This window comes from Onychomys torridus, chromosome 12 (genome assembly GCF_903995425.1).
Source record: "Onychomys torridus chromosome 12, mOncTor1.1, whole genome shotgun sequence".
In the NCBI taxonomy this organism is placed as follows: domain Eukaryota; kingdom Metazoa; phylum Chordata; class Mammalia; order Rodentia; family Cricetidae; genus Onychomys; species Onychomys torridus.
The window spans coordinates 36,358,027-36,430,115 of NC_050454.1; the positions used below are offsets into that span (position 1 = coordinate 36,358,027).

At 41.1% G+C, this 72,089-nt stretch overlaps 1 protein-coding gene across 2 annotated transcripts; it reads left to right on the top strand.

Annotated features, from left to right (window-relative positions):
* Positions 1-15,334: 15,334 nt before the first annotated feature.
* On the top strand, positions 15,335-41,618 carry Filip1l (filamin A interacting protein 1 like). 2 transcript variants are annotated; one of them, XM_036204040.1, is made up of 2 exons: positions 15,335-15,433; positions 38,478-41,618. In XM_036204040.1, exon 2 carries the CDS (start codon positions 38,593-38,595, stop codon positions 41,269-41,271), a length of 2,679 nt encoding a protein of 892 aa, XP_036059933.1. In that variant the 5' UTR covers positions 15,335-15,433; positions 38,478-38,592; the 3' UTR covers positions 41,272-41,618. The 2 variants fall into 2 exon arrangements, with proteins under 2 accessions (XP_036059933.1, XP_036059934.1); XM_036204041.1 differs by lacking the exon at positions 15,335-15,433 and adding an exon at positions 29,090-29,122.
* The last annotated feature ends 30,471 nt before the right edge of the window (positions 41,619-72,089 follow it).

Below are 72,089 nucleotides of genomic sequence, written 5' to 3' on the forward strand. Positions count from 1 at the left end.
TCCTCATACTTTGTCTTAGAAAGAATCTGTTGAAGAATACAATAGGAGTGAGGAAAATTCTAGAGAAAAAATGACAATAATCACAGCTATCAGATGTCACAAACACAAAATCTGTACATGTAATAGCTTTTGATCATTTTAACTGTGTAATCAATTTAATGAATGGAAAACTTTGTAAGTTTTAGGAGAACTATTTTCAATGATTTTAAAAGGCATAATTTTTACTTTTAAGTCTAGTGCATTAATAATGCTTATTAAGATTAAAAGTATGTGCTACAAAATGACCAAAACACCCTTACAGTATAATCATGTGATACAAGAAATCAAACATGAACTTTTAAAACTATAACCAAATGTTCTGTTTAAAATAAAATTGATGTAAATAAATATTAACAAACATCAGACATTACTTTCTCTTAAAAGATATTTTTAGATGAAAAGAAAAGAATTCTCAGTTTTGGCCTCTAAAGAAATGAACATATAAAAATCCCCATCAAATATAATCAAAAGCATATTCACTATAGCTGTCGTGAAAAAAGGAGTGTGCACCTTTTTTTTAGTGTGTATGCTCAGGGCTTCTAAGCTGGCATGAAATTGCAATAGAAATCTGATTTGCATTAGTATTAATAATTATTAAGTTTCTATGCAATCTTTAGACTCTGTTCACGGAACAGTGTCTTTTAACTTCATTTTCTGTGGATATTCCTCTTGGTGTGTGCTTGCATGTAGAGGCCAGAAGTTGTGTCTTCTTCAATTGCTGTCTATCTTCTTCTGTGAGACAGGGTCCCTCATTGAACCCAAAGCTCACTGAGCTCCAGGGATCTGCCTGTCTCCCTCCCCACCAGTGCTGGGTTTGACACATACCACCTTGCTCAGTCTTTACATGGTGCTAGACATTCCCACTTCAGTCCTCATGCTTGTGTTTAGAAAGCACTGTACTTACTGAGCCATCTCCCCAGCTCCTTCCGGACAGTCTTCTATGACCATCCAAGTCACTTTAAAACCAACCAGGATGGTACGATTCTAATTAGTCATGCTGATTAGAAGCAAAAACAACTGTATTCAATTAAGCATGAGTACTAGACATTCGTGAGTATTTGCTCAACTTTTACACACGATAGAGGGTCCTCTGTAGTGAGGTCACTCAACAGAGATCTTTAAAATCCTAATAACCCATTTTGGGGAGTGGGGAAAGTGGTATGACAAAGAAATTAGAAACTAAAGAACCCAGTTCAGAATCTGATTTGCTTCCTGGAAGTTTTAAACAGCTAGTTGATTTTCTCTTTCTACTAGGCAAAAATTTCCCTAAACTACACTAAGTTACTTCAGTATGCCACAAGAAATTTTTCCATTTTTCGGACAACAGTATCAACCTTCAGAAAATACAGGCTACTCAAATTCTAAAAAAAGAAACAGAACAGAAAATTCAAATTTTGATGTCAGGTAAATGAACATAAATTTAAACTTTAAGTTGTTTTGTTTTGAGTTATATTTATTTATGGCCATGCACTGTGGGTATTGTCATGAGTGAATGCGTTCATTATCCAAACCACAGAGAACAGTCCAGCAGACTTCGGTCCAGCAGACTTCGGTGAAGAGCCAGGTAGGGGACAGTCTAGGCGTTGTGAGCCAGATGGTTTCCAGTGCTGCTGTCAACTCTGCCAGGTGACACAGAGACAGAGGGTGTGCCTCCGCTCTTCATTCTTGGACCTTGAAACTGTATTAATATAACGGTCACAGATAACGAAAAAACATTTTTTCTAGCTATCTGCAGATTTTAAAGCTAGTCTTAGTATGTGGGCCCTCAGAATTTGGCAGTGGGCTGCTACAGAAATTAGTGAGGCCTTTGTAAACTTGTGACTACAAATATTTATTTTTAAGGCATATTGAAACCTTAAAAGCCACCATTGACACTGATAATCATAACAGGCAGGGAAGGGAAAGCAGAAGGCACCATCTGGGGTTCTACAGCACCAACACATATTAGACCATATTTTAGGTGTATCCATATTAAACACACACAGTATTAGTACGAGCAAGTCCTCCAATCATGACACTATTATCTCTGATAAGACACACACAGTATTAGTACGAGCAAGCCCTCCAATCATGACACTATTATCTCTGATAAGACACTATTATCAACAATAATACCTAGTGAACTTTTTCCTACAACTGGCAAGTTTTTAAATAAGCAGTTAAGTTTTACTAAAACTAAAGTTAATTAAATCTTAGAAACAGGACGTTCATTAATGTTCTTTACTAGTCACTCAAAAAAAAAAAAAAAAGCAAAAACTAACCTTATCTTCAGAAGCAAATCCTACTTCTCTCAAGCTCTTTTCTCTAACGTTAACAATAGACTACAAACAAATTTAGAAACATTTTCCCATTGTCATGTCTGGCAGATGGTTGGAAATGGGCCTCTGCCTCCTTTTGTATATGCTGGTGTGTGTGTGTGTGTGTGTGTGTGTGTGTGTGTGTGTGTGTGTGTGGAGAGAGATGTCAATGTGGAACTTCTGTTCTTAGGTACTCTATAGAATCAGCAAAGATTCAGCTGCTACAACAGTCGTAAAACAAAACCATACTATTGTCTTTTTAGAAATACCATTCAAATGGAGCCTTCCTGAACATAGCAATCTGTGGACCAGTTCTCTCTTGTACACTCATCAAAATGACTGTTTTTCAATGTTTTCACTACTTTAATAAAGTACTGTTATCAGGATCTTGATCTGCTTTCCCAGTCCCCTGCTCTTGTGGTACCCACAGGAAGAATTCAAATGCAACATAGAGAATGTAGTTAAGAAGACAGATGGAGTTAACAGAGAAGAACATGGAACACTCACAGGGTGAGAGTGGCCAATGACCCAAGGGAGGGATCACTGTGCTGATTAACATCTCTAAGTAGGGACAGCACAGTTTTTCTAAAGTCTCTAGAAGACAGCTTTCCTGAGAGATGTTGTCTGGTCATGCGATTAAAGGCCCATTTGGATTAACACATAAAACAGTGAACAACGGTATCGCCTTGTTCTTTACTGAAAGCCTCAAGCTAGCCAGTATAGTGTGTCCTTTTAGATAATTTAGAAATGTCCTGTCTCCTCCCAGGGCCAGGACCTAGATCCCATTTTTCTGACCTGTAACCAAATTTTTCAGTTTCAGTTCCTGGTTTACAGGCTGCTAATTAGGAGGGCAAAGGGTCCATCAGCAATGAACTTCAAATCCACTAATATTGGAAGGACTAGTTACCCACCAGTATCATGGATCATTACATAATCTTTCCACTTTTCTTCTATCTCAGTCTGTGAGTGAGTGAGTGAGTGAGCGTGTGTGTGTGTGTGTGTGTGTGTGTGTGCGTGTGTGTGTGCGCGCGCGCGCTTAGTTTGTGGGCCACACAAAGAAGCTGTCAGCAGGCTGGCTACAGAACTCATTCCTGATTTCTGGAATCTGTGGCTACAAATAATGCAACCCTGACTGGGTTCTATCTTTTAGGAACCTTTTTATCAAGACTCTGTATGATGCCTAAGGTTGAAGGTGACCGCCATTCATGGAGACACAAGCGAGCAATCTCCACCCCAACTAGAAAATGCACATTTCATACACAGACACACTATACTAATGGGGCACGCAGTCTTTTCAAAGTCAAACAACCTCTGCGAAAAGCATAGCAATTAGGTGGCTAACAACGGGGCAGCAAATTTCCCCTGGCCTTCCTGTTGCCATATGCCTGCCATCTTTCCTCTCTAGTTTCCATTTGCTGTTTCAAACACATGTTGCCACTTACTTGCCAGAAGAGGCCTCTCTGGCCTCCCCCTTATGTGTGAGGGAATGGCAGACGCCGGAGCCAGGGGCAGCACCATTAACAGCTATTCACCCTCTGTTTTCTCTTAACTTCCTTTGCTCTGAAGGTTATTCCTCGTATGCTGGGAGGGATGTGTAATCATAAAAACATCCGTGACCATGCTTTACAATATGGAGCCCCAGGAATTCCATGAAAAGGCCAATGGCCCCTCCTGCCAGGAGGCAGCAAGCCTCTTCTACAAAAGGTCCGTATCTACCACTCAGAGCTTGACTGAACGTAGGTGAAGGGACTCCTTGGTCCTTCATCAGCCTCAACCCATTTTTCTTTTCTAGTGATCGCTGCTAGAGTCTACCTAACATTAAGTCATAGTCACCTGCAAAAGTCATACCTGTTCCATGGGCTCAGGCCGCAGGGAGAGAAAATAGGACAGAGGTTAAGTAAGAGCAAGGGATTTAAAGAAATAAAATATGCAAGTCTAGTATCGTATCTACAGTAGTAAGAAATAAATGTTGATTTCAGCCTGCATTAATTGTCCTATTTTGACTTACTAAAAGCAGTATGTGACAAGAAACACTGGCATTGCTATGTTGTTATAACAACGACAAACCTTAAAAGATAAGCTGCAGAAACTACCAGGAATTTGCCCAGATAGGAAATACTGTCAGGCAAAGCATTAGGCCTTGTTCATGAGCAAAAATCAAACACAGTGCTCTTAACAATCCATAGATACTACCACTTAAGTCATATAAGAGGATATCATACCAAACAAACCAACAAAATAGTCCTGCTGAGTGATAACCCACGAAGCCTGTATTAAATCCCTTCCCGGAGGGTGACTGCAGCCTACTCAGTATGAGCCCCAGAGACTGCTAGTTGTTGAAAAGAATATGATTTGATTTGATGCTTTTGCCTGGGATAGCAAATATGAAGACACAGTTAAGTTTCATCATGCTGGCCATGTAAAATATTTACACACACATTCTCTGGGTTATGAACACCTGACTTGTGAATGTTCCTTCTAAATAAAAAGCCCACTCAAACTCCACTCAAAGGGATGACACCTGGAGAGCAAGATTATTTCCAGAGCTACTTAATTTTCTGCAGGCCTAGCTGGCCTGAGGCTGCCATGGAAATGACGGAGGTATTCACCTGGAATCGAAGTGGGGCCGTGGAACACATTTGCTAATAAATATCATATTTTATGTAGCATGTGGGCTCTCAGCTGGTCCACAAAAAGTTACCTGACCCAACATATAGCTGAAAACCTACACATTTTTAAGCATATTGTCCTCGAGCACACATTGCAAGAGTCACAGTATGTATACATCTCTTGAATTATGCTATTACTATGCTGCAAACCCACCATCCTATCAGTTACCTAAATATAAGCTCGCAGTTTCAGTGTGGGATTAGTATTTGTCCTTCTGCTAGAGTGAGGACCAACTCGATTCTTTTAAGAAAGAATTACCCTTCCTTCATGGAGGTAATATCTTTAAGGTGAATCTTTCAAATTGTCCTTTCCCAAAACAGGGAACTTGCTAAGTTTGGAAGATTATTTACTTCCCTGCTTGTTATGAAACAGCAAACTGCCCTAAAATCTAAAGTGAGACTAAGTTCAGTATTACTGTATGTTTCTTCCATGAGCAAGAGAGGGGAAACCCCTGACCTTTAAGAACATTAAATAATAAGAAGAAAAGGAATAAAAGGGAGTAGCAATCATAACTGGAAAGGGAACCGCACACCAGGTCACACAACTCATGGGTCAGTAACTTTCCTGTGGAGAGCGTGGAGGGCCTCGTGATGCTGACACACAGAGAGCCACAGAGAGCCACGTTAGAGCCATGAGACATAGGACTGATAGTGACAGGTGGCAGTGCCATCCTGGGGAGCCCAGGATGCTGCTCTCTGTCAGTTCCCTTGAGGTGTCCTGGACAGGGAGACTGTTTGGACACTCCCCTTGTAGTAGGCACATGTGCACAGCATCTCCACAGGAAAGTGGCAGAGCAACAGAACACCAACAACTCATGCAAGAGAGAATTTAGAATGGCTCCAGGCCTACAGAACTCACACAAACATGGCCACACTTGCAGTCAGGTTGAGGACAAAGTGTGACTGACCTTTATAGGCCAGTCATGTTCCTCTCCTATCTTCTGGCAGTTCTAGGTAATATGAGATGAAGGTAGCTTCCCGACACCTAGGGAGATAACACGAAATGGATACTTTTTTTTTTTAAATCAGATGAGATGCTTGGAATTGCAGAGGAAATTTTACCACTAGTGAGACAATAAGACCATCAAGTGGGCAGGACAGAGTCATAAGAAGAAGGAAACCAGAGGCTTGGAGTCTGGGCTCATTTCCTTACTCCTAGATTTCTTTTCTTTTCTTTTCTTTTCTTTTCTCTTCTTTTCTTTTCTTTTTTTAGTGTATGTGTGTGTATGTGTGGGTGGGTTGGTGGGGGGTGATAGACTGTGATACATTTCACCATTGTTTGAGTTACTAGGAGTCCATTTAATCTGTTAATTGTGACGAGGCATACCTGCCTCTGTCTTTTGTTAGGAAACTTACCTTCTGGACCACTTAAGGATTTGGTAAACTTTTTAGGATAGCATGCAGTAGAGGGAAATAGTTTCAAGCTGTCAAAACCTAGAACTTGACAAAGAGAGGAAGCCATCTTGAATTAGATGATACTTTACACAAAATCAGACCCTTGTCTAGTAATCTAGGGCTCTGTGAAAAACTGCCCAATTCAAATTGGCTTCCTCCAGGAAGCATCTATCCCATGAGAAGTTTCCCCTGGAGTGCACAGAATGAGACGTCTATCACCCACTACTCATGAAGGCTCACTACAAAGCCCGGGAGAAGTTTTCCAGCCTCTCATAATTCATCTATCTTTGTTAAAGACCAAAACACGGACGTTATTCTAGTCAATGGGCATATATCTGAGACAAAGCTATGTGGTTTGGCAACCGGGTGGTGAAATGCTGAGATGCAAACTCTTGAGAAGTTAACCCAAAGTCCACTTCATTACTGGCATAGAAAAGGTCTTAGCATACTAATCTTGTGACTGTTTCTTATACAGTCTTCTGACTGATTTTTCAATATTAGATTATGTGAATCCAATACTCATTGCTGACAGTGAAATAGACTGGGTATCCTCAGGCACACACACATACCTTAAAATGCAAAACAAGCATTTACAATATATCAACGTGATGGAAAATTACTAAGGGTGGCCGAAGAGTGACATGACAACCTGGCAAGGCAAACCAAACACCAAATGGGGCTTTTTCTTTGACAGCAGTTTTTAAACTGAATGAACGTAAATTTTGACTTGATGGTGTCACAGGTAACAAGGGCAAAGTTTGATAAATCCCACAAGAGGCTGGGATTGCAAAGAGCTCAACTGTCCAAGTCAGGCTAACTTAGAAGGGGCCAACTGCAGGGGGTTGAAACTGCTTTCCTTACAACCTGACCCTGGGAGCAGGAAAGTACTAACCCAGTGAGGTAGATGTGAACAGTGTAGCCCACATGAGAGTCTGCAGCCAGATTCATACTTATCTGGGTGGTCTGAAACTAAAGCCAGAAAGTAGACAAAACAAAACAACAATAGCATGTGCTGAAGTTTTTACAGAGCTTTGGGGCTGAAAATATCCCCTGGAACAAATAAGTAGAAACCCTCTCTGCTAGAAACTACTTTCAACATAAGTTTCAAAGAATCCCTAAATATAAAGTTCTCAATATATGAAGCTCATATAAAAATCAGAAACACACAAGAAAATAATACACAGTGACTGAAACCCAAAGAAATAGAATTAGATCTGCAAAGTCCTCAGACACAAACTACCAGGCAGCACATGACCCTTGTTCCATCTGTTTAAAGAAAAGCAAGGGGGTTGACAGCATCTGCCTAGACAAGAGACCTCTAAAAGTAGTCACACTAGGGGTGAGAGAGAGAAAGCTTCGGAAACATATATAATCACTGTCAGTCAAGCAGTGGTGCTAGTGAGTAGGACTAATCCAAGGATTTGCCGTCTACAGTCAGCCTATCATACTCCCAGGCTCCTCCGCAGGAGCTACACAGAGTACAACCTGAAAAGCCAAACAGCCAGGACAGCTGGAAGAGGGGTAAAGGCATGTGAAGACAGAAAAAGAAAGCTTAACGTTAAGGGTGTCTAATCCAAGTATGTTTCCAAACAGAAATGAGTAAGCATTGCTCAGAAGCCATGTTTGAAAAGTTAATATTGGCTGAGAATTGTCTAGAACTGAAGACAGCATCTACAGAATCAGTGAAATCTCAATGGAAACCAGGAAGGACAAGATACATCTGTGCTTACGCACACTACACTAAAACTATATTACCACAGATAAAAATTAAATCATAAAGGCAACCAACGAAAGGAATGGCAATTAGAGCGATGGTCGACTATTCAGTAGACAATACCTTAAGGCAGAGTAGAATAATATTGTCTATGAGGTAACAGAAAACCAGGGTCAGCCAAGAAGCCTATACACAGAAAAATCTTAAGAGCAGAGGTGAAAGAAGTTCAAATAAATAAAAAGGGACTGTACAAAGAACAGACTTGAACTTTAAAAGCTTCAAAAAAATGATGGAAATTGATCCCAGATGAAAAACTGAAATATAAGGATGATATAAGCAAGCAATTATAAATATACTGGAGCATCTAAGCCACCATCTACTAAAACTGTAACAGACAATGGTTCCCTGTGGAGCTAAGAACAACTAGAATATATGACAACAAATTTGGAGTGTGTCATCAAAGCTTAAAAACAAAAACAAAACTTTGGAGGAGGATTAAAACACTGGGGATCCTGAGATGTTAGGATTTAAGATGAGAAGAAGTATTTACAGAGTAAATAATCCTGGGTTCAATTCCCAGCACCCCTGTGGTTATTTCATAATCATTTGTAACTCCAACTCCAAGGGGATGATACCCTCTTCTGACCTTCATGGGCACCAAGCAGGGTAGGGACAGGCTTGATTGTCTCTGAGAGGCAAAGCTCTGCAGCCCTCTGTAGTGGTTTGAAAATGGCCCCCAAAGGTGGCATAATTAGGAGTTGTGGCCTTGTTGGAGTAGGTGTGGTCTTGTTAGAAGCAAACTCTTAACACATGAAATAAAATGAGTAAATAAGTAAATATGTTGACTTGCCAAACTTCTGCTCAGGAGAAAATAGCTGTGATGCTATTCCTTAGATTGTGATGCTATTACTTATATGACTATATATGCAATCATGCATTCTACTTTCAAATATTTAGAATGAAATTAAAATGCATCCTTTAGAGCCAGAGATCTCCCTGCCTCTGCCTCTTGAGTGCTGGGATTAAAGGTGTGTGCCACCATTGACCAGCAACGTAATATATTTTTAAATACATCCTTCATTAGAGAGAGTAGGTCCAGCAGACAGCAGAAAAACTAATAAGGTCAAAGTGATACTGGTATTTTCTGACTCTTACATAGTTACCTATTTTAGAAGCTTATTATTAAATACAAATTGAGTACCAGAAAAGAGCTGTTCTTTTTCCACAAATATTTTTCCTTGATAACAAGTTCTACATCTACATGGAAAGTTCTGTCAAATTAGTTTCTTTAAAAACATATTCCTTAATTCATCGGATATAATCTATCTGACAAGGTCCCTTTAAAAAACAGACTAGATAAAACACGGAGGACAGTCTGTACTGGCAAGAGACAAGAAGACTAATAGGGCTTTTCCATCTATAATTTCTGTGATTCGAGGGTTTTTTACTCCTACAGTAATACTTGTGAGTCCAACAATTTCTCAAAACTATTATTAGTTGCCAAGGAAACACAAAATGTTTGTCAGAATAAATAAGCAAACGGATTGGACCTAAATAGCAGGCTTTTCCTGCTTCCCATGCAATGGTGACATTGTGTTTATACATCTTCATTTTCTCCAAGCCACTCTGCTCACCTGCTTGGCATGCTTGCTCCCGAGAATACCACATCTATCTCACCGAGTTACATGGGGAAAAAGAACAAGAGATCTCTGTTCTGGACAAGGTCCTTCCTTCATTCGGCGGTGCGAAGAACGAAGCCGCGCAATGATGGGGAGCAGGAAGCAGGTGGTTTTGTGACCATTCTATTAAGAATATGTAAATATATGCTTTAAAATGACCCACGGTCTACAGAAAAGCAACCAGCACAGTTAACATGTATAAACTTAGAAAAACATGTAACACACACGCACGCACGCACGGCAGTATGAAAAGATTTTATTATTAAACAATTGGCAATATTCACTGGTAGAATTATGTGTAAAATTTCCTCACTTTTTTATCTTTTCAAATTATGAGGAGACCATTAACTTAAATAAAAGCAAAAACGAACTACTTAAAATTAGTTTTACCTCTCCACCCCTCACTAATAAGGCACTTCTCATCTCACACTCAGCCTCATCAGCTCTCAAGAGTAGAGGCTGCTGTTCCAGACAATCAAAGTCAGCTGAAGTATGAGTAGAAATAATCAAAGGGCTTCCAGAAAATTCAAAGACTATGGATGCCCCCCAAATACAGGCTATACACAAGAGAGGGAGGGCCTAGATGTTTACCGAGGGTCACTAGTCTATATGTATATCCAGGTTCATTCTGCTGACTTCTGCCATTAGGCTCTTTGAGCACAGTAACAGCTGCCCAGAACAAGAAATTGTTTGTGGGGTACCAGGCAGATGTCACCCAGAGAACAGGAAGCAGAATGAAAGGAAGTCTACATTGCCTGTATAGAGCTCAATTCCTCAGCTTCTTGTGGAAGAGCAAGAAGGGAGACCAGCACTATTAATGGCAGTTTCTTGGTGCTCAGGGGCAAAGCTGCTTTGCACACAAGCTTCATCTTAACACCAATCTAGCACACTGGTACTGCTGCCAAATCCAACTCCAACCAAAAACAACGGAGGATGTCTTAGGGTTTCTACTGCTGTGAAGAAACAATATGACCAGGGCAACTCTTAAAAAGGGAAACATTTAACTGTGGTGGCTCGCTCACGGTTCAAAGGTTTGTCTATTCTCATGGCGGGAAGCAAGGCAGCATGCAAACAGACATGGGTAAAGTAGACGCTGAGAGTTCTTACATGTTGACTCACAGGCAACAGGAAGTGGTCTGTCTCCCTGGGTGGTATCTTGAGCATATATGAGATCTCAAAGCCCACTCACAGTTCCTCTAACAAGACCATACCTAGTCTAACAAGGCCACACCTCCTAATAGTGCCACTCCCTTTGGGGACCATTTTCTTTCAAAGCACCACAGAGGGCTGCAGAGCTTTGCCTCCCAAAGCTCTCCCTCACAAAGCTGAGCCACCCAAGTCTGTCCCTACTCTGTTCAGGTTACTAATCTGGACCAAATACTTCATGAAATTTACTGCTTTCCTTTGTTCCTAACAACCATCCTTCCTGATCTTTGGAAATTAAGTTCCAAGATGTTCTGCATATGCCTGAAGCTAAGAATAGTGGGGTAATACTGAACTTTGCAAAAGTGTTTTTCTTAGGCACATACATCTCTGATAAATTTTAATATAAGTTAGGTATAACGAGATTAACAACAATAAATAATGATAAAAATAGCAGAAGTACACCAATATACTATAGTAAGACCTTTTAATGCTTCAGTGTTGTTTTCACTTAATGTTACCAAAATCATAGTTAAGAGAGCGTAGTGTTTCCTATGTATTATGTCAGGGGCCAAAAAGGAAACACATCATATCCAGAGATATGACTACTATCTAATAGGTTGAGACAGAACCCATGGGTAGCAAGGTATACTAACACACTTAGGATAAAGAATCACCACTGAAAGCTGTGGGCTATTGGTGAAATTATTAAGGCCACTCCACGTAGTTAAAAGGGAGGTTTATTTTGTGAGGTAACTTACAAATGAAGGGATAGGTTGTAGGGTCTAGCAAAGGTATGGCGCAGTCTGGCGGTGTTCTCTGGAGAACTCTGCTCAGTCTACCTCCTGCTTCTAGCGTCCCTGAACCAAGAGAGCCCTCCTCTCTATCTTGGGTCTTCTGCTTCCTCCTCTGGCCCGCCTTGTGGGCGTGACCATTACCAAAGCCTCAATGGGAGTTGGAACTTCCAGGCCAATGCTGGGATGGCTATCCACTACAGTGGGCATCTGAAAAAAAGTTCAGTTTATCACTGTTTCTCTAGCATATATTCTCTAGCACTTGACAACAAAGAAGAAAGAGAGGGCAGGAGAAATATTATCTAAGAAATAAGTCCCGTCACCTCACCAAGAGAAATTGACTTGACATGCTTAACAGCACAATAATTGTGTTAAACAGAATGAGATTGTGCTTATGGCTAGTTATGACTGACTTTATTAATGACATGGGTTGTTTTAATCCTTGCAATATAACCTTCATTAGCTTGCACCACATGAATTTAAGCCGTGGACAACTACTGTTGGCTATATAAGAAGTACTTTTTGGACTGGTAATGCAGCTCAGGTGGGTAAGTGCTTACCTCGCATGCAGGAGGCATGAGCCCGGCAGCAGTTCATGTGTGTAATTCTAGGCAGGGAGTGGCACCAGATCAGCCAGTCCAATCATTCTCAGTTACAGAGCAACTTTGAGACATGGCTACATAAGACTGTCCTGGAAAAAAAGGTAATCTTCTATGATTAAATTTAGTTAATCCTTTCTGGTCTTCAGCCTTTTTATCTAGAAACCTCTTTTCCCACATTAGAAAGTAATTAACTTTGCAGGAAAGCTCTTCATTCCTTTGCTAAATAACACCTTAAACCAACTGCTTATTTAGATCACAAATGCAGATTACTAATTGTAGAAAGGGGACTTACCTTAATTTGTAGTTTTGCTTATTTATAGAAAACTCATAATGGTAGAATGAAGAGAAGCATCTGATAACTAACCTGAACTAGACCAGAAAATTTTAAAGTGCAGTAGTCCTATCTCAATTATTTATATAATATATGTAAGGAGGGAACAAAAAGAACAGTTCAAGATGAAGTCTCGTAGGAAGAGGGAAAGAAATGAATGTCTACTCATCAGCTCTTGAGAGCCAATGAGGCACCACAAATGCCTGGCTGGAGTTTGCAGATACAACTCAGTTGGCTGCTGTGTCTGAGCAAGACTATTTCTCACAATGTTGGGACTTAGACCTGTAAGATTATCACTCTGGTGCTCTAATTTATTGGAGTGTGTCATGTTGCCGCCACCTCCTATAAAACTGTCCTGGCACATATACAAACCCATGATGTCTCCAAAGTGAACACGACCATAGGATTATTTAATGCACAGTTAGGGTAGCACTGGTACAAAATGTGCAGACTGTGAGTCTTTGCTTCCCTACCTAGTTCATCACTGTGTCTGTAAAAAGCAGTTGTAAATATCTCAAGGAAATCACAGTAGTCCCTTGTCAATGACAGACACCACTGAGCAAACCTCTAAAAAAGGAAGTCCAAGATTATGTAAAAAATTGCTTAAGTCCTTGTATCATAACTTTCATTACTATGCAGCCTTGGTCAAGAGACTCCAGTCTGAATGTGTTTCTTCATCTGAAAAGTATGGATAATTCTATCTCAAAGTGTGCTGTAAAATGATGTTATGCATGGAAAACTCAAAGGATGGCCTCTGGCATGATGTAAAAGCTCAACAAACAAGGGTTATTACTGGTTACTGAAGAAAGTGCTTACATACCATGACCTTAGTTGGAAATTAGCTGAATCGCAGTGGCCAGAGAAAAGAGCAATAGGGCACCAAGTAAGGCATAAAGCCTCACTTCTCTTTTGTCTTGCTTCAGGAACTGTAGACCAGCCTGGTATCTGTTCAGTTCCTCCATGTTCAGAATAGAGCTATAGAGAAAGAGGAACAATTTCACAGCGGACACAGGAAGTCGACAGAATGAAAATAAGTGGGAAGCATGAGCGCAAAGCTGTGAGGAGGAGACAGGTGGCAGCGGCAAACCTTAGGGAATTTTTCATTCCAAGGAAGAAAGCCCAGCAAGCTATGAACTGCTCACTTCTGGATAAGTGTTTTATGCTGTGAGCTCACGTGCCATGCAGCTCTCACCTGTCACTTTATCTCATTTAAAATAGAAAAAGCATAACTGTCTCAACGGGTATATTTGGTAAGTAGAGGCACATACAGAAACTAAAAAGATCATAATGTGCTTCTCAAATCCAGAAGAGTAGCAAAACTAACAAACCAAAGACTAATGTATCAAGACAACCCTCCCAAGCAGGTATTAAATTCAAATATGAATTTTAAATTCAGATGAAGGGTGTGTTCATTCACTTGTCTTTAAGTCGCTGTGTGAAAGGCAGCTTGGCTGTCTCAGTAGGAGACTCAGCTTTCCAGGGAGACCCATGCTTACTTGGGGGCCACGCCCCCAACATCACTAACTGGATACTGGGCAATGAAGCACTCTCACCCGCCCCCCCCAAAGAAACAAGCAAGCAACCCATATTCATTATTCCTGTTTGACAAACATATGGGAACAATAAGTCTCCAGACATGTACATCATAATGGGAAGCAACTCTATTTTAGTGTAATTTAAGAAGGAGTTTTAAATAGACTCAAGCTACTAAAACTACTCATCTGAAGCCTGCAAATAAGGCTGCCACCTCTCTAATTTATTTTGCAGATTCATAGATTTGGGACAGGACTTCTCTTACTGATGTTCAAGGTACTTAGGAGGTCAGCACTCACAAGGAGGAAGATTTCTATACAAGGAAATCTGTCCCGCATTACAGGGTAACAGATTTAATCCAGTCAGATTTGGCCAATGTTTTCCTTCTTGTGTCTTTAAGTTTTTGTCTTATTTGGTCGGTAGGAGAGCAGAAAGATTAAAATGGTTCTGAAGTTCTATTTTTATACATTGTACTGCAAGTACTGCACAAAACATTTAACTTCTTTAAAAATATTTTCCCTGCCAAACTATCTGATTAGTTTTAACTGCTTTCGTTAAAACACAGGCACGCAGAAAACAGAAGAGGTTCTTTCAGTAAACACACAGAAAAAATAAGATTTCATCTGGCCTTCCCATCACTTGAAGAATTGTTTTGTAGTTACATCATCAGGAAATAAAATACTATCCTCTGAGGACCCCTACTCTCTACAAAGAGAAAAGAGGCTTTAAGTCTACATGTCCAAAAAGCCCGACTTCTCCTTTTTCCTCTCCTGCCCACCCCCAGGACCCCCAAAACAAATGCAAAATTTACGAAAAGTTTACACAAGAATCAGGATGTGTATTTAAGAATTTAAAGCCGCAACTTCAGTTGTGAGCCCCAGTAGGAGGAGGGTCGACCTTGACCCCCAAGGTCTCAGGCAGCCTGGTAGGAGAGCGCGCGGGGGTCATGCCCAGCGCCGGTACCCGCACGGGGAGCGGGGGACAGACCCTGCAAACGCCGGCCGCCGGGGTCTGCGAGGCTCGGGGCTGTCACGGCCCCGCCGCCCGCCCGCCCGGCCGCACATGCCGCGCGCCTTATAAGGCTGAGCGGTGACGTAACGGCCCTAGGCCGGGCGCGCTCGGCGTCCCGCTCGCATTGTTCGGGAGGCTCCCGGAGCGCGCACAGCCGCTCGCAGCGCAACCGCGGCCCGGCTCGCCGCCCCGCCCGGCCCGGCCCGGCCCGGCGCCCGCAGCTCAGGTAAGCCCGAGAGAGCCGCAGCTTCGGCTCCCGCACGGCCACCGCCCCCGGGCCAGGGGCAAGGGTGTGCGTCGCGCTCAGCACCAGCTCAGCTTCAGAGCGGCGGGCAGGTTTCGCAGAGCGCACTCAGTGACTGCCAGCTTCAAAGTTCTTGCCGGCCGGGAGAAGACTTGCGACTTAAGTTTAGATGGGAGGTGAGGGGTGCGGATCCCATGGGCGTCCCAAGTAGTTACCGGTCCTGAGAAATCGAGGGCTGGGGACTTCCACTGTAACAGCTCTACTCCTGTATCTCATCTCCTCACGACTTCAACTTTTTCAGCTCTTAGAAGAGCAGAGTGCGAAATCATGCCACATGGGATTGGATTTGTTAGCGCTAGCCTTTTCTTTTTCCTTAGAAATCTTAATCTGACAAATATTTTTTGAAAAGGAAGTACAACTGGAAGTAGGATGTAGCTAACTAACCTTAAAATAACCTTTTGATGATACAAAAACCTTTTACTATTCTGGCTCAAACGCATGTCCATCTGTACCAGGAAGCTGTTCCTTTTCTAGGTCTTTCTACTTCAGCTCTACTTTGTGGGGGACGATCTGCACTTAAAAGATGAAGCTCTCCTCTGTAGATTACTAGTCTAGATAATATGTATTTTAAAGCCTAATTTTGAAGGTAGCATCTTAAAATAATCTTAATCACTGACACTTTTAACCATGATTACACCTAAACCTGAAAAGGCCATTGCTATTAATAAAGGCTTACAGTAGAAATGAACACTTGGCAGATACTGAAAAGCTACATATTTTACTTTACCTTTCAAAATAAAGATCAGCAGTGGGATTTTTAAAATGTCAATTTTAGCACACTAGAAGAGGAGATGGGAAATGACTTCTCCACCTTTATCTGATCTGAACACACAGTGTAAAACACACACACACACACACACACACACACACACTAGGAACCGAAAGAATCATTTCCCCTTTTAAATAGCCTCTGTTTTCCAAGTTTGCACAATTACGAGCTCACAGTCCACGGGCTACCATTTCTACTGCCTTGTTCTGAAAGAATGAAAATGCTTTACTATTGTTGGCATTGGAAAGACATAAACTACTGTTCGAATGTTTACCAGAAATGAACAACCATTTTGAGGTACAAATGTCTATTTTATCTGTATTTGTCAGTGAGGGGAAAGTTAGACATGAGATTTAAAATTGAAACAGCATTTTTAATGTAAACAATAATTGAGAAGTGTTTTTAGTAATTCTTATAGTTCAGTTTTAAAAGTATATCACACACTATTTTTGCTGCCTATGAGGGTTTGGGCTGTGTGTGTGTGTGTGTGTGTGTGTGTGTGTGTGTGTGTGTGTTTATTTAGGGAAGTAAAAGGCTGGTTTTTCTAAAGAAAAATTACATGTTATAGGGTCTGAAGATAGGCTAAATAAACTGCAACTTAGTACTAAGAAGTAAGATTCCTCCAAACTAATCTCCGGGAAGTCTCTCATCATGAAGAGAGGGGCCAGCAGCCAGGTCACTGTGAAGATGTTCAGAATGTAACAAGATAGGAGGCTTTGTTTGTTTTTATAGACAGTGATTGTAAGCTGAAAAATTCCTGTCTTGGGAAAAAGGTATTTTGCATTTTCTAAAGTAGTAGAGGAAGGAAACAGATACCATCAATTACTGTTTCAGCTATACTCAAGTACCGTCTGTAACATAATCTATAGCTCAATCATAACCTCTCTCAAAGCCCTTAGAGCTGTGTTTCCCAGAGTCTGCCTTTAAGTACAGAAGCATCAAATTTTTTAAAACATTTCCATAACAGACTTTTTAATAGTACTTTTTTTCAGACATACTAACTTTTAAGCATGCTTTAAAGCACTTACTAAGCCCTCTTTAAAACTGAAAGTTAAACCGAATTTATAATGGCCATGCTGTTTCAAATGAACTTCTGGGTTAGCATTTCTCAGTTCTTAGGACAATCTTCAGATAAAGCGCACTGCAGTCTTAGGCTTAGTAAGTTAACTTCCCCATTATGGCAATTAACCTTAACTGTTAATCACAGGGTTTCTGTTGTATTTTCCTAATGCTGCTGATAGACTGTAATAATGGCCAATATGAAAACATAATCAAGCATTTGTCTTCATTTTCCAGTTTTCTGGTAACAGTTGATGGGAAAGTCATCTCTCTCTCTCTCTCTCTCTCTCTCTCTCTCTCTCTCTGGATTTCATTTGAAGATTCTCTGTTCTGTTCCCTCTTGGCGGGGGGAGTACCTCTGGTAATAAACAGATTTTGAAGTCTAAAAAGTGAGAATTGAGGAAGAATAAATGTTTATTAATTCTTTGTAGATTTTTACAAGGTAAATAGGAAAACTATATAGGTCTTCTTACTTAAAGCAAAAGGGAGGGTGGAATAGGAAGGGACTGCACATTGTGGAGTACTAATCAGAACAGAAAGCAATACTGGTCTCAGCCTCCATTGGGGCCTGAAAGGGACCATCTGTTGTTCACACAGCCAATAATTACCTTTGAAACATCTAGCATACCCTACACCTTATCCTCTTGGGCATATCATAGTTTCAAGGTATCTTAGATTTACATAGTTTGTGGTAGGCTATGAATTTCACTTCACTTTCAACTGATTGCTTAGTTTTTTGTGAATTTTGTTTACATAATCTTTAAAGAAGACTGCATCTGTAGCCAGCACCACAAATGTTCAAAGCAGTTCAAACCTGCTTCTGCCACCACTGTGGTATTTCTGAGCCACTAACCTAATCGTTTAAGTTTGATGTACACAGCAAAGACTACTAGTGGGCTGTGTGTGACATCTGTCTTGAATCCCTCTGTGAGGTTAAGTGATTACTGACAGACACTGCTGTAAACACTCCTACATCCATCTTTGTCATTAAGACACAGAGTTGAGATTCTCCTTCCCTTGTTAATCTGCACTAACAGCACCTGACTGGGAGAGCTGGGCAAACAAAGCTGAGGGGGCTTGCCACGCAAACTCTTTTCAGCCACAAAAGGAACCCTTCCTTTTCACAGTGTGTGAAATGTTTCAGCACGTTAAGAGAGGACCACAGCAGTTGTGATTCTGAGTTCAGGAACAGGAAAGAACACATCCGCGGGGTCTTTCTCTCATCACACCTTCTCACATTCCTGTGCTCAACTGGATCCCAAATAAGTCTCAGTCTTAAGGACACAGTTATTATTCTATGGTGACAAAGTTAAGGAATGTTTGCACAAGAGAGAAGCAGGGAGGTATGTAGAAGAGACAGGTAAGTGATCACTGGGACAGACAGGTGCAAACACATACACCCAATTTCCTGTTTCTATCTGTAATTTCTTATTCTAGTCCAAAGGCCAGTTATCAGCACGAGACAGGATATATTATAGCAGAATAGCAAACACTCAACTCCGCAGATATGCATTTAAGACAGGCCCTATTAAGTTCTAAATGGGCAACAGGATACCTCCAAGTGCATGTGCACACTGCCAGCTAACACAGCAAAGAATGCCAGTGGAACTTCACAGCTGCAAGTGGCAGTGGCCATCCGATCCAGATGCCTGACATTATAGAAGACACTGATATCCAGTGTGACCTATACCAGCAATGCTGAGCAACTCAGGCAAAGCCAAGACTCCTCCATGCTGGACTAGAGCCCACTATTGATTTCTCCTTTAATTGGTGCTCCAAAGACAAGCAAACAGACCTCAGCAGTAGCGTTGGTACTGTATGTGGCAATTGAGACACAAAATTCATTAACAGAATAGGCGGGTGTGTTTTCAATAATAGTAAGAAGAGAACAAAGGAAAGGAGGGAGATGAAGTCAGTACAACTATATCAGGCCATCTGGACGGCAATACCCACTCCTTATTTGAACATGAGAAGTGTTGTGGAAAGAGTGTGTGCTGCATCATTTTGAACACTACGGATGACTTTGTTAGTTCAAACACTATCTACTACACCAACCTCCTTAGCTATCAGGAAGCCCTCTTTCAAAAATCAGAGACTTAATTCTTTCAAAACACTGTTCATAAAATGCAGGAAAGTCACCTTTGAAGGCTGTTAGCAACTAGTGATATCTCGCTTCCGTTACCCTCACACCACGCATTGTGACATTATATCATACATTAATTAGTTTACTGTCTGTATCTGGGATTATAAACTACTTCTGTATCACTTTTAGAACCAGCTTTCTCCCTAGCATCTAGCTGTTGTTACTAAGTGTGTCATTAGGGCAAGGACACTAAGTAAACGTACGAACAAATGATCTACAACCCAGAAGCTTCTGATTTGAGAAGGGAAGTATACTCTGCCAATGATGGGCGAGGAAGGGCCCTTCTACAATTTCATCACAAGTCCCAAACAAATCTGTGCCACTCCTTGAATTAACCACAGAACTGACTTACAGATAAAAGAGCCAGAAGCAAATCAGGGTCAGAGCAAGTCAAGGCAGTGAGTCTGCTTTGAACTGGCTGTCCCAGGCAGACTGTGTACACAGACCAAGTCAAATGCCTCTTAGCTCTCAGCCCATCTCTCCATGTCTCCGTTACTCCCTCCCCCCAAATAATGAGATAGAAAGTGGTGAAAGAGCACCAGGTGACCTGCCGTGGGGCATGAAAGAGCCCAGCACAGTACAGTGGTATTGTCCTTAATGAAGACTAGATTCCTCTGAATGGCTCATCTCATGCCTCAGCTGAGGGCCTACAGGATGCAGGCATGAGCTCAAAGAACTCACTCTCCAAGGAACTGGAAAGGAGCACACTAGCTTTCCTTTGGACTTTGACTCCAAATTTTCTATGTGTACTTTCTATATCTAAATGAGAGATATTTTTCTAATTCCAAAGTTAGGCAACTTCTTTGCCAACTCTGAATCCAGTGTAGGTCTTATGTCTTGTTTCAGCAATAGCCAGAAAACTATGCTAAGAATAAGACAGACTGGCAGGTACTGCAAGTAAGTTCACCACACAGCATACCATGTGTGACCCCTGAGCCCTGACTAGCTCCGAACTGTTAATAATAGAATCATCAGTACCTCTTACACATAGTGTTCAGTGGTCCTTGGTTCCAGCTCCGCTTCCCAGTGTACTAAATGAAACACTGTAGGTCAGAGATTAGCTGTTTAAAAAATTAAACAGTATTGGAATTTAAAAAAAAATAGAGCCTGGTGTGGTAGATGTATACTTTTGATCCCAATACTTAGGAGATAGTAAGGACAGTCAGGAAGTCAAGGTCATCCTTGGTTAAAGAACTGGTTCAAGGCCAGCGTGGACAGAGACTCTACCTCAGCTGCCTCCTACCCACCAAAAAATTAAACAACAGACTATAGTTAATTCTAAGCTTGCTTCCTAGTGACACTACTGGCATGGACAAATTGCATTGTCTCAATGGTGAAGCCAGAGTAAGAATACTAGGCTCTGCCATTCATTCACTGGGTCAGCCTCTTGTTCCCTTGTTTTCTTCAAACCTCATAAAAGGGACAATGTCATTTACCCCAGTATCTCAGTATTTGGGAAAAGCCTGAATAGTGGGAAACAGTCCTTAATGGAACTCTGACAAGTAGAGGTCTATGGAAATATTCATGGTTTTGACCTTGTCATTACCAACAGACCGGCTGAAGAAACTGTGGTTCAGCCTAACAAGAGCACCACATGGTTTAGAGCAGCCTCAGTGATGAGGGCAGTCTTTCAAGTTAGGATGCTTTGACGGAAGCAAAACTGCCTGATTTACTGTGTCCCATGGCTCATTAGTCTGGGAACAAAAGTTTAAAGGTGAACTACATTTTCCCCTCTTTAAAATTTTTTTAATGCAAATAAAAACAAAAATATAAGAGGAATGTACAATATTCACTGCAGTTGGAATGGCTGTCTGAAACTGTCACACTTGAAGAACCCTGGGAAATGTCCTTGTTTGTCGATGGACCCAGAGGAAGGCAGAGATGCTGTCTAAGTGTCTTAGCCTGAGCTTGTTCCTCTGCTAACTGGGAAGAGCAAAAGAGAGAGAGACATCCTGGAACTTGTGGGAAATGAGTCCATTTTAGCTAAAGGGAAGATTACCTTTGAAAAATAGTATTATTTCATTCACTATCAGTATAAACACTCAACGCATCATGTTTGAAGTAGCATATCATCCTCAGGGGAGATAGGAGACATTATAAAAATATAAAAACATTCTAATATATAATAATAGATTATAAGCACATGTTTATATATTATATGTTTATATATAAATATATAAACATTCGTATATGTTTATACATATATAAACAGGCATACATGTTTATGCAGCAGTATGAGGACCTATCAAATAGAGTATGTCACAGTGTGTCACCTACCACAATAGAGGTGACAACTTTGTCAAGGAAATTTGTGGTTCCATTCATCTCTTCCCACATTAGACCCTGAAAGAGTCTTCTCACAGTCTATTAAACACACTAGGTAGAACATACATACAAAGAACCAAAGGTAACAATAAGGCTTTCTGACCAGTCTCTGCTATCTGGACTTAGCTAACTTTGCCTCCAAGTGTTCTTCCCTCCCAGTAAAGGGAGAAGAGAGGGACAAAAGCAATGCAACTGTTGCTTGTGCTCTAAGGAGACCTTTAGTCCACTCATCCCAAGACGGGGACAGTCCTAGAAAATGTGTCTTCTTGTGTATACAGAGTTCAAACATAAGGGTATAGAAGCCTCAATCCTTTAAGAGCAAAGGATATATTAAAACAAATTAGAAAGCAATACATGGTATGAATAGATGTCATAAAACTCAGGGCTGTGAAGACTGTGGAATCAAAGTCAGTCAGGGTTAGACAACTGAAAGAACTGTTCACAAAATGGCAGATAGACACTGCGAAGATGTTGGGTTTATTCCCTGTAAGTCTACTATTAAAAAGAGCCTAAAGTAAAAATTAACAACAAAAGTCTAAAACAGTTTAACACACACACACACACACACACACACACACACACACACACACACACATTAATTAACACATTATTAGTTGTCACTCACAACAACCTGGACATCATGGACAGGAAGATGACATAAAAGATTTTAGTGTTTAAGGTGAGGGGATTCTGTGTGAGGAGGAGGCAACTGGCATAATACCTCGAGCAGAGGTTCAGTAGATGCTGTCTATCACTGAGTTATGCCTGGTGTCCTACAGGATCATGTTCCCTACTTGGCTGGGCTTACTATTAGCTTCCATGCAGGCCTTGCCTCAGGTCCCAGGAAATGCATCCTAAGCTCAGGTTCTCTGGCACCCAGCAATAAAGTCAAGGATTCAGCTTACCAGAGAGATCTATTTCTGACCTAGCCTCAGCCACCCCGAAGGATTCCCTGATTGAGTAATCCTGACCCCTGCTGGAAGGCAATCTCTCCCCATGAAACAAACCAGTTTTCCTCAGGTGTCTTGTCACTTGAGGCAAGACCAGATGACCGAGCTATTAAAGTATGGAGGACAGTGGGTAACATGAAAGGCTTAGAAGCTAGCCTGGAAGAGGCTGGGGGTTTAGCTCAGTGGTAGAGCGCTTGCCTAGCAAGCACAAGGCCCTGGGTTGGGTCCTCAGCTCCAGAAAAAAAAAGGAAAACCGGAGCCAGGCAGATCTCTGTGAGTTCGAGGCCGGCCTGGTCTACAGAGTTAGTTCCAGGACAGGCGCAAAGCTACACAGAGAAACCCTGTCTCGAAAAACAAAAACAAAAACAAAAGCTAGCCTGGACGCTGTTTAATCTTAAAGCTCCACCACAGCACTTTAGAGGCATGCAAATGAAAACTTGGCTAAAGCTCCTGGTTAGATCCTGGGTACAATCATGTTTCTCTTAGGACACTAACAGTCTAGGTGTCTCTCCTTGGGTGTTCATTTCTCAGTCTCATGTATTTTCAATTTAGCATGACATTTTAAATATCAGAACATGAAGATTTGCTTCTTTGCTTTTTAGTTACACCTATAACTACAACAAATACTTTCTATGGGCAGAAACAAAAATCTGAATGTCATGAAATTCCATGTAAGGTGATTCCACTAAGGCTTGATGAGCCATACAACACAACCTCTTGACACACTAACTTGTGTACAACATTAAACAGGAAAGGAAGGAAAATACTCTAAAGACTGCGGGAGGCTTTCGTTCTGTGGAACTGAGGTCTGAGGAATCCGAGGCTTTCCAGATCTTAGTCATGAAACTATACTGCCTTCTTCCTGCTTCTGGGGCGGTGGGAGGCAGGTGAGGGAAGGCCCAGCAGTAAGTCAGGGGAGGATTCTGCTCCAGCATTTCCTGCTTATTGCAAATGTGGCTTATTAAAATTAGTTTTTCCACTGCCTGCAAACTCAGATTTTGCTTTTTTTTTCTTCAGTAGTTTTTTAACTAATGAAAACATGAAATAGTTTGCCTGCTCTTAAAATTCAAAATTGATGTAAGCTATAATTTTAGGGGTGGGTATTCATACAGCAAACAGATAAACTGAGAAACTTCTCTTTAATTTGGCCATAAATAGACCAATTCCTTAAAGAGATAACTATAACTAAAATGGCTACCACTTTGCTCAGGGAAGAACACAAAGGAAAAATCAGCCAAGAGAAGTGGGGCATGGAGCTGTTGTCATGTGTGCTGGAGAATAGTGCTGATCATGACATCTTGATGGAAATGCCTAAAGTACAGCACACATTCATGTCATGAGCCTAAGCTCAGACTGCAGCCTGGTACTTACACATTCAGGGGATCTAAAGGCTCAGAAAAGGCAGAAAATGAAAATATAACCTAAATTGCTCTGGACTGTTGGTCAAGGAGGAACTAAGTCTCTGATGCCCAAAGTTTTAATTTTTAAAATGAATGCAAAGGGATTACAAAATAGGACCACAAGATAATAGTCAGCTTGCTCCAATACATTTTAGAAAAGGAAAAACAAACAAACAAACAAACACAAAACCACAAACCTTTTCTGCCTGTCTGTAATTAGATTTTATATATGGCCTCAAACTCCAGCTTTCCAAAGTCATAAACCAATACTTAGATCCTCAGGAACTAAAAAAAGTTGGTAAGGGTGGATGGAGGATGCCCACTGTGGTCTGTAATGTGTTTGCTTGAAAGAATAGGCTACCGGGTAACAACCCATTCTTCCACTACTCTACCCTCTAAACACTATTAATGTATTAAATGATTCTGTTCCCTTCATTTACTACAGTTAGAAGGAAACCAAACCAAACAAACAAACAAAAAAGCCCTCTTTAAGAATTAAAATGTTTCACATTTTACACACTTGGTATTCTTATCTCCCCAGTTTCTATGCCAAACTGTGTGATTTCAGTAGTCACAGTAAATCATAAGCCTCTGTTGTTGTGGTTTTAAAATTTCTGAAGTTTGAATTTCCCTCAAACAAGTTTGGAAATGTTTGGTTTCCCAAGCATCCCATGTTAGCCACTGCCTCTGTATGGAAAGCCAGACTACTAGGAGGTAAAAACCAGTGAACTCATCCACTCTCAAACAACTGCTTCTTTCTTGGGTGTTTTAACACCAATAAATTCATGTAAGAAAGCCAACAGCCTTTAGAAAGAGAAATGAAGAATGAGAGAATAGGGAGAGAAGGAGGAGGGACCAAGAAGGAAGTGAGTAAAAGAAGGAAGGAGGGAGGGAGGAAGGATGGATGGATGGATGGAAGGAAGGATGGATGGAAGGAAGGATGGATGGAAGGATGGATGGATGGAAGGAAGGATGGATGGAAGGAAGGATGGATGGATGGATGGATGGATGGATGGAAGGAAGGAGAAAGGAAGGAAGGATGGATGGATGGATGGAAGGAAGGAGGGAGAAAGGAAGGATGGACAGATGGAAGAAAGGAAGGAGGAAGGGAGGAAAGAGGGATGGATGGATAGAAAGAGGAACGGAGAAAAGAAGGATGGAGGGATGGATGGATGGAAGGAGGAAGGTGGGAGAAAGGAAGGAGGGGCAGATGGAAGGGAGGGGAGGGAGGAAGGAAAGATGGACAGATGGAAGGAAGGAAGGAAAGAAGGGAGGGAAGAAGGGAGGGAAGGGAGAGAGAAGGGAGTGAGGGAGGGACAGAGGAAGGAAGGAAAAGAGGCTTAAAAATATTAGGGTTATTGTTTTGGAGTTGTGCACAAAAACATCTGAAAAGAATATACTCCTTACAATTACTTAAAAAAAAAAATAGAATAAAGGAAACAAAGCCAACCACATAGATGAGTGCTAAGAGAAAAGAATTGTACTAATCTTCCAAAATACATATTTGCAGTATCTGAATGAAAACAAGGCCTAGAAAAGTTAAAAGGGGGGTGATCAATGAGTTTTTAAAAAACTTTAACACCTACATCAGAATGTTTTTCTAGAAAATCTATTTGTACTTCCTCAATCTAAGATACAGAAGCATCTAAATATATTTTTAAAATAAGAAAAGTACATATAAATATTATGAGCAAGCTAAAATAATACAAACATTTCTAAGGACATACAGTTATTATGTCCTTCAAGTCTGTCTGAGAAAATGCTGTCTATTAAAAATATTTTCCAAGAACTTTAAGTTCCTTGAAATGTTCTATGGAAATGGTATTTATGACATAGTCACCTCCTCTAGGGATTGTGGGATGTTATTACTGGCAAAGTGACAATTTTTAAAACCATCCAAAAATAATTAGAAATTTATGCTGAATGACTAAACTTGCTGTATTATTACAAAGATGAAGAGAATATTTGTTAATGTCATGACCAAGGCTGAAAGTAGCCATCAACTTATAGAAAGCGGAAAATGGATGGCCAGTAGTAGTGACTTTCTGTCTTTAACAAACAGACTATTCTAGCACACAGATTCACAGTGAGGATGGTGAACAAGATACATGTGGTAGGTATGTAAACATTTATCTTAGTGAGGATAAGCAGTTTAAGAACATCAATTATATTAGCATTCTGGGTCTACCAATTATAAACTGGACCTCTAACAAATACTTAACTTTTCTGAGCCTGAGTGAGCTCTCATTTATAAAATAAGGACAATGATTCCACATCTGTGTTTCCAGGAATAGCATGGTATATGGTATAAAACAATTGTTCAACAATTTCTATTATTTCCACACTATAGAGAGGGACTTCTATGTGTCTGCTATTTATACTTATCCCCTAACTCTGTAATATTGTACTCGATATAAAAGTAGAATAGGTATTTGCTCAAATATTTACTGAATACCAAGTAAGTACTATGCACTGTTTTCAAGGTGGAAATAAAACAATGAATATAACAGACACCAGTGATTGGCCAATTACTAAATAAATGGGCATGCATAGGAAAATACATGCACACACCTCCACCTATAAAGGTTAGATTCTATTTTTAGGTTTATTTTATATGTATGAGTGTTTTGCCTGCCTGTTTATCTGTGCACCACATGCATGGCTTGTGACCACAGAGGCCAGAAGAGGGTGTCAGATCCCCTCAAACTAGAGGTACAGATAACTCTAGATAAACCATCATGTGGATGCTGGGAATTCAACCTGGGTCCTTGGAAAGAGCAGTCAGAGTATTAAGCATTAACCCATCTCTCTAGTCCATGAAGTTTATATTCTAAGGAATAACAAAATAAATAAGCAGTAGATGGTATAGGAGATGGGACTAGTTAAGGTGAGAGTCCAGGACCTCACAAGGAGAAACCCCAAACAGAGGCAGCAAAGAGCAATGGAACAAACAGAGATCCTAGTGTGAATGAAGCAGAATGAGTGGAGGGAGAGCAGCAGGCCAGCTGGGAGAAACAGCAAACTCTCCTAAAGTTAACCCACATTGCTAGGGTTGGTTGGTGCATTCTCTTACATGTGACATGGTCAAGTGGGGGGGGGGGTGGGGCTGTGTGAAGCACAGGTTTTATTGCCAATATATTCTTATTCTGCTCTGGTTATCTATCTGTGCTATTCAGTATGTTAAGTGCTCTAAATTGTAGATATTTGGTCCCTCCCTGTCCTATAAAAATAAGCATACTAGTGATTATCTATACAGTTGTTATAAGAATTAAGAAAAATCAGGTGGCCCATGAAAGACCTTCCCTCTATATGTATCCTTCTGCATAGGTGCCACACATTGCCCTGGGAACTGGAGCCACATTCCAAAGCTACCAAAAGCTATGCACTGCAATGGTATGACTCTACAACAAAGTGCTATTTTAATCAAATGTCACTATTAAGATTTATCTTCCTAGTGAACATTTTTGAAAGGGAAAAAGTCTGTAATTCCCATAACATTACCCATTATTTTGTCTTTAGATTTTGCCATGAAAGTTGTGAAGAGTTATTTCATAACCAGATTAATTTCTACTGCTTTTCTGCTCCTGCTTGAGGACAGTGATCTAATGGAAATGCTGTATGACAAAAAACAAAAAAAGCAGGATTGTTTAAGTAGCTTGTGTGTGTGTGTGTGTGTGTGTGTGTGTATATGTAAGAGGAGAGAATGAGAAACTTTAATTTATATTTACTTGTTTATTTCTAGACATTACTCTTGAAGGTACAAGAAATTAGCATCAGTAGTTTCAGTTTGGAAGGTAAAGGATAAAGTGGGATCCCAACTTTTTGTTTGTTTGTTTGTTTTGTTTTTTCAAGACAGGGTTTCTCTGTGTAGCTTTGCACCTTTCCTGGAACTCACTTGGTAGCCCAGGCTGGCCTCGAACTCACAGAGATCTGCCTGGCTCTGCCTCCTGAGTGCTGGGATTAAAGGCATGCGCCACCACTGCCTAGCATGGGATCCCAACTTTTTGTTTTTTTGGTTTTTCGAGACAGGGTCTCTCTGTGTAGCTTTGCGCCTTTCCTGGATCTCGCTCTGTAGATCAGGCTTGGCCTCGAACTCACAGAGATTCACCTGCCTCTGCCTCCCGAGTGTTGGGATTATAGGCGTGCGCCACCACTGCCCGGCAGGATCCCAACTTTTAATGTGCACATTTTGAGATATTTACCCATGAATACTAATCTGTAAATGAAGACTGAAATCCATATTGCTCAAGGAATTAGAAGTATATAAAATCAACTACGAATTCACTAATGGAATAATATGAGCCACTGATGGTGATACAGACACTTGGAGGCTGAGACAGGAAGACTGCAAGTTCAAGAACAGTTTGAGCTGTTTTGGGGAAACCCTGTCAAAAATCTCCCAATATAAAAATCTTAAGTTACTGTTTCTGAAAAAAATCAACATATTTTTCAAACTGTTAGGTCCTCAGAAGGAAGGCAGGCTGCAAAACAAAGCAAGCTTCATCCTCCAAACCTTGTTTCTTTGTTTTGTTTTTCTGAACAGATCACAAAACATAAATATCCTTAGTTGTCTTATCAATTTCTTTTTCACTCAAGAAACAAAGCCTACCAAATATTTATGGGGGGGGGGTGTCCTCTTCAGATCTGTCCTAAGTCAGCTGGCCCACCCTGCCACCTTTCCATGCCCATACAGATGAGGTCTGAGTTATGAATGCAGCAGAGAAAGTGCACAGTCACATTCAAGGAAGAGCAAGTATGACTCAGGCAGCAGACAGGCTTTGGGAAGGGCAGCTAGTGACATCCATGTGGTACATCGGCACTGCACTGGAAATTGCTCATTCCTTTTCTTCTGGGAAGGGAGAAGAGCTGGGGAGGACATCTGTAGAACAAAAAAAGAAATGAAAACTAATGGCTGGCCTCAAATACAACTCAGCAGTGAATTAAGAAGAGTTATGAATGTCAGAGGTAACTACTACAAGAACATTTTACAAAAGGTTTCCCACAAATTAACTCACACTAAATGGCAGTTCTTAACCAGACAGCACTTCTCTATCCCTACCCCCAATGCTAGAACATCTTCAGTATCTGAAAACATTTCTCATTAGTTGGTACCGACCATGGATACCGCTAACATACGAGGAGAGCCCCACAGCACTTACTCAACCCAAAATGGGAGTAGAGCAGAGGCTGAAGTGAAACAAACCTGAACCTAAAATGGCAACCAGGAGGCTAGCAATGAGCACAGAGCAGCCTGCAGCTAGGGCAAGGTAAACTGCTCATGTACTCTTCTGTTCCCGGATGGATTTTACAGCTCCTCCCCCAGGCGCGGTCTACCTACCAGCCCATGCCTGAGGAGCTCTACTATGCACTCACACAACTTTCTTCTCTAATGTAAAAGTACACATTCTCTTATTTTAAGACCTTTTTTTCAATTGAAAAGAGAAAACATTTATTCTCTGTAACATGTTATTGTTATCTGTACACTGTAGATAACCAGCCATTAGCTCATGTACTAAATTTTTGTGATGAGAACATTTAAATTCTACTCTCTTAATACTCCTATCTGACTTCTAATGATAAGACATGGATTGTGCCAGGCAGTAAGGTCTTTTCTGTGAACTGTATTTTTACTTAATCTTCAGGACATCCCCAACTCTAAGGGGACTGTCTGTACCCTATACATGAAGACAGCAAGGTGAGTAAATTACCTTGCTTGCTTAAGTTATGTTAGAAGTACAAAGCCAGGATTCAATTCTGAAAACCTAACTCTGGGATCTGAATTTCTCAGGCTGCTCTCTACCTCTTCCCAGTAGGCTTCAGGGCTGTCCAGAGCACAAATTACCTGTTACTCAGCTACCTGCATCATTTATTGTTAGCTACTATGAAGACAGTGGGGAATACGTTGAAGAAAGGACACTAGCCCTAAGTAAAAGAAAGCAAATGTGAAGGGACAAAACACAGGTCACAGAGGTAAAAAGGGAAGCTCAGAAAGAGGAAGCAATACAGGGGGGTGGGGGGGGGGGGGGGGTGAGCAGTCAGTCTTAGGAAGCCGACCAGTCATTCTCCTTCAATACTGGAGCGCTGCTGGCTGCACAGCTCTGTCAGGAACACACACACTAGACGGCGGTCCAAAGCGTCACATGCCCAGTAACTTTATGAATGCGTCTCCCTAAAGGCACACAGCAGTCCTGCTATGGCTGTGCTGGACCCAAGCAGACTTTGAAAGTTCAACAAGACATCTGTCTGAAACTTAGTCTGACCAGGACTGAAAACCCTACTCACTTGGAAAGGCAGGAACATGGTTTCAATTTATATGTGAAATCTGAGGAATCTTTTCCAAATAGCTAAGAGCCACAATTCAGAGGGGAGTGAACAGAGGTGAACCTGTCCCCTTCCCCCCTAAAAAAGAAGAGCAGGGTCTCCATACAAGCTCAGTAGTATACACTTTTTTTCAAGTTCCCTCTTGCTACTGCCACTTCCCCTAATTGTACACATAAACAGAAAAAAAAAATCTGGGAATTTCTTAGTATGAAAATTTTGAACTGAAAGATGGGTGGGGCACCAGACTTGTGGCACTTTAAAATCTTTTGTTTTATATATCTGTTCGTGTTGCAATGCTAGGATTTGGACCCAGTACCTCTGGCATGCTAGACAAATGCTCTACTAATGAGCTACATACAGGCTCACATCACTGTTATTAAGTGAACACTCATTACCCTAAATATTCTAACTAGAAAGCTTCCCATACTATAGCACAGAAGCAAATGACACACAGTTCAGGCTCATGCTGATAGTAAGGTTTTCTTCTGTCCTTGTTCCTATTTCCTCTCCCAGGCTCAGCCCAGGGTTTCCAAATGGCCGCCTGGATTGGGGGTTGGGGGAGCTATCTTTGCTAGCCCAGATTCCGCAGGTGCCTCCTTTGGTTTCAAGATGAAACATTCATTCTCTTTGTAGTGTCTGCCTTCTCCTCACCAGCTCTGTGATCTTGGCCTTTTATTGATTCTGTAATCTGACCTTCCAGCAGTTTTTCTTTAAGGGACCTTCAGTTCATTACTTTGTTCTTGTCTCAATTTTAAGACAGCAGGATTTGACCCATACCAGTTCTTGCTCATAGGTCTTCCCAGAATCCTCTTTATCTGATGAAATTTCCCAAGCTCTTTGTTACTTCACTTTCCCTGACTACTGGGGAACTAAATAAGATTGTCTATATTATGAGTCCTAACCCACTTTTGTAATATATACCCCTGAACAGCCTCCTCTCTTTCCCTTCATGTTCTAATTCTTAGTTCACAGTGAAGGGAAATAGTAACCCAGCTTGCTGAATCTGGACCCATTTATGGTATCTCTAAGTGATCTCAACAACGATGACAGGATCTTTGGTAACAAAGACATAAAGCAGACACAGATGTACACTCATACTTGGCTAGCAGATGCAAAAAAAAAAGTCTGACTGTTCTTCTAGACCTTGTTGACCAAGTCAAATGAATTGAGCATTACACTATGGCTATGGTATGCTGTAACTGTAATTAAAAGAGGAAAAGAAAAAGAAAACCCCTTTGACTTGTACGATAAATAAAGGGAAGCAGCAGACACAGAATGAGGCTAGTCATAAGTGTTTTTATGAATGCTCCTGAAAATCTGACTGACCAGTGAAGAGTCCCATTGAAAAGGCAAGAGCGCAGCAGGAAACATTAACACAGTAACTGTCTTAAAAAGAGGAAGCTTCCCGGCAGATTCCATGTATCACACTTCAAACTGCTAGAACCTGTTAGCAGGACAATGTAATAATTAAAACGACATATTAAACAAGAATCACTAAAAGATGAGATGGGATGTAACACAACCAAAGTATCAAAATCTATAGCAAGAAAGCACATGTAAAACAGGTGGTGGTGGTGCACATCTTTAATCCCAGCACTTGGGAGGCAGAGGTAGGTGGATCTTTGTGAGTTCGAGGCCAGCCTGGTCTACAGAATGAGTTCCAGGTCAGCCAAGGCTACACAGAGAAACCTTGTCTTCCAAAAATCAAAACAAAACAAAACAAACAAACAAAAAAGGGCTGGAGGAGGGATAGCTTAGCCTTTAATGGCTAAGCTTACCACCAAAAATATAAAAGTTTGGTTCCCAGCACCCACAGCTGTCCCTCCAGCTTTCCCCGCCTCCAAAAAAGAAAAGAAAAAAGAAAAAAAGCATTATGATATATGCAGTATTTTGTTTATCATGCCAAATCAGTTAAAGTATTAAACTAGCCTCTAGAGTAATAAGAACACACACATTACATTATTTTCCCTAAGACTAAATAGATCTGTTATGATCAACCTGTTTGGTGATTGATAAGGAACTATAAAAATTATAACCAGATCAGGTAGGGCAAGTATGCTGGTTTTTAAGAAAAAAATGTAAACTGGCAAATGCCAAGTACAGTGTCTTGTACACAGTAGGGGCTCCCTGTACTAATAAAGACTTGAAATGAATTAAGTCAGCTGAACTGCACTGTCGATGAACCCATTTTCAACAACAGGCAACCTGGGCTCATTTAGTGGCACACATTTGTACTCCCAGCACTCTGGAGGCTGACTTCAACGCCAGCCTGGACTACAGAACAAGAACAAAACTACCACGCTAGCCAACTGCAAATTCAGTGGTTTGGATGCCCTCATTTCAAAGAGTAGTTTCAAACAAAACATTAACAGTATGTAGATAGTTCAAAGAACTGGGAAGAACAAATTTGAAGGCAGAGAACCTATTTCTTGTGATGGGCAGCAAACAAATGGGTACATTAATGATGACATCATCAAAGCAGACTAGGGACTCTATCATGGTGAGGCAAGGGCTGATAAGTAACCGCAGAAAGAACAGGGTGACAGCACAAACCTTAGGCTTTTCTGGAGAAAGACATTTGCTATTACATTTCTCCTGCATATCCTCTACAGCAAAGATTCCAAAGAACAGCCCCTTCAAGACATCAGCAAAGTCACCCCATCTTCATAAACACCCTTTTTACCCATTTCAGATGCTACATGATCTGTGATAATGCCATGGCTACCATAGCTAATGGAATATGTAAAATAGATCCAAGGATCCAGTGGCCTCATTACAGTCTGTGTAGTACAATGCAACTCTTCTTATCTTTTTTGGTTTCTAGGTTATTTTTTCACTAAAAATGCTCTTTATGCTATGTAGCCAAGGAAAACCTTAAACTCCTGATGCCCCTGCCTACACTTTCCAAGTACTAGGGATTACATGTCTATCCTACCACATGGAAGCCCTAATTTTAATAATACAGTGAATTTAGATAAAAACCACACAATCAAAAGTTTGGGATCGTCAATAAGCTTTAAGAGTGAAGAGATGATAAGATCTGAAAATCTGAAACTGTTGCTCTGGGGTCTTTGTTAAATAGTGTTAGACTTATCTGATCAGTCTAAAAACTTGTTTTTCTTTATTGCATTAATTTATCTAGATGGGGAGGAGGATGTTTGGAGGTCAGAGGACAACTTCGGGGGATTGGTTCTCTCCTTCCACTTTGTGGGACCCAGGGATCAAACTCAAGTACTGGAGCTTAGCACTAAGTGCCTTTACAGGCTGAGCGGTCTCATTGGCCTCTCTAAGAACTCTGGGAGAACAGATTCCTTCCCCTTGTTCGCCTCCTTATAGCCCTAGTCTAGAAGGCTTTCTTGTAAACCACGCATTGCCATGTTTACACATCGACTGTTAAATTCAAGATCCACACAATAAACACAGTGGGCTGTCTATTTCAAAGGACAGGTGAGAGAACAGAGGTGGCTGAAGTTGTCCACTACATGAGTTTGGTTCCTGAGGAGAAGATGGAACACAGCGCATTAGTGAGTACGGACCTTCTACGGTAGCTTGACAGTCACTCTGAGTTCATCTGTGTGGGCCAGCTGGCTGGGAGCAGGGGAAGAATATGCAAGTGAAATGCATCAGAGCTCTTCGCTGCAAGGGGAAGGAAAAGAACTGCTTCTTTGCAGAGATGGAATAATCAAAACAGAGTGATGAGCTAGCATGTGACCATTTCAACCTCTCATGACCAAGTAATACAGTTGAGGTGAAAAAATCTGAAGAAAGAAAGGAATGGTTCTAGCAGTTTTATTTTTTTTAGAGGCTCCACAATTATGAAATAGACAATAATGTATCAAGAAAACACTGAGGGGAAGACTCACTTACATCACATTTTCTTAACTACCTAGAGCCACATACATGTTAAATGATAGAAAATCACCTTTAAAAATGAACAAATGCTGAGGTATTCTCCATAGAATGGCATATTTGTTCACTATTGTATTCATTCAAAAAAAAAAAAAAAAAACCCCACTCATTTGGTTCCTTCCACAAGGCTTTTCAGTAACCACTGTAGAAAACACAAATCCCTTACACTCATGTTCTATTCTTTAGAAGTTACTATTTTAGTGGGGTTGATTATGATGTACATAAATAATGCAAAACCAAACATGGTGAGAATGACAATATAAATTCTATGGGTATGATTGGCTACACAGCTTTCAGAGGAGTACCATCTGTTTTGTATGTGCATTATATGCTGCATATTATTAGCCATGTCACACTGAGGAGATAAAATATAGGTTGATTCATATTGACATACATGTGTATAAATAAAAACTGAAAGGACCCTCTAAATGTATAATTTATATTGAAAAGCCAGCATTATGGTTGGTACCAAAAAACACTCAAGATGACAGATGTGATATTTTTGAAAAAGCAAGTAACCGGCATTGCACATAATAATAGTGATAAACCACAGTAAGTTAAAATAATTTTGAGCCATAAAAGAAACTCTAAAGAAAAGCTGTAATAAGACACTGCTTTAAGCCAGTTTGGGCTTAATTACCTCACATTTGTGTCCATAAAAATCAGCTTCCACAACTTGTTTTTATTGGACAGGATTCAGTGAATGTTCCTGTAATCCTGTAATGTCAGTATTTGAGCATGAACACAAGTACTCCAAGACAGTAGTCTTCAAGTGGAGGTATACGTACTCCCAAGGGTCCACAAACTTTGTAGAGCTGCATAGGGCACTTAAAGGAAACCAATGCACACATTCACATTTCCTATACACATTCTCCAAATATCATCTTCCTGATAAGCGCTTGTGTCCAATGTGCCCTCTCTTTCCAACAGCCCTTTCAAAATAACCTTCTTAAGTGGCAAACTCTTACCAAGGGAATTTTTCTAGGCTGGAAACCCCTCTAGAACTTTCTACAGAGAGTCCCAAAAGAGCACAGGAGCAGTAGCAGCTTAAAAAATAGCCAATAGATAGAGAACAGTGCTTATCCTCACCTGGGGACACTAAGGATACCTTAGGACAAATTCCTACACAGTCAGATCTTAGAAATCAGACTGGTTCCCCCAAAGGATGATTTGACCGTCTAATTTGTAAATGGGGACTTTTAGATTGAATGGCAAAGATACTTCTGTTAACTGTTTAAAACTTGAATTTTTAAAGAAATGTATGTGCTAAAAGAAAAAATAAGTTAAAATCACTGTGTGTGTATGTGTATGTATGTATGTTCCCATAACATATGTATATGTTTCCAAACAATGACAAGGGACATCTTTTCCTTTAGCTCCACAGTTTCCAATTCAGAGGGTTTCACTGATAGACATATCAGTCCAGGTTGTGGTCTGCAGGCTGGCTTGAACAGGCAGGTCAACTGCAGAGACAGCACTGCTTCTGCATCTCCTGGACCTTTCTAACCCAAGTCACCCACCACTGGGAGAAATGTGATATTACATAATGAAGTCCAAGGCCAAGAAACCAGGGTCAACTGGGAGCTTGTTACAATGACAACTGTGAGGCTCACCCTCACAGAATTAGAATCTGCCCTTTAACAAGATTCCCAGGTGACTCAAATGCACATTAAAATGTGAAAAGCAATGGTGTGAAAAATCGGCCCGAGTCAGCAGGGAGGACACTGTCACTAGTTGTGTACGTCCTCAGGTTGGAGCGAATGTACTGCAATCATCAGTTTATGTTTACCTTCGAGGTGGAGCTTAGGGAGATGGAGATGTCAGCCATTTATAAAAACCAGGAAAAGGGTGCATGACACTTGTATCAAGCTGGAAAAGATGCATCATGCGTGCTGCCAAAAACACTGAGCACAATAAAAACAACTAAGTTTTTCAATATTGTTTTGCTTGTTACCATATTGATAGGATTCAGTTATTCCATTTTAAGGCTCTCCTATTACACTTAAAATAAAAACTTCCCTTTCTTATATTCTAAGAAAACCTATCCCCTTCTCAGGAAAAGGGGACTTATTTAAAAAGCTGTGATTCTAGAAAGCCTCGGGAGTTTTTGTAAAGCTGTTCTCCAATAAAGGAAACCTCTGAGCTTTGGCAATGCCTTGTCACCACCAGCAAGTGTGAACTAAAGCTGAGGTACGAGGAAGAAGCTCTTCTGTAGCTGTTTCTCCACCTCCACCACAGCAATTTATCCTGGATTCCTCCACTGAACAACAAAACTCTACAACCACCAGGCAGAAGCTGCCATGTTTCTCCTCTCAGGCTCCCAGGTGTCTCAGGCAGGGAGTGAGGAAAGGCAAGAGTCATGAAGCCTCTTGCCAAGACCACAGATGAGGTCACCAGTGGCCCCGCCCAGCTCCAGCACCCTGCCCAGTAGCTTCTGAACTTTACATGTCAGCCTCTGTGAAGTCCTCAAAGCAGGACAAACTAAAAGGAGATCCTGTCATCCAAAAGTTTAAGAATTCTTACATTGTGCTTTTTTTTCCTTCCTGTATAGTCCAATTACAGAAAGAACAGATTAGAATCTCATAAAGAAGTCTTTATTCCCCAGGCTGCCCCAATTTTGTTTCCTTTAAAAAAAAAAATGTTCTCTCAGATTCTTAATTTTAAAAATGTTCTGGGGCAAGGATAAAAGACAATGGATTGGTTAATTAACTAACAAACAGAAAAGATTTATTAAGCTAAGCATGGTGGAGTACTAGAATCCTAAATGGGGCAAAAAGGGCCACAAGTTCAAGGCCAGCCTCAATAGGACTGCACAGGAAAGCTCCATCTTAATGATAGATAGATAGATAGACAGACACATGGTAGATAGGTGGTAGACAGATGATAGATAAAATAGGTGGGTAACAGGTTTATTAACATTATGAACTCTACAGGTTTGATTAGAAAGCACTTATTTACATTTTCAACCAAGTTCTTTCAAGGATTCCATTCTATTTTAGTTTCCGAACAACAATGCTGTAAAGCTGCAATTACATCCTCTATAATTAGCCCATTCCCAGTATAATTAAGAAACTCACAAGTTTAAAACTGTACCTTCTTGACAGAGGTAACCAAATGCATGGAAAAGAGCATTTATTCTGCATGTAAAATGTCCTCCTGTTATGAAGGGTAATTTTAAATAAGGATAAACTAGAGTCATTTAAGAGGGATTCACTATGTTCCTGCTAACAGTTTCTCCATTCCTAGCCCTGGATTTCTATCAGCAAGCTCTTTGCTGTAGAACCCCCTGCTCTTCCATGTTATGAGCACATCAAAGCATAACTAACTCAGTTGCTTCGTAGTTCCCCCTCTTAATGGCAATGAGTAGCCAGATAAAGACCCAGGTGAAGTGCTTCCCAGGATGCTATCTTATTAGTGGAAACCAAAGTTCTAATACACAAAGAGATCCATCTGTGCTGTGCATAACTTCTAGACAAGCTGAATAAAATGCTATCTTAACTAATAACCAAGCAGTTAAACAGTAACTAGTAATATATCACACAATATATCACACAATAGCTCAGGCAAGCCATTTAATACAGGACAAGAATCAGTAATTTAAAAAGCACCATGGCAACATTTATCAAATGTTTACCAAATGCCAGGACTGTGATAATGCTAGATGAATTGCCTCACTTTTACAAAAAGCCCCTAAGATACTATGAGGAAATTGGAGAACTATTCAGGTTAATTAGCTGGTATGAGCAGGTGTAGCTTTAAAGCCAAGTCTAACCGAAATCTCAAGTCTGTACCTATCTCTCTAGCCTTCAGGTTGGACTATCCACTGCTTACGTTACACAAACAATTTAAAACAAATATTCTTACCTGACCTCTTCTAAGGCTCCCGGTGAACTTCAACTGCTACTAATCAATGCTAGTCACGTTTTAAAGGCCGGGAGGGGCAAGTTATCAATATTTTTAATGATTCTCCTTCCTCATCAAATTCAGAAACTTCCCTGGAAGTTATTGATGAACTGCTACAATTATTTTAAATGAATAACAGCTGACAAATGACTAAATCCCTAACTGCAATGTGTTCTTCAACTCTTAGATTAAAGAAGCTAATTGATCAGGAAACTAAGTCCCAGGAGAGGAAGGAGCACGAGAAGGAGAAGAGGATCAAGGCCCTGAAGGAGGAGCTGACCAAGCTGAAGTCTTTTGCTTTGATGGTGGTGGATGAACAACAAAGGCTTACGGCCCAGCTTGCCCTTCAAAGACAGAAAATCCAAGACCTGACCACAAGTGCCAAGGAAACACATGGTAAACTAGCCCTTGCTGAAGCCAGAGCTCAGGAAGAAGAGCAGAAGGCAACCAGACTAGAAAAAGAACTACAAACACAGACCACAGCGTTTCACCAGAACCAAGAGAAAATTATGGCGAAGCTCACCAATGAGGACAGTCAAAATCGCCAACTCCGCCAAAAGCTGGCAGCACTCAGCCGGCAAATTGATGAGTTAGAAGAGACCAACAGGTCTTTAAGAAAAGCCGAGGAGGAGCTGCAAGAAATAAAGGAAAAAATCAACAAGGGAGAATATGGAAACACTGGCATCATGGATGAAGTGGACGAGCTCAGGAAGCGTGTGCTGGATATGGAGGGGAAAGATGAGGAGCTCATAAAAATGGAGGAGCAGTGCAAAGATCTCAATAAGAGGCTTGAGAAAGAGACAGTACAAAGTAAAGACTTCAAACTAGAGGTCGAAAAACTCAGTAAGAGGATTACAGCTCTGGAAAAATTAGAAGATGCTTTAGACAAAAGCAAACAAGAATGCTACTCTCTGAAATGCAATTTAGAAAAAGAAAAGATGACCACAAAGCAGTTGGCTGAAGAACTGGAGAGTTTAAACACTAGGATCAAAGAGCTAGAAGCCATTGAAAGTCGGCTAGAAAAGACAGAATTCACTCTAAAGGATGATTTAACTAAACTGAAAACATTAACTGTAATGCTTGTAGATGAACGCAAAACAATGAGTGAAAAGTTAAAGCAAACAGAAGAAAAGTTACAATCCACTGCCTCCCAGCTCCAGGCAGAGCAAAATAAAGTGACGACAGTGACTGAAAAGTTAATTGAGGAAACTAAAAGGGCACTCAAGTCCAAAACTGATGCAGAAGAGAAGATGTACAGTGTAACCAAGGAGAGAGATGACCTCAGAAATAAACTGAAAGCAGAAGAAGAGAAAGGACATGATCTGTTGTCCAAAGTTAATATATTGAAAAACAGGCTTCAGTCACTGGAAGCAATTGAGAAAGATTTTGTCAAAAACAAATTAAATCAAGACTCCAGTAAGTCCACAACAGCATTACACCAAGAAAACAATAAGATTAAAGAGCTCTCTCAAGAAGTGGAAAAGCTGAAGCTGAAGCTAAAGGATATGAAAGCCATTGAGGATGACCTCATGAAAACAGAGGATGAGTACGAGACCTTAGAACGGAGGTATGCTAATGAGAGAGACAAGGCTCAATTTCTGTCTGAAGAGCTGGAGCATGTCAAAATGGAACTTGCCAAGTACAAGTTAGCAGAAAAGACGGAGTCCAGCCATGAGCAATGGCTCTTCAAGAGGCTCCAAGAAGAAGAAGCAAAGTCAGGCCATCTGTCAAGAGAAGTGGATGCATTAAAAGAGAAAATTCATGAGTACATGGCAACGGAGGACCTCATATGTCACCTCCAGGGAGACCACTCCATTCTGCAAAAGAAACTAAACCAACAAGAAAACAGGAACAGAGACTTGGGAAGAGAGATTGAAAACCTTACTAAAGAGTTAGAAAGGTACCGGCATTTTAGTAAGAGCCTCCGACCTAGTGTCAATGGAAGAAGGATCTCTGACCCTCAAGTGTTTTCTAAAGAAGTTCAAACAGAAGTAGTAGACAATGAGCCACCAGACTACAAGAGCCTCATTCCTCTAGAACGAGCAGTCATCAATGGTCAGTTATATGAGGAGAGTGGGGACCAAGATGAGGACCCTAATGAGGAATCTGTGCTGTCCTTCAAATGTAATCCATCTACATCCCTTCCTGTGAACAGGAAACTGTGGATTCCTTGGATGAAATCCAAGGATGGCCACCCTCAGAATGGAAAAATACAAACTAAGTCCAATGGTAACTTGGTGCAACCAGGAGATTTAGTCCTAAGTCATACACCTGGGCAGCCACTTCACATAAAGGTTACTCCAGACCATGCCCAAAATACAGCCACTCTTGAAATCACAAGTCCAACCACAGAGAGTCCTCACTCTTACACCAGCACAGCAGTGATACCAAACTGTGGCACCCCAAAGCAAAGGATTACCATTCTCCAAAATGCTTCCATAACACCAGTGAAGTCCAAAACCTCTACAGAAAGCCTTGTGAACTTAGAGCAAAGCATGCCCCCAGTTACCATGGCAACGTTTGCCAGAGCACAGACCCCAGAGTCCTGTGGTTCTGTAACTCCAGAACGGACAATGTCACCTATTCAGGTTTTGGCTATGGCTGGTTCAGCTAGTTCTCCAGAGCAGGGGCGCTCCCCAGAGCCGATAGAAATCAGTGCCAAGCATGCAATTTTCAGAGTCTCCCCGGACCGGCAGTCATCATGGCAGTTTCAACGTTCAAACAGTAACAGTTCAAGTGTGATAACTACTGAGGATAATAAAATCCACATTCACTTAGGAAGTCCTTACATGCAAGCTGTCGCCAGCCCCGTGAGACCTGCCAGCCCTTCAGCACCACTGCAGGATAACAGAACTCAAGGCTTAACTAATGGGGCACTAAACAAAACAACCAATAAAGTCACCAGCAGTATTACTATTACACCAACAGCCACACCTCTTCCTCGACAATCACAAATTACAGTAAGTAATATATATAACTGACCACCCTCACCCTCATCTAGTTCATACTGATATTCTTGCAAGGAACTCAGTCCTTTTTAATCATCCCTTCAAATCCCCTAAAAGAATGACTAAACATGTACTTTGGGAAGATTTGTGCATGGACTATACAAGAGTATCTGGAACTAACTATGTGTTGCCTGCATAGTCATCAAGTGTGCACTTACTGTATATCTTTTCATTTACATACCTGTATGGAAAATATTTAGTCTGCACTTGTATAAATACATCTTTATGTATTTCATTTTCCATAACTCACTTTAATTTGACTGCAACTTGTCTTGGTGAATTACTTAACATGATAAAACAGTAAATAGTTTGTTACTTTTGCCATTGCTTGCTGAATTTTCATTTGATCATTTTGTGTTATATATCTGCATGAACAATATCATTTTATTTCCTATTTATAAAGCCCATTAATTCTTCCTAAAGACAAGTAGTACCTATTTGTCTTGTCATTTATAGTTCTGGTCACATATTGGAGAAGGTAAGAGTGGTTCAAATATCTAAAAATTTCATCTCCACAACTTCAAAATGAACCAAAGTAATTATGGCAAGCTTAATGCCATTCTTGATATGTATCTTATTATTCCTGGTGCTCAACAGAGGGCTATTAGGAAGTCAGTAAATGTTTACAGATAACAGGATAAAGTAATATTAAATAACCTGCTATTAGTGAGTACATAAGCTGATGGTAAAAGTTAAAAATTTAGGAATGTGACAAGAAGCCAGAAGGCACATTTAGAAATACAAGGTTATCTTGACTATCAAGGATTGACTACATTTCTCTGACAGGCTGAAATTCCCATAAAGCATACATTACATCTAAACCTGGAATCAGCCACTATGACATAAACTTCTGAACACTCTGTTTCAAAACAAAAGTGTCATTCTTGTTCTGTGTTATTTGGTTCCCAAAACAGTCTGGATTACTTAATGTGGGTGCTGCCCTGCCCTGTTTGTGAGTAAGGCTACAATCAGAAGAACACAATTTATATTTGTGAAAGTCCTCTCAAGAAGCAAATAAAAGCTGCAGATAAACTGAGTACAAGTTTTAAGACCTTTTTAAAAATAATCATGCTGCGTGGCAGCAGAAGCCAAGTAATAATGTGATTTCTTCTGTGGGTGTTATGCCATTCACAGTGTACATGAAAAAAACTCACCCAAAGCTTCCTAGACTACCGCTGCTGTGAGGACCAGCCTTCAGCAGCTTGGGGATTGAGGAGGATCCATGGACTTAGTGAACTAATAATTCAACTTGACTTTTCTATCTGAGCGAGTAAAACTTACTTCTCTGGAGCTGGTGAATGTGGCAAACTTAACTCTCTGAGGCCAGCAAAAAAAGGGAAAAACACACACACAAACGGGGATCTCCAACATGTCAGGATCTCCTCTAGGGTGCTGATGATCAGCAAGCCTTCAGCAGGTCAGAGAAACTGAAATGCAGAGGAGATGAACTACTAGACAGACAAACACACACACAAAGACTTTTCTGAGGGCCAAAGCTTAGTTCTTCATTTTATTATTCCTTCTATTGTCCTACTCTGTTCATTTTTTCTATTGTTCTTCTACCCTGATGTGTCCCTTCTGTCTCTCTTGATGCCTTCCTTCTAACTATCTTTACTTTTTTCTTTATAGCTTATATACCCCAGCAAAATCTTTCAAGCAGTATAAAAATTACAATGTGGTAGGGGTTGGGGATTTAGTTCAGTGGTAGAGCGCTTGCCTAGCAAGCGCAAAGCCCTGGGTTGGGTCCTCAGCTCTGGCAAAAGAAAAAAAAATTACAATGTGGTTACATTCTATTTTTAAGTCAATGATTACAATGAATACAAGTAAAAAGAAAAGCATGATTTCCATATCTCTTACATGATTGAACATTTTTACATACTACAGGTGAAAAATGAGTTGTCCCCAAAACCCAATACATTCATACCCAAGCAATTTGTTATAGATTAACAGAGTGTAAGCAAGGAAGGTATTTTTCTTAGCCAGTTCTTTTGCTAGCAGGTTGCATTTTGCAGTAACAAAGAAAGGTTCAATCACTTTATTATTTATCTCAAAAGGTAATCTTATAAAAAAATCTTAAAAGAATCACAAATCTAGACTTTTATATATGAAAAACAACCAGTCAGCTCTACTTTAAATACTCAGGGTGCATACCCACTCATCAACGGTTTTTTACATCAGGAAGCTGAAGAGAGAAATGAGCACAAGGAATTAACATCATCCTGATCAACAACCCTTCCTAGTAAGTCAGCTAGCAATAGCCTGGCTGTCATGTTTCTTGTTTCTTGACCTCAACAAGTCCCTCACTCAACTACGTGCCTTTCTAAACTTTAAATTGTTCCCCAAGACTTTCTACCTCAAAGCCATTAACAAAAAAACACCTTAATACTAACAATTCTACATGTCTGAATTCTTCCTAAGGGTAGTGGTTGAATCATTAAACTGCTCAGCAGCAATGCTTGGAAAAAGTCAATCACTATTACTGGAAGTACCAGTGACACTGCCCAGTAAGGGCTAGAACCCCTGGAGAGTTTCATACAGTCCATAGATGATGAGGGATGTGGTGACCATGAAGGCAACAATCAGATAACAGTATGAGGTGCTCAGGACTCACAGTCCTCGGGGCTCTGCCGCGCCACCAAGCCGGGTTTCAGGAGCTCTAACGCTGCCTGTTGGTCCCCTGGCATGGCCCCTGACACAAGACATTATGACACCTAACTCCTAGTAGCCCCTGAGTATGCTCCACACCTCTGAGAGGAGAATACAGCCTTTAATGGAAGATTCTAAAAGAATGACTTCACAGCTAATCAGCATTTCCCTTTTCCATTCCCTTTCCATACTCTTAATTGTTAATTTATTGCCAGTTACTGATTTTAAATGCAACTCATCTAGACATTCAGGCACACTGTGAAGATCTTTCAGAAGTAAAAGGTATCGTCCTTTCCCCTGTAAAATCAATTTTATTTTGCAAAGCAAGGATTTGTTGACAGAAACACTTCCATGGTGATGGACTGCAACACCAAGGCTGTGGGCTTGCACCATCATTAAATAAACGTGGATGAAAGCTGAGGCTGATGATGAATGCGAAGCTTCTGTTTAAACACATTTATCTTGGGAATCGGCAGAGCCCCAACTGTATTACAAAATACACGATGGTCTAACTGTTTTCAAAGTTATTTTTAAGTCAAGTTGGGCTAGAACTCCAAAAGGAACTACACAGTTCACTGTCGTTCTTTGAAAGAAGACAATGAGAAAGAGCTGCAAGGGCTCCTGTTATAGTCACTAACACAGGGAGGGCACAGTGATATTTGAAGGGTATCATCAACTAACCACGTATGAACAGAAACTAGGAAGAACTCAAGAACAGGCAGAAAACATTTCCATAGCCCTGGGGGAATAGGCAGAGAGATCCAGCCAAGTGATTCTTCTCATGATCCTGGGTTCCATGTGAACGCCCTAAGCACTCTGGAAAGGGGTGACCACTCTTGACACACTGTAACTAGTAAGAGTTTGGAAGCTCTAGCTGTCTGTCAGTCCAACTAGTTTGTAAGGATTCTATTTTTATTTTTACGCGACTCATACCAATTCTTTGTGATAAAGTTAACAAAAGCCCTATGTACTGTTCAATTACAATGCACAAATCATCTCAACTATAAACAGGCTTCCTGGGTGGTTAATCTCTATTGACTGCAAATTTGCAGAACCTCTAAGGAGTCTCTCTTTTAGAAGAACGAAATAATTAACACATGAACATCAAATACGCAGTTTATTAGACATATCACTACCTGCTATCTAAAGTCAAAGGATTCTTTCTCTATAAAATTCTATAAAAATGAATTCTTGGCTTTAATTTTTAAGTTTCTTATACAATGTATGCATCTGTGCTAGACATACATTTGTGTGGAGAGGGACAGAGAAAGAGAGTTTGTGTGTGAGATTGCATAATTTCCTTTCAATGACTTACTTACACATGCCCTAAACCCAGGAGGATAAAGGAAGTGATGCCAGAAAATCTTCCTATGAAATATGTGAAGGCAGAGGGATGTACTATCCATGAGTAGATGACTGAAGACTGATTTTTTTTTTATTTTGATGATCATTTTCTTAAAATTATGTGTACATGTGTCTCTGTGTGGATATGTGTACTCAATGATAACTACTGAGACATCTCCTCAGCCTCAAGATATATAAATATATATATATATATATATATATATATATATATATATATATATATATATACTTTCTTTCACTGGTCAGAGTGCCTGCTTCAAAATCAAATTTCATTTTATTCACAGTCCATTATTTCATTAGCTTTTGAAACTGTAAAATTCTGCCACGTATTTCAACATTCCTGCATGTTCTTTTTCCCATTTAAAAGCCACGGCAGAGTTTTAGCTAGAAGTTTCTGTTATAGAGGCAGGGGGGCAAGCAAAGGCGCTAAATCCACCGGCTGGACTGGTGCACACCCCCCACCCCAGCCCTCAGGAGACTGAGGCAGAAGGAGTTCCAGGCCAGTCACGGCAACATAGCAAGGCCTAGTCTCAATCAAACAAACAGAAGTTCCAATGAAACAAAAACAAGCAAAGGCAGAACCTTTCCCAAGATGATGCCACTGTTCTGTAAGGGTAAAAATAGCATCACCATCTTTACTAGAAGGACACCACGTTATAAGGAATGCATCTTTACATACATAAAAGGATTCCTAGACAGGGTGGAAAACTACCAGAAATGTTTAGGACCAGAAGTGTTTCAGATTTTTGATTTGATTCCCCCCCCCTAAGGATATTCAAACACACAAACAATCTCATGATCAGTGTGTAACTAAGTTAAACCCAGATATCCATATGTGATTCTCCTGATTTCACCATTAGGTTTCTCCCAGAGCTATCAAACCAGGATCTCTAGAAGGAAGTATGCTCTCAGTTACATTCTAACAAATCCTCTGCTTGAACTGCAGTCTGAAGTTGGAATTTCACAGCTACTGAAATTTCTGTAATTGCTACAGGCAAGTGTTCCCCCTACTCTTAAGACTATTTTACACCTGTCCTAGGAAGTGAGACTATTTTGCCCTCTAGTGGCTATAATGAAAAGCAGGGTCTATTCTCCAGCTTCTTTTTACTCAAAAGGAAAGTTCAATAAAAGCAACCATTTTATTAGGTAGAAATGCTCCCAGTTTCATAACTAACAAAGTATCAATTCTTGAATCTTTAAGTGAACTTGGACAGAAGGGTCTGACACCAACAAGCTGTGTTTCTTTCCCAAATCCCAGGTCCCAAATTCATCCCTACAACACTTCTTGGGTCCAGAACACACACTTGAGAGTACACTTTGAAGAAACAGAACAGAGCACTCCATTTACCTTAGGACCCAGTGAAGCAAACACAAGAAAGCCTAGTGCCTTGCTAATAAAGTTCCCAAAACTGAAATTTTGTTAAACTGATTTTATTTAAACACTGAGGGACCCTTTGAACTAAAGTACTTTTCTGTGATCAAATATATCAGAAGCAAGCACCCCCGAAAGGCAACCTAAAGAATCTTAAGAGTCCACTGAGATAAGTGGCTAACACCTCTGAGTATTTTAAAGTTTGATACTGAATTAACACTGTTGATAGGGCAGCATTAACAAGTCTGTCGGCATTTCCTTAGAACAGGCTTTCCCCTTAAGAAAGTGTCATAAGAATGCACTCTTGGCTAACTCTGGGCACCAGTCAGCCATCTCAGGGAAATCCTCTTTACTTATAGCCTCATTTGAAAATTTCTGTTAAAAGCATTAGTCAGATTAGAAGGTGAAAGAGGGAGGACTTCTTAGCCAAATGATTCTGTATGATCACTTTTGAGGAGTCATCTGAGATAAGCTGGGCATGGTAGTGCAGGTTGTTTGTTGTCGTTTGTTTTTTGAGAAAGGGTTTCATATCCAGCCTAAAACTCACACTCCGAAGATGATCTTCTTGCTTCCACTCTTAAGTACTGTGGTTACAGGCATATGCCACCACATTTAACTTGCTTTATTTTTTATATAGGCCAGTCATGTTTAAGTAAAAGCACAATGTATGAACATAGGCCCTAAAGACCCACAAATCCTTCTACATTCTCTGAATAGGTGCAGGTGGGTTTGCTAATAGAAAAGTCACCTTTGTGACTCAGCAAATTCGATGTCTTAGCATGTGGTATCTTTTCTTCAAAGCATCACATGATACAAGTGATCAACCCACTGATTATGACAAACCAACATACTGTGTGCCTCCCTGTCAACACTGGGTATTGTAAGGGTAAGACTCATCCCTTGACAACTTAGTGAGGGAATCAAGGAATGAATGCACCAAACATTTGCAAGTAGAAAACTATATACTCCTGCCAATAAACTGGAGATGGAGGACTGTACTGCACTAACACACTCATAAATTAGCATTAGATAAGTGGGACAACTAGGAAGAGGGTACCCTAGAGGCAGTCAAATGGAAGACCAAATTCCAACTCATGCCTTTTTCAATTAGTTGTAAGGGCCTTGGACAAGCCATTTGACTTTTGTGAAAAGAGATTTAAACTCTAAAATCATGTGTGGCTCTACTTGACAACTTTATTTTTCCTTCAGAAAACAGACTTCTTTCATTGGCACATGCTAAAACTAGTAGATGACTTCTTATCATGTGTGTTCCTTCTCTAAGAGTCTATGAATTCCTTTTAACTTTCATTATCTAAGACCTAGCCCCACCAAATGAAGGGGTAGACAACTTCAGTACTAATGACAGGATAGGTCCAATACTTCTCTATGGAGGACAATAGCAGGGGAGTTCTCTGCCATCATAGGATGTTTAGAGCCCTCTGGCTTTTAATCATCAGAAGCCACATAGTATCTCTCGAGATGAAACAAGAAGTGTTTCCTGACAGAACTACATGTCCTGTGGGGGCCAAAACTGCCCCCTCACTGGAAGCCACTCCATTATTGAGATGAAACAGCTCTCTCAATACGCCAGTTGTGCTGTAGCAACAGCCCCAGAGAAGGAACTGTATAAACATTAAGCACTGCAGGTTCCGGAGGGCTGGAGCTTGAGAATTAGGTTTGAGGAACCGGTGAAATAAGAACAGGGACTAGAAGGTGAGATGGCCTAGGATGCAGAAGACAGAAAATGTTTCTGGGAGCTGCCCACATGGCAGAGAAACGGAGCAGGCAGAGAGGAGACATCCACTTCTCAAGAACAACAAGTAGTGCAAGCTGAGATGGCTGGGGCCGGGATAAGGTCAGACTGTAAAGGACTTTGAATACAGTGACAGGAAGTGCTGGGTCCCTACTGAAGGCTTCTGGTTAACGAAGTCATGTATGGGGGGTGAGAGGAAATAAGTCCTTTATACGGCATTTCATTTTATGATAACCCTTAAGGGGGGGGGGGGTATTCTGACAATTTTAGAGATAAATTAAAATAGACTTTCTAGGTTTTCTATTAGTATGTTACAAAATTGACCTGTTGAAGACAGGTCTCTCTCACTGTCCAATTCTCTTTTCATGACAACACATGAGAAGCTACTTCAGTGAAGCAAAATAAACTGCATTCTGTACCTACAGTGATATGACAAGTTGCCTAACATTACCTCTGTGTTCCATCTCAGATATACACCATTTCATCCACACTCAGAATGCCCTTAAGGAAGGACTCACATATATAGATAAGATTCTTGTTTCTCATCAACTGAAACCTACCCTGAGAGTCTAGCCCAAAGCTCACTTCTTATAAAACATTCCAAGATTACTACAGGCAATAGTGATTAAATTTTCTCTCCAACATTTCCTGAATCCTAAAGCTACTGTTAGGCCAAGAGATACTAAGTGTGAAAGGCCAAGACCCACACAAATGGCAGGTGTGGGAAGGGCTGCATTTCCTATGAAGCAAAGAAAGACTCATAACCTCTCATGTTCTCATCATCAAAAGATGGTAGTCAGAGAACACCAAGGCTGTAGTCAGTGTCCACTCTACCCTAAAGCATGATTCTGCAAGCAAAATACACAAATGCCAAGCATGAAGAATGAGCTTTGGATGGGCAATCAATATGTGTGGAGAATTAATATAATCAATTATTATAGAATAGAATTATATAATTATTATATAACTAAATTATAGAAGCTTCAAAGATGGCAAGCAAAACAGCATCAGAAGTGAGTATGATCCATGGCAGAAGCATTACAACCATGAACATTTATTTGCAATTTAGCATCTGTCCCAGCACTGTGATTTATATTGAAGATAATGACTTCCTTTGTAAATGGCCATCAAGGTTCAAGGTCTAGTCCATAAAGAAAAGCATCATTAACACAGTCCACACTAAATGAGCATCCTGCTTTTGCAAAACGCTATAAGTTTTTCCTAGTTGGCATGCCCTAAATTAGGAAATTACTTTTTAAGCAATATCATATCTTACTAAGGAAAAACTGATACTCCCATTAAAAAAAAAATACTGTCCACTTTCCCAGCTCAGGGGAAATATTAGGGTTCAATTCTATCAATGTCAAATTCTGTTTCTAATTCAGGGTTATAATAAATATAAGCCAAGGAGGTAACCCGTATCAAAACTGCCACTTCAAATCAAAGTTTTCAAAGTGACCTCCTGTGAGTCCCCTCATAAAGCATATAAAGCCTATTTTCAATACAACTACCCTCCAAACAACACAAAATAATTCCTCAAGAATTCCTTCCTATTGGTGGGTTTGTTGTCTCCCTTTTTAAAAAGGGGGTAGGAGAGAAAAAAACAAGCTACTTCCTTTTCTGTTTTGTCTTTTGATGAAGTTTTGCCCAAATATACTGTATCAGATGCTTTTGTAATCTAAAAACAAACAAACTAGTGAGTTTTAATTCAAAGAGAAGTTAACCAAAAATAGGATTCTCCTTTAGGGAGGAAAGGGGGGAAGCCATGTGCAATCATGCTGAGGACATCTCTGAGTAACATTCATAAGCAGTCCATTTATTTCATAGAAGACTCTTCTCTGGCTATAATAATAATAATAAAATTTACTGCAGAAAATTGGAAAATTCTGAATGCTTCTGTGATTGCTGATCTTAGCTTTAAAGAAAGCAATGAGAACAGCAGGGGAAAACAATAGATAATTACTAATGGGTTTTGTTTTGTTTTCTTTCTTCATTTTGTGAAACCTATCATGGCCACATTCCAAACTTTTCTCAGACTGCCAATGAGGAAGGAAATCTGCATGGAGGGGGACATCCTGTCCTTACTGCATACTTTAGTGCCAAGAAGTAGCAAATCTCCCCAGAGTGCAAGTTTATGTAATCTGTCTGCTTGGTCCAGACACAATGGCTAAGGTGGCCAGAAAGGTCAATGGCAGAGGGCAGGATTTCCTTTCCTGCAGGCCAATCAGTACATGGATAATAGTTCAATCATAGCACATTATTCATGTAATGGGAAGAAATGCTTTTTTTTTTTTTTTTTAAGGAGGTCTTTTCAGTACTAGTTAATTATCCATAAAGTTTTGTAGCCTTGTAGCAAAGATTCAGACACAGGAGAGGTTCTCAAAAATTCATTTCTAATTCTAAGAAAGGGATGTAGAAATAGTGTGGCAAGAAATTACATATTCTTCCAAGACATTTGAATGATGATTATTTCTCTACCAAGGTTCTCTATTAACATCTCCAAAATTTCAATGCTACCAAACAGTTAAATACACACACACACACACACACACACACACACACACACACACAGCCCATTTACACTGCCCCCCTTAAGAATTTTTGTTCTGCTTCTTCCTCATCACCCAGGTTCAATACCTAGATACCTGTGTTCCCCGAAGCTCACCATCCAGCTAGTTATTTTTCCATTATTGCTTTCTGTGCCCACCACACTTCCTGTCTGTCCTACTAGTCCCTTAACCCCGACCTCAGCACGCACAGTACTTTAGCACAGTTACACTCTATATCACCCCCATCCTTCTAAGTCAAATCTCACCCCAAATGCCATCCGGATCATTACAATTTCCTAGCCTTGCATCAAGTAACAGCACTTACATCAGACTCCTGCCAGACTGGCCTCCTTGTGCACGGCATCTTCCTCTGATACTGACCACACCCTTCCCGCCAGCATAATGGTGCTAACTCCCCTCCTCCACAGTTTGGCCTTCTTAGCCTGCACCTCTGTTCTGAGGACTAGATTGTTCCTCTCCCTTTGCTCCTCAGAGTCTCTTTCTACTCTTCCTGCAAGTACACTTATTTGATAAACCTCCCACTAATTTTCAAACTGCCTGTGGATTCCCAGAAACTCCTCTAAAAAACACTGCAGCTTCAGCACAGCATTCCTTTCTGCCCTGTCATAGGTTACCGCTCCTATACCATAATCTCAAATGCAAGGATCAGCTGGCATCATCTCAAACACATCCATGTTCCTCACAACACAGTTACTGCCCACTTTGTTCAGAATCACCTAGAACTCCTCAGGTTTCTAGCCCCAGTAAACCCATCCAAAAAGAAGTTGATGATGGAATACCCCTTTAATCCAGCACCTGGGTGGGAGGCAGAGGCAGGAGGATCTCTGGGAGTTTGCAAACATCCTCGTCTACATATTAAGTTCCAGGCCACCCAGGGATACACAGTGAGATTCTATCTCAAACAAAATCAAAATTAAAAGTTAAAATAAAAGGAAGAAAGAAAGAAAAAAGGAGAGACAAAAAAAGCAAATGACTAGCAGGATAAACAATGAAGACAGTCTTCAGGTTAGTATATTTATTTTACCACCGTATTTCTAATATTTCTAAATGTAATGCTGTGTTTGGAACAGATGTGAGCATCTGGCTTAGGAAAGGTTTGAAAACTATATTTCAGTGTTTATTCTTGGAATACCCCTTGTGTCCACATGTAATTACCACAAAACGAGACTGTGAGGGACTATGTACAGCCACAACCCACATCACATTAGAGAACAAAGGTACCAATTGACCCCTCACCTCGGAAACTGGACAGCTCTTCAATATAAATCACAGTGCTGGGACAGATGCTAAATTGCAAATAAATGTTCTTTCACAGGAGGCTAATGGGAATGAGATAATGAAGCTGTAAGGTCTCCCTATGAAGGGCCCCGTACCATATAAAACTAAAACTTAAGGGGTAATGTGTCATTAAATAATGGAAAGTTCTAAGAAAATCAAGTGATTAAAAAAAACCAAAGCAGCATATGAAACTTTGGGCTATTTGCCAGATTTATTATCTGTTATTTCCCCCCTCCCCCACACCCCCCCCCAAAATAGTGGTGATTTGCCAAACAATACAAAAGACAAAGGAAATGAAAGCAGTCCTACTTCAAGGGCACTTGTTCCTCGCTCAGCATTTCCTCTTTTTCATCACTACATCTATCACAATCATTTACGCACACTCCTAATAAACACTAATATTAAAAGAAACTTAAAACAACAACAGCAACCTGTCACCTTGAAAACACACAGCCTTGACCAAGCCTACCACAGCTGGGTTTCCAGGGGAGTCAGGAAGCATCTCCCACTTCTCAAGGACAAGTTAGAGCTGAAGTCTTTAGAAGTGTCCTCAGTATCTATCACTAGGCCATGATGAAGTGCCATTTGCAGTTCTGGAACCAAGCCCAATACTGAAGGAACACTGCCTTCTCACACAGTATGTTGCCAATACATCACCAAAAAGTTCAAAGCACTTAAGCACTAATCTCCTTGTGAGAAAAGAAACGTCCCGACTCCAGCTGTCTACCCAGGATGTGCTAGCTCCTTCATCGTCTGACAGTCTGACGTGTCTTCCCAGGCTTGTTTCTGTGATGACAGAAAACAACACACCATTCATAAGGAACCTGGCTAGGGATGTAGCCTGAACAAAACTGCCAACATCACATTCACCTGCACTTCTTTCGGTCACGAAAATTCATCACATCTAAGAGACTTGTGGCAAACACAGAGTCCTAGAGATTGCTGGGTTTCTTTTTAAGAAGCAGCAGACAAAGTAAGCTAATACTCTGAGAATGTAATGAATTTACCTCGCAAATATACTTCTTTTCCTTCTATTGCTTCCTAGACGGAGCTTTTGTTCAGCGAATTCCTTCAGACTTGTTATCTGCTCCAAATAGCACCCTTCATGCTGAGTTAAATATCAAATAAATTAAAAAAATCTTTTTCTCTTATGAATGAACTTTCCAACTTGCTTAACCCCCTCCCGGACATCTGCCTTCTGATGAAACCCAGGAGCTTTTGAGTAGAACAGTCACTGTGTGGTCTTAAAAGAGCCACAGTGCACAAATCTCTCTTGCAATATGCACTCGAAATTTGGAAAGAAACTTTCTCGGAACTATTTGACATAACATTCTATAAAAATGATCCAAAGGATGACACATTCTACAGCTCCATACTTCGTTTACAGAAACAAGTCCAAGTATGAAATTCATACCAAAGGAAAAAAAAAATCTCAAACAGCATCATTCCATTATGCTCTCCTTCAACACACAATTCAGGGATCGTCCTAATAAGATAACTAGTCTTTGCTGCCATCTAGAGGTAAAAACTGTGTGGTGAAATCAGCAAATAAAGTTTAACTTTTGAACTTCTAACCTGTAGTTATCATCACCCCAAGCCAATCTTCTTCACCACCACATATCAGCATTGCCTATAAGCTCCACCACTACAGTGTTTGATTTTAGGTAGATATTCAGACAGAGACCTGTGGTGCTCATGAAAAACATACCTGCCCCAACCCGACTCCCAGACAATCATCTTTAGCTCTGCCATAACATCTGGCTGTGCCATTTACTTGAATCACAGACATCCTGACAGGTGGCCACTGGGCCAAGATGTGCTAGACTCTCACAGTGCTAATCCCCTTGTCTTGGCAGGTCAGAGTTCACAGTGAAGGAAAATGTTGAATCTAAAAGAGCTTCAGCCCTGCAGTGGTTCTCTAAGTGTGGCAGGCTAGCCGCCTGCATCAGAACAAATCACCCTTGAGAACTGACTAGAGGTGTGGATTCCTACACATCCACAGAGCAATTTAAACAGGCCCTCACCATGGACTTCTGACACTAAATTGGAAAACTGGAATTCTGGGAAGGCGGAAACAGATTTCAACTGCAGCTTTTGTTGTTCATGGTTAGATGAAGTGGGTGATAATCACAGAAATGTCCTCATCACTGAGAATGTTCCTTTTTCATCTCTTAATAGTTTCCTTATAGCATCTTTTAACTGTATGTTTAGAAAGTGTCAAGACTAACAAAGAGCACTGGTAACACCACTGACCTGAGCAGACCACTAATATGGATGCACTTTCATCCACAGGCTGAGCATCCCTAATTTGAAAGTGAACATGTTATAAGCCTAACTTTTTAGTGCCACTACAATGTCTGAAGTGGACAGTTCCACACCAAACCTCACATGACATGTAGTGGTTAATACACAGTTACACTAAAAATAGTGTAGAAAATTATATTCATTCTGTTCGTGTAACGTACATCGGAAACATAAATGGCTTCGGTGTTTAGATGTGGATCTCACTGTGGATATGCAAATTAGTTCCCAAAATTAAGACATTCAAACTACTTGTGATCCCCAGTGTTTCAGAAGGGACAGTCAATCTGCAGTTCTTTCTCTTCACATATAAGTACTTAAAGTGTGCATGATCTAAATCCAGTTTCTTAACATTTCTGTAACTTCAAAAGAATCATATGTAATGATAGCATAGTGTTTTTATGTAATCATATACTAATTCACTTACCACACCCCCATTATTAAGAATTGTTTTCTATCTCCACTTTTTTCCTTCTAATTAATGCTAAAACAGCTACCTTTACCTTTCTTTATGTCCTAGAAAAGGTCTCTAATGAAAAAAGTGACTAAGTCACAGGGGATGAGTTTTATGGTACTTGATACACAGTGCCAAGTTGCCCCTACTTCATTTGGACATTGGTTATTAGTAGTAGTAGCAGTATTCTTAAAAACAAACAGCAAACACACCTGCCTATCTGAGAGGCAAGAACGTAGATGCAGCATGTCAGTGTTACCTGAGACCGTGAAGCCAGATGACAGGCAGGACACATGAGAGTGGAGTGGACCAGCACCTCCCCTAGTGTGTTTAGGATTAACAACAGAAGATACTAAGAATATTAACCTACATACAGAAAACCTGACTACACATACCAAAGAACAAGTGTATTTCCAACATTGTTTATCCTTTACTGAAGGAAGCCAAATCTATGCAGCATTTCTATTTGAAAACTCTATTTATGGCACTATGTGTTTAAGTGACTGCAACTACTAAATTCAATTCTAACTCATTCAAATAGTCTATGATTTAGGAGTTAAAAAGCTCAATAATATCAGACTATATTTGGAATAATGAAATAAATGAAAATCATATATACTATATTTTAAGGTAAATATACATGTAAGTATACAAAGGAACTTCAATGTTCTGAATCAGCATAATAAAATGTTAAAGGATGAAGAATAATTAGAAGTGGTCTCATAAAAACAGTGTTAGAAATCTACAACAAAGGAAAACAAAAAACTTTTAAGATATTTGACAATATTTACATTTGTGCACTCAAAACAAGAAAAGAATGGTGTAACCTGGGGTGGGGGGATAATCAACACTGGCAGAAAGACTATCACAAGTTCAAAGCATGCCTGGGGTACATGGTGAGTTCCACACCAGCCTAGAATACAGTGAGATCTAGTCTCACACCCACTCCTCCTCCTCCTCCTCCTCCTCCTCTCCTCCTCCACCACCACCACCACCACCACCAAACAACAAAAACTAAACAAACAAACAACAACAACAAAGGATGAATAATCAACTGGATTATAACAAATGAATGGTTAGTTGCAAACTTCCCATCTATATGCCAGCAACTATTCTTTTTTGTTGTTTTTTAATTATTTTAATTTTAATTTTTTTTTTTTTTTTTTTTTTTTTTTGAGACAGGGTTTCTCTATGTAGCCCTGGCTGTCCTGGATCTTGCTTTGGAGACCAGGCTGGCCTCAAACTCACAGAGATCCACTTGCCTTTGCTGGAATTAAAGGCATGCGCCACCACTGCCTGGACTGCCAACAAATACTCTTAACTATTCTCATTCTTAAATATTCTTAACTATTCTCATTTTTTTTTTTACTATTCTCATTCTTTAAGGAAGCATTTTCTCCCTTAAAAATTAAAATATAATTGTTCTTAGCAATCTATTTAACTCTGATAACCTACTCCTTCACTAGATCACTCACTCAGACCGTGACTCCTCTCACATCGCCCCCCCAGAGGTAACCAATAAGCAGATGGTAGACAACTCTGCCTCTGCAATGTATCCCATCTCCCACCTCATGCCACTCTCTTCTCACATGTGTTCTTATGATGAATGGGTAGTCTCCCCTATGTGGCAGCCTCTCACATGCAACCTAGTTTGAAGCACTCCATTTCTTAACTGTGTTTGATGTTTCCTGAACTAAGAACATTAACAACAGCATTCTCTCATCTTATAACCAACAGCAGTTTCCTTGAGGTCCAGTCAAATGCTACTTTCCCCATGAAGCCCTTAGATTCAACAAAAATTAAATCTTTCTCTGGAAATCTCATAGCTCTCTGACCATAGTTGGGGACACTGCTCTTGTTTATTTCCACAACTCTGATTAGCAAGAAGAACTGGGCTTCCTCTGTGGTTACCACTATCTATCATTAAAGCACATATACAAAAGGAGTTTGCAGAAATGTTTTGCTGAAATATTTTCCCCTCAAACTAACTTCAATCTGATAGATTCCCAGAACCTAGTGTTTTCAAAGCTAAACCCTCTGAACTAACTACTAGCCTTTGAAAAATGACCATTTTCTTCCGCTGTACAATAACTACCTTTTGTCTTTGTTGTTGGTGGTGTTGTTTGATTCAAGATCAAAGGAGTATGCAAGCAGAGAATTCCAACAAGGATCCCTAAACCCAAATCTACAGGCATCAGTAGACTTTCCAGCAAAACAGCCCTGGGACCTGTGGATAAGCCTCGTCACCAAAATGGCTGTGAAAAATTACACATCATAAGAACTGTTACCTCTAACACATTCCTCCACATAGAAGGGAAAAGGTAAGTCCTACCTACGTACTATCTAGGAAGATTCGTCTCCAGAAACATCCGGGGAGCTACAATCACGGAAGGCCAGAGAAGAATGACCATCTCTCCTGGAAACGGTGAGGCAGCACGCTGTCCTATGGCTCCCAGGTTGATGGGCCTGGTGAAGGCATGCTCAGAGAAGCAGTGTATGTATACTTTCCAACCCTCTCTGGAGCACACATACACACTCACTAGCTCACAAGTGCACACCACTCAACTCCTCATGGCATTTGGAATGTGCCTCAGAGCTGGACTGCAGCATCAGCTCAGGACAAGACTCAAGCCACTACTATAGCTCAAGAGCCTTTGTAAACGAAGAAGCAATCCTTCATTCTACAGAACTCTATCACATAGCCACATGGGGCAAGAAAATGGACGCGCAAGAATCCCTGACTCATTCGTGAAAGCAGGAAGATTTCCACCAAAATGACATAACAATTAAAATCATCTTTATGACTATGAAAAAGAAAAGTAGTAATTCTTAGCTATAAGGAGAGAGAAACAACAAAATTAGTAATAGCTGATTACATCCTTGGCGTGGCCAACCAACAATCACTGACAGCTACTTGACTGCTAGCATTCAGCCTCCTCTACCATATTTATAGTAGATTTTCCCTCCTAAAGATTAAGCTATAGAAGCATATTGCTTTGCATGTAAGATAAAAGTCTTCAGATTAGCATTGTGGCTTTCTATATTAAACAGAGCATATGAGAATCAATGGTCACTACTACTGAAATCTTAGAGGGACATATAAATCACTGTTTTGGTTCTTCAAAAAAAAAGAGCAACAATTTACCCTTTCATAGAGCATCTTTATTCACATCCCTTCCCTCAATGTTACACAAAAAAGATGGGCAGATTCAACAAACGCTTTGGCCCTGGAGACCCAGGATGACATTTACAGAACACTGCATTCAGTCACCTACAGGCTGCACAGTACCCTGGCAGACAGTCACCGTTCTATCTCATTCAAGCTTGTGTCACTGAATCAAGAGAAAGGAGAGATTACAATTCAGTGTGGACACTGGTGCAATGACATTTTTAAGATGAGGCATTTTAGACTAAACAGATTTCACAACTTCACAAAGCCCCAGGGGTTGGGGGTGTCAATGATTTCTATAACCTAACACCGAACACTGGAGACATGGGCCTGGAAGAAATCTTCCTGGCTGAAGACTACATTTCAGCTAGCTTTCTACAATGAGCCCCAAAGCAGAAGCAAAGAACTGCCATTCCCCACACTCAAATGGCTAATCTGTTTCAATGCATACACTGATGCCACAGTATAACATCCCAGGGGCCATTTAATGAAGAGAGGGATGGGGGAAAGACAGGAAGGGGCAGGAGGAGGAAGAGGAGGAAGGTGGGCAGCACTGAGCTGTGCTAGTTAAAGAGGAATGGTGTAGAATAGCAGCAGGCAAGTGGCAGCGGAAGACTGTGGGAGGACAAGTCAGGAGACTGAAAGAAGAGCCAAAGGTAAAGGAAGCAGAAGTGAAGAGAGACTGTGAATGAAGGGCAGGGAGCTCTGGCGCCAAAGGCAAGACACGTCCGCAGGGTTCACGGCAGCATGCCTGAGATAAAGCAGGCATTTAATACATCCTAAGTAAATTCAGGATAAGGAATGAGCTAGAGAGGCCATTCAATCAAGACACGGGTAAGAAACCAGGCTTAGAGAGAGCAGTGAAGTATGGGAGGATGGGAAAAGCAGTTATGCCTGGGTACCATTTATTATGCTAATGGAGGGATAAACTACTGGAATCCCTAGAGTGGAAACCAAATAGATCAAAAGGAAGCATAAAACAAGCTGGGCACATGCCTATAGTCTTACCAAGCTGGAGAAGAAGCAGGAGGCAAAAGAAAAAGGATCAGTGTGAGGCTAGTCTGAGCTGTTACAGTGTTTCAAAAAAAAGTGCTGAGGCTACAGCTCTGGTAGAGAGAACACTTGCCTAGCGTTCACAAGGCCACAGGTTCAATTCTCAGCAGCACGTGTGAGTACACACACACACACACACACACACACACACACACACACATAGTACACACACACACACACACACACACACACACACACACACACACACACACACAAAGGGAGCACTGGTTGCTCTTCGGGAGGATTCCCAGCACCCACAAGGCAGCTCACAACCATCTGTAATTCCAGTCACAGGTCATCTGACACCCTCTTCTGGCCTCCATGGGCACTGCACACATGGTGAACAAACATTTGTAGGCAAAACACCCACACACATAAGAATAAAATAAAATTGAATTTTTGATAGGAAAAATAACATATACTATCAATGGTTTCAGAAAAACAAAGTGCCTAGGAAAGTTTGATCTTGAAAAGGAACACAAAATATGTTGTATATTAAAGGTTTTAACCTTGTTTTCTCCCACACTGGTACTCTCTCAAGTATGTTTTATATCAAGATGGCATAAATTCATGAGCAAGGAAAAAAAGGAGAAGATATTGTTCAAAGTACTAAAAAGAAAAAATACAAAATAATTATGGACATTTCTATGCTCACCAGCAGTAATTCATCTTCAAATGGTAATCAAGTTCTCTCATTAAGATAAAAGTATCACAAAATGTTCTACTTTAACCAAAGAATTATCAGCTACAACACAGGCTTACTCCAAGCAATATCTGAGGCAAAACATGCAATGCAACTAAGAACTGAGTATGACTTGGATTTCAACAGCAGAGTGTTTGACATATAAAGCAAGTGAAACAAAGAATCCTGCCAGCCCAGCATAACCCTGCTAAAGAAATGTGGCCATTATGAAGGGGAAAATGAAAAGTGAATAAGAGAAGCTATCCTGCATGAAGTGGGGGGGGGGGGGTCCCCGGAAAGAATATGTTTAACAGGAGTAGAGGGAGAGAGAGAGGTAAGGAGGGTGGAATGGACAAAATACACCATGTGCACATGGGAAATTGTCAGAATGTTTTTAAATTCCAAAAGGAAAATGTCCTGCAATTCTAGAGTAACTGTGATTAAATTTTAAGAAATAGATAAAAGTCCAAGTGAAGGAAAATAACGAAACTCCTAAGAACTGACAGTTTTATGTTAAGAGTCCTACTTGTGCTTTGCTTATTCAGCTTCGGTGATCTCTGGATTACTATCTGAACTTTTTGAATCATGTTATCTAATTTTAATCAGAATGTAATTCGTCTAGTATCTAGCAGAACTGTGGACTGAATACTAGGGTAACTAATAAAAGCCAGTTTTCTCTAGGATATATTTCAAATTTCTTCCAGAGAAATATAAAATCCCCTGAGTTTGGGATGCAAGCAGCATCTTCAAGCTGGGTAGGCCAAAACTCTATTATCTCACCTCATTTGACAGGAAGGCTAAGAATAATTGTGATAATGATAAATGTTGAAAGAAATCAAAACAAGACTATTTTATGATAAGAAAATTATATAAAACTCAAATTTCATTGTTTACAAAGTTTTATTAGAACAAGTTACACTCATTTGTTTACATATTTGCTACTTTTACACTAAAATACCAAAGCTGAGTAGTTTAAAAATGACTAGATCTGCAAAACCTTGGTAGACTCCTGCTAAATAAATAAATACATACAAAAAAAGAAGTTTGCTAACCACTGGCCTAGTACGAACCAGACTAGCAAGGAACCCAGGAACAGATCTAATTTCTAAAAGCAACACTTGCAATTCAAGAATTCAATCTAGCATTCTATGAAAGCTGATGAAATGAGAAAACTACTTTGAAGATGTTCGTGAAATGTTTAGAAAAATGTACAACATTGAAGTATTCAATGACAAATCATTCGATCCAGAACAGGTCAAAAGTAGAGCAGAGTGTCACATGCCTATAATATCAGCAATGGGCAAGCTGAAGCAAAAACCATCTAGCTCAAGGAAGTAGGATTTCTAATTCAAGGCCAACCTGGGCTAGATAGTGAAAACCTTTCTCAAAACAAAGCCAAAATCAATACAAAAACCTCTAAGAATCTGTAGTACAGAATAATGTTATACATTATTATTAAACAAGAGAGGAATTGAAAGGTCTTCCACATTTATGAGGGCTACTTTTCATGAAACGCATGGATACTTAGCAAAATTGTATCAGGGAATGTATGATTTGGAGAAAGATACGTACATCTGTACTTTCAAACTTTCCTAAGCTGTTGTCAAGAACCATTTGTTTTAATATTTGTAAGAATTGTGGGAATTCTAAAAGTCTCCTAGGTTGTTTGCAGGTCCATCTAGAAGTTTTCAAGCACAGAACAGGACTGACAATGTAGCCTCTTTTTCTTTCCTCCCCTTGTGTTTCAAAATCCATCCTGAATTTGTCATGTTCTATGTATCTTTATCAAGCACACCAATACATATATCCAATAATGTAAACTGATGGTGTCCCCCCAATTCTGTGTCAAAAACAGGGCTGACCTCAATAAATAATCATGAAAACATTGTGCTCTGAAGTTGGTTCTCTGGGGGTACTGCCAACATCTAGAGGAAATATCCCAAGCCTGAATTATATAGCACAGACAATGGTTCGCAATATGCACAATGCCTATATATGAAATTATACCATAGCAGTCTAACTTTGGTGAGAAAAAAGGTAAATAACAAAACCAACAACAACCTTAGCTATTCATTTAGAGATCCTATGTTCCCCCACCAAGTCATTCCAGAAGAAATTTGCATCAATAGAGCAACGTGATTTGAAGAATACTCACGATGCTCACATCTCAGCAGTCACTAACAGAAAGAATCACTGCATTCACTCTAGGTCACGAAGCTGTCACCTGTTTGAGTTACAGTCTCATTTACAAAGCAGGAGTCTATTAATTGTCCCCTTTACAACACAACTGATAACACTAAATCCAGGTGAGCATGATAGTGAGTACTTCTAATCCTAGCACTCAGGAGGTCAAGGCAGGGAGACTTCAGATTTCAGGCCAGCAGGCTGGGCTACATATTAAAATCCTGGCTTAAAAAGTAATAAAATACATTTAATAAAGGATAGTTAAGACACTACCATAAGGACAGGATTTTGGCAAGTCTTCCTTCTTCAGAGGCATAAGTCTCCAGGCAGGATTTGGCTATAATATTAATTAGTTTACTACTAACGACTAAGTGAATGCCTTCTAGGAACAAAATCACTACTCCAAGGCTCAAGGAGAAAGCAAAGGATGAGGAAAAGCTACCATGGAGCTAACACCCAGTGCCAGCAGACAGTGCTTTACCAAGACAAGTGGCAGACAGTGCTAGAGGCCTGCCTGCCAATCAGAAGAGCACCTACAGCCCACTCCACTTACCAGGAGCTGCTTCTCAGGGAGCTGTCTGGACGAGTTCCTATGTGAAGAGCTCGCTACTAAGATCAGAAGGACAGCATGGAACAACGATTACAAGATCCTGAGATGAAAGGAACGGAGCCTATGGAGCAATAAAGGGAAGGCCAATGTTGCTGAGGCACTGTCAACAGTGAGACTAGCAGGTCTGGAAAATAACTAACCACAGTAATGACATTTACTGTGTGCAGAGAGAGCTTGTGAAGATTCAACCTAGTTTCTGATCTGACTTCTCCGGTAGCTGAGGGGCAAATACTGATGCTGGGACCTCTATTTTGAACTTACACAGTGGTTCATACAAATTAGAACAACAGTATGTACGTCAGTGGGGGGAAATGCAGAGAAAGACCCGGGGTAACTTCTGGCAGGGGACACAACAGGACTAGAGATGTGAGAAGTTAAGGAAGCAAACACATCAATATCCTACCAGGCTTCCGTGAAATTGACGGCTTGTGGGAACTGAAATATGGAAGTGTGGAGACAAAGCAGATCTACACCACTTACACTCGATATTCTCGATATTCGTATTAAATAACAGATTCTTCAGAAGCCATCCAGCTGTTTGAGCTTTGAGCACAAATCACATATGAGAACTACATCTCAATTACTGACAAAGAAATGTTTCTCAAAGCATAAGGTAAAACTGCTTATTTTAATCTCTGAATAAAATCAGACAGAGTCAACAGATAGTTTGATAGGGATGTGTATAATGCATATGAATTATGTACCTTTTAAAATCAATAATGATTTGTTTGCTTAGGGATGATATATCCTTACCTTTGAACATAAGAATAACCATCACAGGAAACATAAGTACACAGACTGACTTCAGCTCATCTGAATGTGAATGGGAGCTACCTCGCTCACAAGAGAAGCCCAAGCTAGTCAGGAAGCATCTCAGCGCTCCTGCTTCCTCGTGTATAAAAATAAGAAAAACAGTAACTACTTCTTGGTAGACTTGAAAGTACGCTAGCATTCATAAAGTGACCATAACAATCACATGACATTAAAGGTAGGCTGAGGCAGGAGAATTAAGAGTTAAAGGTTAGCCGGGTGGTGGTGGCGCACGCCTTTAATCCCAGCACTTGGGAGGCAGAGCCAGGCGGACCTCTGTGAGTTCGAGGCCAGCCTGGTCTACAGAGTGAGTTTCAGGAAAGGAGCAAAGCTACACAGAGAACAAGCCATTTACATTCATCTTTCCGTTTAGATTCTCGGTACTGTAGTTTGGTGCCAGTTCTCCTACATCTCTGTCCAGTCTCACCCCTGGGATCCAGACTCCCATATGCCACTGGACTGACACTCTACTTGACTTTTCCCCTTAAATCACAAAAACCATGCTGTGATTGTTCAGTTTCACACTGAGAAATTTCCTAAACTTGTCAACTCCATCAGTGTCTATCATGTGATGGTTCTGAGGTCAAAATGAACAGAAATCTAACTTTGAGCTTACCCTCAAAACTACAGAGAGGCAGACGTTGGAACCTTGGAGGGTGACTTGAGACATAACAAAAACAGGAGTCACTGCATGTTCAGTCTTATGGGACTTGAAATGTTCAAGGCCACTCTGGGGGAGTTACTTATTCAGTGCTTTGGGAAACAGTTTTGTTTCTGACACCGACCAGGTAAGTGAACCTGCCAATGAACATCTTTAAGTCGCATTCCTTATCTGTAACGCAGCAGAGTTCAAAAAGATGACCTTTATTTTAAGACCCTTGCTGCCTCAAACTACATGTTATAAAGAACACATTATATTAATACTTTGGGCATACACTGCGCGCCAAACATTGTACCGGGCTGCACAACTTGAAATCACCCTCATAACAACTTCTGAATAGATATAAGCATAACTCTTTTTACAGATGATGAAAAGGAGAATGTGTCAGTGACAGCAGAGCCCGAGATCTGAATTCCACCAGTCTGAACCTAGTTCAGGAACTACCGGTGTCCCTATGCCAAACCGCTTCTTTGCACAAAAAAAACAAAAACAAAAACAAACAAAAAAACAAAAAACAAAAAAAACGGTCTGCATAGTTAGGACAAAGTAAAGAGGAAGAGAGCTGGGGAAGGGACCCCTCCACACCGGCAGACCACGAGGGTGTCACTCGCTTCGCGTGTGACGGGCTCTCCCACCCGTGTCCCTCAGCTCGGCGCCCGTCCACACGCGGGCGGGCAGGGGGCCGAGGCGAGGAGGACCGGGGGAGGCGGCGGCGTGGGAGGCGGGCCGAGCGGGTACCTGGGCTGCTGGCGGCGGCCGGCTGGTTCTCCCACCACTCGTCTCCCAGATCGTCTGCCATCTCCGTGGAGCCCGACGCGAGCTGCCTGACACGCAGCGGGGACAGGCCGACGGCCGTGCTCTCGCTGCCTCCCGGCCGGCCCGGCGACAGCCACCCCAGCACGCGGAGACTCCGCGGAACGCCGCCGTCGCTCGCGCCCGGTGGAGATGACGTCACGCACGCCACGCCCCTCCAGCTGCCGCGGGAGCCAGGGGTGTCGCCGTTTCCACACAGGTCCCGGGGTGCCCAGCGTCGAACCGGAAACACCAAGGGAAGGGCCCAAGTGGTAGAAACGAGCCGCGGCGCGGAACCAAAAGCTTGTCATCTGTCGTGATCGTTTTTTAAACTAGCTTTAAGGGCTTTGGGTTTGGATTGCGGCCGAGAGGTCTGTGTCGAAAGTGCAAGGACTGATGCTCAGACGGATTTTTCTCCGCTCACTTTCAAAGAACTCAGGCCGCGGGAGAAGACCTGAGCACGTGCGTGTGTTTTCATTGGGTTGTCAGTGGTCTCTGGTCCCTGCGCTGAGGGGAGAACCCTGAGAGTTTGTGGCGATGAAAGTCAGGGATTCGTTGTACACGTGGATGCTACACTTTGGGTATAACTTAAATAAAGGAAGGGTAATTAATTAATTGGTCAGGAGGGGTGCGGATGCCCTAGCGCCTTGATATATTATACTACTCCTCTATTTAAAATACTTAATCGGGTTTTGATATACTCTTTCAAGGACTGGGAGTGTTTGTGTCTGAAACTATGGCTCTTAGAACAAGAACAGAACTTGGAGCTGGGCGTGGTAATAATCCCAGCACTCTGAAGGCAGAGGCCGGCAGATCTCTTGAGTTCAAGGCCAGCCTGGTCTCATAGTAAATTCCTGGACTGCCAGGGTTATATAGAGAAACCTATCTCAGAGAGAGGGAGAGAGAGAGCTAGACAGAGAGAAGAGAGAGAGGGAGGGGGAAGAAGGGCAGAGGAAGAGGAGAACTTGGCACAGAGTAGACTTAGACTGTTGACAATCGGGCTATACGCAATATTCCTTTACTTTCTGCCTACCAGGTATCAGATATCAGGAAAGCCACAGGGCAAATGCAGCCAGGGGTTGTTTGTACCGGTGGTCATAAGTGATTTTTATAGTAGCAAGCACTGGAAGAATTAAACTAACCAGAAAATATGGCTTTGGTATGGTAAATCTACACATCCACACATCATGTATTTACTGTCTTTCCCTTTACAAAAAAGAAAAAAGAAAAAATTACAGACTATATTGAGTAATCAGTTTAAATTGTATCTTCTTTTAACTGTTTTGTTATCAGTAAATTGATAACTGGGTTTATAAATTAGCCTGCCCTAAAACCCGAGATCCAGTACCTGATCACCTCATCAACGCAGGGAAGCTAAGGCGGAAACAACTATGGGGGCTTTACCCGATCCCTCTTTCTGTATGGCATTTGAATAAGTATCCATAGAGTTTGGGTATGAAACATTCACTTCCCAGTGGTTTGAACTGGCAGCCTTCACAAAAGAAAATGAATTAAACTTTTGTTGGCATTCAGGCATTTACACTGGCCTGCCCTCGGGGACCTAGCAGGACACTTGTTCAGCAGCTGCCAAGATGTGACACTGTGACTACTGTAGCCACTGAGTAGAGCACTCTCCCTATGCACATTCATTATATCCCATTATAAAAAGCAAGCCCTTCTGGTTCTTCTCTCTTTTCCTTCTGCTCTAGCTTAGCGGTCACCTCTGCACCCCTCCCCCAATAAACCTCTGAACTCTGTTGCGTGGAGTGGCTTTGTGATGCCCCTTGGCTCCAACCCACCAAAGTTGCCTTCAGCAGTTAAACGATTACAACTTTAGTGTATCAGTAGGTCAATGTGGGTATGATTAAAGAAAAAAAAATCAGTTTCTTGATGGAAAAATTGGGGTGTTTTTGGATAAGCTGTTGTCTAACCTTAACTGGACAAAGAAAATAAATTAGATGACCCCTGAGAACTCTCCCAGTTCTGTGCCTACATCTTCAGTGTCATACAAAGTCTGAACGTTACTATTTCAGTTGAAGGACGTGATAGAATTATTGTTCGGAGGAAGTTGATAACAGATTTGAGCAGAGCTTCCCATGTGGCCTGGGTACGTCAGTGAGTCCCTTAGTCTTTGGAACCAGCAGAGCCTCTTGGCCAGTTGCCACAGCCTTTCCTCAGTCTGTTTTACTGTTGTACAAATGTCAGGATTTGTAATGGATACCACGATGTGAAGAGATTGGTGCCTGAGATTGTGAAAGAGGAAACCGAGAGACTGTTGGAAAATGACATACTGTGCTGGCTAGTTTTCTGTCAACCTGACACAAGCTGTAGTCATCTGAGAGGAAGGAACTTGATTGAGAAAAATGCCTCTGTAAGATTGGGCAGTAGGCAAGCCTTTAGAGCATTTTCTTAATTGGTGATTGATAGGCGAAGGCCCAGCTCATTGTGGGTGGTGCCATCCCTAACGTGGTTGGTCCTGAGTTCTGTAAGAGAGCAGGCTGAGCAAGCCAAGAGGAGAAAGCCAGTAAGCAGCACCTCTTCATGGCTTCTGCATCAGCTCCTGCCTCCGGGTTCCTGCCCTGTTTGAGTTCCTGTCCTGACTTCCTTCAATGATGAACTATCCCATGGAATAATCCAAATAAGTCCTTTCCTCTCCAAGTTGCTTTGCCATGGTGTTTCATCCCAGCAATTAGGGGACCCTGTAGGTATTCAGGCAGGGAAAAAAATCCAGGAAGAGATGAGAATGAAAACCCAGTTTAGATTGACTTTGTTAACCTGGATCAGACTTCAGGGAGTCTAATGCCAGGCAGTTCATTGTTGGCGTGTTTAAAACACAGTACAATTTGGGGAAATGTTTCCAGGCAGCAATCATTCCAATTCCAAGTCCACAATTAAGTTTAAGTTTAAGGTGTGAGTACTAGAAACTCCTTTACAAAGTACATGTGACCATGAGGGTGAGTTCTATAGCTGAAAGGTCTAGAATCTAACGTGGTCTCTGACTAAGAGAGCACATAAGTCAGCAGTACGTAAAATACATGTGACATCTCCTCTAAGGATAGGTTCTGTTAACTCTGGGAGCTAAAGATACTGTCTAGGGAAGGAGAGTCTGGGATAATCATCCTGGGGAATTTGGGTGAGGTGTGCCTCTATAACAAAAGATGGATGAGTCTGCCCCCACAGAGCAAAAAGGTCACCAATCAGGTTGTTAACAGTACCTATTCTCAGCTTTCTGAGTGGAATGAAGGTATTTTATCTCCCCTCCCCCCCCAGGAGACACCCCTGCATGATTAACATTCCTGTTTTCCCTGGATATCTATGGGTGCAAGGACCCTGTGCTCCCAACAAGCAATATTAACCCTAGCTAGGACACACACCTTGATGGGCTTATTTAGAGGATGGATTCCTAGACTGTGTGGATACAATCTATTAATAAACTTCAGCCAAGCTCTGGACCTTGGTAGTGTATTTCTTAAATGTTTGCACCATGTACAGTAAAAGTAGTAAGATACCAATAGCATGTCCTAGGTACCCCTCTAAGCACTGTGTTTTAAACAGTCTGAACAACAGAACACAGTGCTGGATTTGATGTTTCAGTTTGTCATTCTCTACCTTTATGCTCTAAAAGAATGTCATAAATACCCTCCAGATCCAGCCTCAGATTTGGGTTTTGCAAATCGGATGCATCGGTAAGAGAAGCGAGAGTAAGATGACCACTGACTGTGCTTTTTCTCAGCTTTTGGCTGATTGCAAGTGTAATATCTGTTCATGTAAGCTTACTATCAACAGGAGAGGACTAAACTAAGGCTTTTACTCAGCTTAGCACTGGCATGAAACAGAGGGCGAAGCATCTCGAGTATTGTGTCCCACGTGCCTGCTTGCCTCACCTAATTGCTGACCCTGGTCCCTTTTCTGAAAGCTGTGGTCCTAGTTCAGTACCCCTCTCTTTGTAATTTTTGAGCACTGGTAAATATTTACTGCCTTGGTACATTCATAATTAAGGGTGGTGATGACACTCTACCAGCTCTGGAATTAGGTACCATTGTGGTGATATTTTACTTGTGCTGAAATGTGGTGATATTTTATTTGTACTCTAATAAATAAAGCTTGCCTGGAGATCAGAGGAAAAACCAAGCCATTATAAGTAAACACAAAAGTTATGCAATGTTAGCCCACACTTTTAATCCTATCACTTGGCAGGCAGGGATCTGTCTAGATCTCTGTGAGTTCAAGGCTACACTGGGAACAGAACCAGGTGTGGTGCCACATGCCTTAAATTTCAACACTAGTTAACCATCGAGGTCTGGAGGTCTGTACAGACAGACAGGAAGTGACAGAGCTGAGCAGGAAGAGGAAGTGATGTAGCTGGGCAGAGAGAGTAAATCAGATTGCAGAACAGCAAGGCATATAGGCATGGATAGACAGGAAGCTGAGGAGTTGGTGAGTTAAGGTTAGCTGTGGCTTTCCCTATTTCCCTAATCTCTCAGTTTTTCATCCCTATATCTGGCTCCGTGTTTTTTGTTTTTTTTTTAAATGAGACCATTTAGCAATTCATCTACATACCATCACTCTTTTCTCTAGTTCAATCTTATGTCCATTAAACACTGTAAATCTGTGTGTGTTGCATTGTATTGTAGGTGGTGTGTGTGTGTGTGTGTGTGTGTGTGTGTGTGTGTGTGTGTGTTGTGTTGTAGGTAGTGTGTGTGTGTGTGTGTGTGTGTGTGTGTGTGTGTTGTGTTGTAGGTAGTGTGTGTGTGTGTGTGTGTGTGTGTGTGTGTGTGTGTGGTGATAAGTTTTAGGCCTCCTGAAGGCCTCTCTACCATGGCAGCAAACCGAATCAGACCAACTTGAAAAGCCCAGCTTTAATGAGTAAAGTGCTCCTAGGTGATTCCCCGGCCCTGTAGAGGGGAGAATGGGACAGGAAGAAGCACGTGTCTGTTTTCTGGGATGCCGCTTACATATACCCTGTGGGAGTGGTCTTGAGCTTCTCTGGAGGAGGAGCAGTGTTTGGCAGACTTTGAAGGGGCAGGTTTAGGGAGGAGCTGGGGAGGGGAGCCAAGGTGGATCTTCCACCATACCCCTTCCAAACATTCCAAACTCTTTGGATATAGGGATGTCAGGGTTCCAGGGGTTGAGGTGGAGCTCCCACCCAAACAGGGGGTGCATGCATATGAACATGCAGGTGTGCACCAATGCATGCACATGTGGATGCCAGAGTAGAACACCTGATATCATCCTCTTTGCTTTCCATCCAATTACTCTAGACAGACTCTCTCTCTGAAACCAGAAGCTCCCATCTATGTACTACTCTCCTTACCATCTGGCATGCCTTCCATCAACTAGTACTGTCTATGTTCCCTTTCCTTGAACCAGGATGGAATGTTGTCACTTCAACCAATGGAACACATTGGAAGTGATCTGTGAGCTCTGAGGCTAGAACGCTGAAATTCTAAGCATTTCTATCATATTCCCTTGGAATGTGTCTTAGTTAGGGTTTCGTTGCTGTGAAGAGACACCATGACCACTGCAGCTCTTAAAAAGGAAAGCATTTAATGGGGGCCTGCTTATGGTTCAGAGTTTTAGTCTGTCATCGTCACGGCAGGGAGGTGGCAGCACACAGGCAGACATGGTGCTGGAGAAGCAGCTTAGAGTTCTACATCTGGATCCTCAGGCAGCAGGAAGAGAGAGTGAGCCACTGGGACTGGGCTTCCTCCAGCAAGGCCGCATACACACCTACTCCAACAAAGTCACACCTCCAAAAATGCCATTCTCTGTGAGTCTGTGGAGGCCATTTTCATTAAAATCACCACAGGATATTCACTTGGATCCAAGGTTTCATGCTGTGACAAAACCTACAGGAGCCACGTGGAAAGAACACGCAGGTATTTTGTCCCACTGTTCAGCTTAGGTACTTACTAACAGGCAACATCTAAAAAATAAAGATAACTCCAGAAGATTCTGTGTCCTAGGTATTGATTGACCTCAATCTGCAACTCCAGACATAGAGCAGAGGCAAGCAACCTATGTCCTCTGAAATCGTGATTCTCAAAGATTTTCTTAAGAGATAGAATGTGGAGGCAAAACAAAACAAAGCGAACTCAACCTCACCCAAAGCCTGCTTGTTGAACAGCTATGGTTTTTTTTCGGGCCACCAGAGGGCGATGTTTGGCCAAGCACAAGGTGCCCCTGGAAGCTTGCAGCTACACTGCTTGACATCTTGCTGTCTGCTGTGGCCATCATTGGTGAATTGAATCTTCATTCATATAAAGGCTTGCAGACCAGGCAAATTAGAAATTCCCTCTGTGTGATGTGGTGAAGGAGACGCGTCAGGATAAAATGGAATCGATTTTATTTACTTGACAGAAAGACATCCAGAATGCCAGAAACCACAGAGCACAGTGGAAGTGTTACTGGGGAATGTAGGTTCCCTTTTGTGATTTCTTAGTTTGGTTGATGAAAGAATTTAAAACAAACAAACAAAAAAACAGACTCAGAAGGAATGAATCTCAAGGATCATTTCATTAGATTTTCGAGAAAAACTGCAGGGCAGGCAATCTGTTAATCTTGGCAGGTGCATTGAAGAGGGAGCTGGAGAACAGGAAGGGGGGAAAGGTAGCGACTGGAGTTGGGTAAGCATCTTTAGAAAAGCAGAATGGTCTTCGGACAAAACAGAAAGCCCAGGTGTCTAAACAAGCACGCTTCGAACTGTGCTTTGTATCAAAAAATGATGTAGAAGAGGAGGAAAGAAAAGCTACAGTTTTTGAATTAAGAATAAGAAAAGCTTTCCATGGCTTCAATTGCCACTGAAGTCCATGCAGATGCCTGGGGTCGGGTCAGCCATCTCAGTCCATGTTGGTGTCCAAAGCCCATGCTGCCATTGGAACAATGCTGATCTGGGTGGCCTGTGTTGCCACCCGAGGCCATAGTGACACCCAGACTGGAGCTGCAGCTGAGCGCCATGTCTAGATCCATGGCCCTGCTCCAGCCAGGGTCTGTGTTGGTGTTACTGAGGGCCATGCTGATGCCTTGGGTCTGAGTCATCACCTAGGGCCATGTTGGTGTCCCAGAGTTCACTCTGCTGCTGGGGCCATGCC

Coding starts and splice junctions, on each gene's coding strand:
- Filip1l (XM_036204040.1), top strand. CDS start 38,593: ATGGTGGTGGATGAACAACAAAGGCTTACGGCCCAGCTTGCCCTTCAA.